We start from the raw sequence: 72,089 nt of genomic DNA, 5'->3' as shown, positions 1-72,089 counted from the left end.
GTAGGATTTAGGATGAAAAGTGGTACTATGCTAACTTGAATTATCTCTTCTCTCTTAGTATTTTAAACTGCCTATTCTCTCTTTTACTCCAGTCTCTGATAAAGAGATGACCTTTGTCTTTCCTTTCTTGGGTTAACCCCTATGATCCCATTCCTTTATTCCTCTTCTGGCAAACTGTCTTTCCACTACTCATTTCTTCCACAATTCACAAGCTATTGAAACCTTCCTTGTTATAATTAAAAACAGGCCAAGGTTTCTCTCATCCTTAAGAAAAAATAAACCCAAAAACTTCTTGATGACACTATCCACTCAAGCTATTGCTCTATCTATACTCTTTGATTCCCTTTTCCTCACACAAGTTCTCAATACCTTGAACTGTTATGCCTACCTTAGCAATTAGAACTACTTGATTCAAAGTTTCCATGTTTCCTTAATTGCAAAACATAGTTGTCTTTACCTATTTCTCATTTGACTTCACTAGACTTCAGCATCTGAAACAGTAAAACAACCTTATTCTAATTCTCTATCATTTCTACACTTCATATTTCTGCTAAGGGCACCCACCATCTTCCTATTAGCCAGGCTTGTGAAGTCAGAGTTATCTTTGATTTTTCCCTTTCCCTCATTCCCACTCTCCACTGAAATGCTATTTCTATCCATTATGCTGGCCATCTAGATCTGAGTTTACTTTTGCATACAATCCATTAAATGTGTAAATCTCTGACTTTATGATCATATTTAGTGTGCTAGTCTTAGGGATCCAGAGATGTGTGATAATTTCCAAACTTTAATAATTGTTAACTGGGGGAACATGAATAAGTCACAACCTGTCTGAACTTCTGTTTCTTCCTTTTTAAAATGAGGATAGTATTTGCCCTACAAACCTCAGAGATGCTATTGGCAGAGCATTTTATAAATTTCAGCGTGCCATAAATGTGGAGATAAATATCAGGGAAAGTAGTAGTGATAAAAACAAGAAGGTATATGAGTGAACAAAAGCATAGCACTACATGACTGCATATAAAAAATTCATAATGATGATCCCTGAAACTTAGGAAAATATTATGTTTATTATCCCTTAAGAGTCAAGAACTGGGGGCAACTAGGTGGTGTAGTACATAGAACACCGGTCCTGGAGTCAGGAAGACCTGAGTTCAAATTTGGTTTCAGACACTTGTCACTTACTAGCTGTGTGACCCTGGGCAAGTTTCTTAAGCCCCATTGCCTAGCAAAAAAAAAAGATAAAAAAAGATGACACAAGAGTCAAGAACCAATTGTTATAAATATATAAAATAATTTAATATATGAAAATATATAATGTAGCATAAATATGTAAATAGTATATAATATGATGCATCAATAGAATGTGACTATAATAAATATGTATCAATTATAATTAACATAAAAATATAAGAAATATAATTTATATTTGCAAATACATGATTATACAAATTATATACAAGAATAAATATATAATCATTGGTTCTTGGCTTCTTAAACAGAAGATAATAAACATAAATATATACTCAAATATCTATATTATAAATAGATATGCACATATGTATATGTATATAACTATATACTTACTTATTGCATGTATACTATTTTTATAAGGATAAAAGAATCATTACATAATAGCCATTTGGAGATATTACCTAATTATAAATAAAATTAATTCTTTACTTAATAATGTGTCATGATACTACCATATTTTTGCATTAGATTATGTTTATCATTAACATAAAATGGAGAATTATAAAATTGCATTTTGTATCAAATAGATTTTGAAAATAGTCATAATTCTTTGTTTCATAATGAAAACAACAGCATCCCAGGTCACCTTAAATTCCTTGGGAGCATCCAAAATATTTATTTTTCATGAAAAGCATTTGTATTTCTGATACAAAGAATAATTTGCAGTATGTTTTGTAATTAACAATATGTCAATATATCAGTATCAAAGAGGTAATCTTTATACTGATTTGAACCTTTATTGAAAACATACATAAGGGAGCAAACAACATTTTTTGATAGACAAACTCCAGTCTTTTCTTAAGGCAGTAGTTTTCAAGGATACTTCAAAACTTATTATGTGATTCTATAGCCTAAATCAATATAAAAGATGTATATTGTTCTCTAGTACATGCCATCACAACACAGCTTTGGAACTAATTTAGAGGTCATAGGCAGTAAATTATTGTATAGAAGAATACTGAAATGAGAAATATTATGAGACGATAAAATATTAATAAGTGAAATGGAACTAGAGTTATTTGGAAGACTGAAAAAGGAAAAAAAAATCTGATGAGATGTTTGTATATTAAATATTTATTTTCCTTGGTGTTTTCTTTTTTTAAATTTTGCTGCTTATGTTGCTGCAGGTAAGTTTCTATGTATGGTAAACAATGAACTGTCAGAAACATATTAGTTGTTCACAAATCTCAATATGTACATTCTAAGGGAAACAGAAAATGGAAGCAATGATTCAGATAAATTTGGACTAAAAGTTAATTTTCCCATCTCCTTGTATGCCTTAGTAAAATGAAACACATATAAATTTTGGAATTATTTAAGATAAATTCATAATTTGACTTGTCTGCCATCCTTTACAAAATGCATATTTCATCTTCTTCATGTAATCATTCTCTCCAGTGGTGTACACTGATACCCTTTCTCTACTTTCTTGCCTTGTGCAATTCATGTCAATAATTTGCCACAAATGATTCACTTAGTTTACTATGAGCACTCTTATGGCATTCTGGGCAGTGATTCTCAAGCTGCTCACCCAATCCATGTATATATTCTTTTGACAAATTTTGTTTTTAGGTCCACAATATCACTTGAATGTATTCACTTCTCTCTTTACATAGCCACCATTCTAATTTACTCTTATTACTTCTAGTCTTGACTATTATAATTGCTTTTCAAGGGGCATTCATGCCACAAGTCTCTCTCTCTGTCTCTCTCTGTCTCTCTCCGTCTCTGTCTCTCTATCTCTGTCTCTCTCTCTCCTGTGCTCTTTTCTACTTTATCACCAATTGATTTTCTGAAGGTTTGTGTCTAATAAAATGCAATAATACAAAATTGCTGACAGAAAGAAGCACAACACAACACACACACACACACACAGATACACAATCTTCATACTAATTGATATTAGTTGTTAAATGGAGGAAGATAGGTAGTGCAGTGAATAGTATGGTGGACTTGAAGTCAGAAAGACATAATTTTGCATTCTTCCTTAGAAAACTTACAGCTATATGATCTTGGAAAAAATTGCTTAGCTTCCCTCATTGTCAATTTCCTCATCTCAAAAAATTGTGATAATAATAATACAAAAATCTTATGATTGTTGGGAGGATCAAATGAGATTTTTTAGATAAATGTATACATATGTAAATATATACATACATGCATATACAGACACATATATATGCACATGCATGTATGTATAAAACACATTATATGCATATGTATAAACCTGCAAATAAGCATATGTATATGCACATCTACATACACAGACACATATATGTATTTGCAATATATACATATTGTGCAATTTATGAGTATATACACACATACATATATAGCATGTATACACATATAGACATACCTCATTTTTCAAGCTTTAAAGAGCTACTTAAATGATACATGTTATTACTATTATTATTAATCATTTTAATAACAAGAAAAACATTTTGCAGGCTTACAGGAGAAAAATCTACAATTATGAGGAAGAAGAAATTCAAATTTTTAAAAGATCAAAAGACCATTATAAATTTAAAAATGAAAGGAATGTAAATAACACTAACTGCTTAAGATAATATATTCCCTATGCTAAATTCTAGAAATAAATAGTTTTTTTCACGTGAGGAAAAAAATCACAGATGAGAATAGAATAGTATTGTAGCTGAAGCTACAACCCATAGCTTAATCATAATTGACCAAAGATAGAAAGGGAGAGATGACAGAATATTAGAATTGTCAACACTCCATACCACTGAAGCACAGAAAGGGAAATAAGTAATTAAAACTATTATTGCATGTTTAGATTTAAGTACTAGGAAAAAATAATAAAAAAGAGGGTCTTAGGGGGATTAAAAAAAAAAAGGACCAAATGTCATAAAAATGAGTACAACTTAAAGAGTCAGGATGAGAGTAGGGGAAATATTTATTATGGTGTGTGTGTGAGTGTTTTTGTGTGTGTGTGTGTGTGTGTGTGTGTGTGTGTGTGTGTGTAAGGAGTGAAAGAGGGTAAGTTATGGAAAGAAGCAAAGTAGGGAAAGAAAGATGCATCCTTAGAAAGTTCATTTGAGTTGGGCTTATTTCCTTTTTTGAAAAAAAAACATGTGGGGCTGTATAAAAATGGGAGGGAGGTAGACAGGAGTTACTGAGATTTCAAGAGTTGGGTCTTACTTAACAGCATATACTAAGTAGAATGGAGGAAGATTTGTATGGGATAAGAGGTATGTACCTATGGTGAGAGATGGAGGCTATGTGGTAAGTTTAATTGAAGGGAGTCTATGCATTTAGTGGTCATCTTATCTGAGGAAGTGTTGTACTTCTGTGGGCAGCATCTATAGCCATAAGAAATGTCATTCATATGAGCTCCAAGAGATAGCAGTTACACAGAATATTGAGCTGAGCAAAGGGAAGGAATGGAGGGAATTAACATGGGATGGGATGACATGGGCTTCTTTTACAACAACTTATTCTCCATTTGATGAGCTTCCTTTAAATTTTCAATTCTTCGCCACTACAAAAAGAGCTGCTATAAATATTTGTATACATATAGATGTCTTTCCACTGACCTTTTCAGGAATACAGACCTTCTCATGGTATTGCTGGGTCAAACGGTTTACAGTTTTATAGACTTTGGGCCTAGTTCCAAATTATTTTTCAGAATGGTTGAAACAGTTCATGCTTCTCCCACCAATAGTTCATTAATATATATATTTTTCCTTCATCCCCTCCAACATTTGTCATTTCTTATAGATGTGAAATGGTATCTCAGAGTTATTTTAAGTTATACTTATCTAATCAATAGTGTTTTAGAGCATTTTATATGACTATAGATAGTGATGATTTCTTCTTCTGATAACTCTCTGGTTATATCCTTTGACCAATTATCAATTGGAGAATGGCTCTGATTTTTATAAATTTGACTCAGTTCTATACCCAGTATCTGAGAAATGAAACCTTTATCAGAGAAACTTACTGTAATATCACTTTTAATATCACTTCATTGACTACGGGTATCTTTTAGTATAATGTAGTTTCCATGATTATTTCTTTAATTAGGTCTATTTTCGCTTTTGCTTTGTCTGACAGCAAGATAGTTAATTCTGCTTTTTTTTTTAACCTCAGCTGGAATGAATTAAATCTTGCTCCAGCCCTTGATTTCAACTCTTTGTGTACCTTTCTGTTTTGAATATATCTCTTGGAAATAAAGTCCTCTATTTCATTAAATTTCCATTTTTCCCCTAAAGTATATACTCAATTTTGCTGGGTTGGCTTTTTTTTTTAATTGAAATCCTAGCTACTTTCCCTTCCACAATGTCTCATTCCAAATCCTCCACATTTTAAATGCAGAAACAACTACATCTTGTCTGATACTGACTGTAACTCCACAATGTCTGAATTGTTTCTTTCTGACATTTTAAAGTAATTTCTCTTTAACCTGGAAGCTCTAGAGTTAGGCTATAATGTTCTTTGGAGTGGTATTTTGGTATCTCTTTCAAAAGATGAATGGTGAATTCTTAAAATGTCTAATTTATCCTAAATATCAAAGATATTAGGGCATTTTCTCCCCAATAATTTCTTGAAATATGTTATCTATGTTCTTTTATTATTATGATTTAATATAGTCCAGTAGTCTTTCTTTATTAACTTTTAGTTAATTAATTTATTTTCAGTTTTCAACATTCACTTCCACAAGATTTTGAGTTCCAAATTTTCTCCCCATCTCATCCCTCCCCCAAACCCAGGATCGCATTCGTTCTGGATCCCTCTTCCCCTAATCTGCCCTCCCTTCTATCTCCCCTGTCCCTCCTCTTATCCCCTTCCCCTTCTATTTTCCTTCAGGATAGGGTAGATTTCTACACCCCATTGCCCTGTATATCTTATTTCCCAGTTGCATGTGAAAACAAATATTTAACATTTGCTTTTAAAAGTTTGGGTCCCAATCTTTTCCCCTCCTCCATCCCCACCCACCCTCATTGAGAAGACAAGCCACTCAATGCAGGTTGTACATGGGTAGTCATGCAAAACACTTCCATAATAGTCATGTTGTGAAAAAACTATCTATATGTTACCTTCATCCTATCCCATCCTTGCTTATTCTATTCTATCTTTTGACTCTGTTCTTCCTCAGAAGTGTTTGCTTCTGATTACCCCCCCAAAAAACTGATATCTCCTATATCATCCCACACTCTTACTCCCTTTCCTCCCCAATTTTCCTGCAAGGTAAGATAGATTTCCATACACAATTGAGTGGGTACATTATGCCCTCCTTAGGCCGAATCCTATGAGAATAGCATTCACTCACTCCTTCTTACTTTTCCCCACTTCCTCTCCACTGTAAAAGCCTTTTCTTGTTTGTTTTATGTGAGATAATATACCTCATTCTACCTCTCCCTTTCTCCTTCTCCCAGTATAATCCTCTCTTACTCCTTAATTTTATTCTCCAGATATCACCCCTTCATCTTTAACTCACTCTGTGCCCTCTATCTATCTATCTATACATACAATTTTTTCCCTCCAACTACCCTAATACTGACAAAGGTTTGTGAGTTACAAATATCACCTTTCCATGCAGTAATATCAACAGTTCAACTGTAATAAGTACCATATAATTTCTCTTTCCTGTTTACCTTTTCATGCTACTCTTGAGTCTTGTATTTGAAAGTCAATTTTTCTATTCAGCTCTGGTCTTTTCATCAAGAATGCTTGAAAGTCCTCTATTTCACTGAATGTTTATTTTTTTCCTCTGAAGAATTATACTCAGTTTTGCTGGGTAGGTGATTCTTGGTTGTAATCCTATCTCTTTTGCTGTCCACAATATCATATTTCAAGCCCTCTGATCCCTTAATGGAGAAGCTGCTAAATCTTGTATTATTATGATTGTGTTTCCATAGTACTTGAATTGTTTCCTTCTGGCTGCTTGCAATATTTTCTCTTTGACCTGGGCCCTCTGAAATTTGCTAAAATATTCCTAGGAGTTTTCCTTTGGGGATCTCTTTCAGAAGGTAATTGGTGGATTCTTTCAATTTCTATTTTATTCTCTGGTTCAGGAATATCAGGGCAGTTTTCCTTGATAATTCCTTGAAAGATGATGTCTAGGCTCTTTTTTTGATCATGGCATTCAATAGTTGAATAATTTTTAAATTATCCCTTCTGGATCTATTTTTCAGGTCAGTTGCTTTTTGAATGAGATATTTCACATTGTTTTCTATTTTTTCATATTTTTCTTGGAGGCTTTGGATGTAGGAGCTTTGATTTTTTTGTCTTCTTCTGGTTCTATGTTTTGATCTTCTTTGTCACCCAAGAAAGATTCTATGGTCTGACTTTTTTTTGCAGTTTGCTCATGTTCCCAGCCAATTACTGGAGTTTTAAACTCTTTGTTAAGGTAGGGGTCTGCTTCCAGTGTGAAGAATGTACTGTCCCAAACTCTGGGGGTTTTGTGCAGCTATTTTCAGAGATACTTCTAGGGACTTGTAAATTTTCAGTTCTTCCAAGGTGGTATGATCAAGGGCGAGGTGTTTACTCCTTTCCTTTCCTCTGCTGTGATCTATGAGGGACAGGAAGCATTCTTTTCTGCCTTAGAACTGTGAAGAGGATTCCCTCTCCACTGCCACTACAAGTTCCACCACGCCAGCACTTCTTCTTGCCCCAGGACCACCACCCAGAACTATGACCCATATCCAAGCATGGGCAAAGCAAAAGATTCCTGCCTCAGTGCCAGCAAAGAGATCCTTGTAATACCCCTCTGATCAGCTGCTTGATCCCCCCACCATCTGAGGGCTGAGAGCTGCAGAAGCATGGAGCCATGCCAGGACTTGGGCGGGCTGAACAGTGCTCCTCTCTCACCAAGGTCTGACTCACCTTTCAAGTTGTCTTTGGCATTTGTGGGTTGAGAAGTGTGGAAACTGCCACACCTGCCCATGATTCATTCTCCTGAGGCTTGCTCCAGGTTCCTTGAGGCCTTGCGTATGCCTGTGTTCCCTCACTGAGCTGTGCTCCTCTCCTAGCCTGGTGTAAGAGACCTTTCCTTCTGAGCTTCCAGCTTGTCTTGGGCTGGAAATTTGATTCACTATATTTTTGTGGGTTCTGCTGCTCTATAATTTGTTCAGAGACATTTTTACAGGTATTTGGAGGGGTTTGGGGGAGAGCTCAAGCAAGTCTCTGCTTTTATTCCAACATCTTGGCTCCCCCCCTCCAGTAATCTTTTAATTATCTCTTGATTTATCTTCCAGGTCAGTTATTTTTCCAATGAGATATTTCACATTTCATCTTTTTTTCATTCTTTTGACTTTGTGTTATTGTTTCTTGAAGTCTTATGGAGTTGTTAGCTTTCACTTGTGCAATTCTACTTTTTAAGGAATTCATTCTTCCAGTGATTTTTTGTACCTCTTTTTCTATTTGGCTAGAAGGTAAAATAGCCAGAGAAAAAATCCACCAATTACATTCTGTAAAACTGAAAATGTCAAGCAATATAGTAGTCAAATTCCAAAATTACCAGGTCAAAGAGAAAATACTGCAAGCAACCAGAAAGAAACAATTTAAATATCATGGAACCACAGTCAGGATTACACAGGACGTTGCAGCCTGTACATTAAAAGACCATAGGGAATGGAACATGATATTCCATAAGGCAAAGGAGCTTGGAATGCAGCCAAGGATTAACTACCCAGAAAAAATGAGAGTGATTCTTCAGGGAAAGAGATGGATATTCAATGAAACAGGGGACTTCCAAAGGTTCCTGATAAAAACACCAGAGCTCAACAAAAAATTTGATCTTCAAGTACGAGATTCAAGAGAGACATAAAAAGGTAAATGGGACAGAAAGATACAATATGTTGTTAATTAGGGCAAAATGTTTACATCCCTACAAGGGAAGAGGACACTTGTAACTCTTGAGAACTGTATTGTTATTATGCCACCTTAAAGGAGCATACATAGAGGGGGTGGATATAAGTTGACTTTGATGTAATGATAAAAAAAAATTTAATCAAGTGGGTTAAATGGATCCAAGTAAATGAATTAGTCTGAGCTAAGAAAATGTACTGAGAAAGGAGGAGGCAGAAAAGGGTAAATTACATTACAAGAAAAGACAACCTATTATAGCAGAGGTAAAGAAGGGAGGGGGATGAGCATTGTTTGAACCTTACTCTCATCAGATTTGGCTCAAGAAGGGAATAACATAATCAGTTAGGTATAGAAATCTAACTTGCACTATAGGTGGTAGGAGAGGAAAAGGGAAAGAAAAAGGAGGGGGGATAGAAGGGAGGGAAGAAGCAGTAAGGGTAAAGGGGAAAAAAAAGGAAAGGGATAATAGAAGGGAGGTGGGACCAAAGGAGATGCTGGTCAAAAGCAAAACACTACTAAGGAGGGGAAAGGAGAAAGGAGAAAGAAGAGCATAAACAGGGGAGAAAAAAAGGATGGAGAAAAAGACACAGATATTAATCATGACTGTAAATGTGAATGGGATGAACTCTCCCATAATATGGAAGTGTATAGCAGATTGGGTTAAAAACCATAATCCTACAATATGTTGTTTACAGGAAACATATTTGAAAAAAAGTGACACATACAGGGTAAAGGTAAAAGGCTGAAGCAAAATATATTATGCTTCAGCTGACATAAAAAAACAGGGGTAGCAATCCTGATCTCAGACAAAGCAAATGAAAAAATAGATCTTCTCAAAAGAGATAAGGAAGGAAACTACATCCTGCTAAAAGTCACCATAGACAATGAAGTAATATCATTACTAAACATATATGCACCAAATGGTATAGCATCCAAATTCTTAGAAGAGAAGTTCAGGGAGTTACAGGAAGAAATAGACAGCAAAACTAAACTAGTGGGGGACCTCAACCTCCACCTCTCTAAACTAGATAAATCTAACCACAAAATAAACAAGAAAGAAGTTAAGGAGGTGAATAGAACATTAGAAAAGTTACATATGATAGACCTGTGGAGAAAACTGAATGGGGATAGAAAGGAATATACTTTTGTCTCAGTGGTACATGGCACATACACAAAAATTGGCCATGTACTAGGGCATAAAACCCTCACAATCCAATGCAGAAAGGCAGAAATATTAAATGTATCCTTTTCAAATCATGATGCAATAAAAATCAAATATAATAAAGGGCCATGGAAAGATAGACTAAAAAATAATTGGAAACTAAATAATCTAACCCTAAAAAATGATTGGGTCAAAGAATAAATCATAGAAACAATCAATAATTTCATTCAAGAGAATGACAATAATGAGACAACATACCAAAACTTATGGGATGCAGCAAAAGCAGTTCTTAGGGGAAGTTTTATATCTCTAAATGCTTATATAAATAAAATAGAAAAAGAGGAGATCAATGAATGGGGCATACAACTGAAAAAACTAGAAAAAGAACAAATTAAAAATCCCCACTTAAACACCAAATTAGAAATATTGAAAACCAAAGGAAAAATTAATAAAATTGAAATGAAGAAAACTACTGAACTAATAAATAAAACTAAGAGCTGGTTTTATGAAAAAAAACCAGCAAATAGATAAACCTTTGGTTAATCTAATTTAAAAAAAGAAAGAAGATAACCAAATTACTAGTATCAAGAATGAAAAGGATGAAACTAACATCAAGGAAGAGGAAATTAAAACAACAATTAGGAATTATTTTGCCCCAATATACACCAACAAATTTGACAATCTTAGTGAAATGGATATATATTTACAAAAATATAAATTGTCCAGATTAACAGAAGAGGAAATAAAACACTTAAATAACCCCATATCAGAAAAAGAAATTGAACAAGTCATTGATGAACTCCCTAGGAAAAAATCTACAGGGCCAGATGGATTTGCATCAGAATTCTATCAAAAATTTAAAGAACAATTAATTCCAATACTATATAAGCTATTTGGTAAAATAGGTAAAGAAGGAATCTTACCAAATTCTTTTTATGATACAAATATGGTGCTGATACCTAAACCAGGAAGAGTCAAAGCAGAGAAAGAAAATTGTAGACCAATTTCTCTAATGAATATAAATTCAAAAATTTTAAACAAAATATTAGCAAATAGATTATAGAAACTTATCACATGAATAATACACTATGACCAAGTAGGATTTATACCAGGAATGCAGGGCTGGTTCAATATAAGGAAAACTATCAGCATAATCCATCACATCAACACCAAAACTAACACAAACCACATGATCATCTCAATAGATGCAGAAAAAGCTTTTGACAAAATACAACACCCATTCCTATTAAAAACACTAGAGAGTATAGGCATAAATGGAGTCTTCCTTAAAATAATAAATAGCATCTATTTAAAACCTCCAGCAAGCATAATATGTAATGGGGACAAACTAGAAGCATTTCCAATAAGATCAGGGGTGAAACAAGGATGCCCATTATCACCACTGTTATTCAACATCGTACTGGAAATGTTAGCTTTAGCAATAAGAGAAGAAAAATACATTGAAGGCATTAGAATAGGCACAGAAGAAACAAAGCTATCACTCTTTGTAGATGACATGATGTTATACATAGAGAATCCCAGAGAATCAAGTAAAAAACTACTTGAAATAATTAACAACTTTAGCAAAGTGACAGGCTATAAAGTAAATCCACATAAATCATTAGCATTTCTATATATTACCAACTAAGCCCAACAGCAAGAGAAAGAGAAATTCCATTTAAACTTACTGTAGACATTATAAAATATTTAGGAGTCTACCTCCTGAAACAAACCCAGGGACTCTATTAAAACAGTTACAAAACACTTTTCATGCAAATAAAATCAGATCTAAATAATTTGAGAAACATCAGATGCTCATGGGTAGGCCAAGCTAATATAATAAAAATGACAATTCTATCTAAGCTAATTTACTCATTCAGTGCCATACCAATCAAACTTCCAAGAAATAGTTTTATAGAGTTAGAAAAAATAATAACAAGATTCATTTGAAAGAACAAAAGGTCCAGAATATTAAGAGAACTAATGTAAAGAAATGCAGGGGAAGGTGGCCTAGCCATTTCAGATCTTAAATTGTATTATAAAACAGCAATCATCAAAACTACTTGGTACTGGCTAAGAAAAAGAGTGGTGGATCAGTGGAATAGGTTAATTATGCAAGACACAGTAGTCAATGACTATAGTAATCTATTATTTGATAAACCCAAAGACCCCAGCTTCTGGGATAAGAACCTACTCTTTGAAAAAAAAAAAAACTGCTGGTAAAACTGGAAAAGAGTATGACAGAAACTAGGCATAGACCAAAATCTCATGCCATATACCAAAATAAAGTCAAAATGGGTACATGATTTAGATATAAAGGCTGATACTATAAGCAAACTGAGAGAGCAATGAATAGTTTACCTGTCAGATCTATGGAGAACAGAAGAATTCATGACCAAACAGGAGATACAGAACATTACAAAAAGCAAAATAGATAATTTTGATTACATTAAATTGAAAAGTTTTTGCACAAACAAAACCAATGCAACTAAGATTGGAAGAAAGGTAGGAAATTGGGAAAGAATTTTTACAACCATTCTCTCTATAAGGGCCTCATTTCTAAAATATATAGAGAATTAAGTCAAATTTATAAGACTACAACCCATTCCCCAATTGATAAGTAGTCAAAGGATATGAGCAGATATTTCTCAGATGAAGAAAATAAAACCATCTATAATCACATGAAAAAATGCTTTAAATCACTATTGATTAGAGAAATACAAATCAAAACAACTCTGAGGTACGATGTCAGACCTATCAGATTGGCCAACCTGACAAATTAGGAAAATAATAAATGTTGGAGAAGGTGTGGGAAAATTGGAACACTAATGCATTGGTGATGGAGTTGTGAAATGATCCAAGCATTTTGGAGAGCAATTTGGAACTATGCCCAAAGGACTATAAAAATGTGCATACCCTTTGACCCAGCAATAGCACTTCTAGGGCTATATCCCAAAGAGATCACATAAATGGGAAAAGGACCTACATGTACAAAAATATTCATAGCTGCTCTTTTTGTGGTGGCAAAGAATTGGAAATTGAGAAGATGTCCATCAATTGGGGAATGACTGAGCAAGTTGTGGTATACGAATGTGATGGAATACTATTGTGCTATAAGAAATGATGAATAGGCTGACTTCAGCAAAACCTGGAAAGACTTGTATGGTCTGATGCTGAGTGAAGTGAGCAGAACCAAGAGAACATTGTACACAATAAAAGCCACCTTGTGTGATGATTAATATTGATAAACTTAACCCTTCCTGGCAATACAAGGATCTAAGACATTGCCAGAGGCCTTGTGATGGAAAATGCTATCCACACCCAAAGAAAGAGCTATGGAAGCCGAATTGTTATTTCTTTTCTCTTCTGTTGAGTTTTGTTTCCTCTTTCTGATGGTTCCTCCTATTAGTTTTAATTTCTACTTACAACATCACTAATGTGAAAATATGTTTAATATGAATGTAAATGTATAGCCTATATCATATTGAGTGCCGTCTTGGGGAGGGTGGTGGGGAGGAGGGGGAGAAAAAATTTAAACTGAAAAGCATATGGAAGTGATTATTGATAAATCAAAATAAATTAATTTAAAAAAAAGAAAAGAAAATTAAGTTTTACATCTTCTTAGAATTCTTGTTGTACTTATGCCCAAATGACATACTTCTTTATAGCATTGCTTGTGACTGTTTTGACTTCATTGCCTTTTTATCAGTTTGTGTCTTGATCTTCCCTATCACTACAGTAGTTTTTTTCATGGTCAGGTTCTTTTTTGTTGTTGTTTGCTCAGTTTTCCACACTATTTCTTGAGTTTTTCAATATGTTAAAGTTTAGCTCTAGTCTTACTGTCAGGGATGAGTTGCACTCTTTCAAGCTTCAAAATATTTTTTGCCCTTCTCTTTTTATATCTACTTCTGGGGGTTTGGAAAATTGTAGTTCTTTCAAAGGTGTGATCTGTGTAAAGGTATGGTCACCATTTTTTTCTGGTGGGCCCTCTGTCTCTTACCTTGGAAGTCTCTCTGATCCCTTGGGACTGCAAACAATATTGCTCCTCAGGAACATTGCTCTACTGGGACTGAAAATGACACTGTTCTTCAGAGTCCCACTTCCTTGGGGCCAGAAGTGATCATTGTTCCTCAGTATCTTTAATCATGTGTGACCAAAAACAGTACTCTCCCTTAGGTCTTCCTGTTTGTCATGATGCAAAGTTCTCATCTTAATCCTTGAACTAAGGCCAAGGAGTGGGTATTGGCAAACAGTTCCTTCTCATGGCTCCTTTTTGCTTGAAATTGCTCCCCTCTTCCCTTTAACTATGATCCAGAAGTCAGTATGGGCAATGTATTTGCCAAAATGTGTCTGATCCTGCATCCAGTGCTACCTCAGGGGTCCTCCATAATCTCTTTCTCATCAGTTGCTAGGTCCCCTTACCATCTCTCTCGATTGCTCCCAAAGTTTCTGCTATTTCTTTTTCTACCTCCTGGTCCTATCCCTGTTATGCAATCTATGTAGAGTCTGGACCAGCCTTCACTCTCATGTTATAGTTCTCTCCTTCCTACCTCATAAGTTATCTTGAACTGCAAGAATATCTCACTCTGATTTTTAGCTTTTAGCACTCTGATTTTTAGTGTTTTTGCCACTCAAGAATTTTGAGTCATCATTTTAAAGTTGTCTAGAGGAAAATGTTGGAAAAAACTTAGCTGAGTACTTCATCTCTACTCTAATCTTGCCCTTTGCCTTATTTTCTTTAAGTAGGTCAGTTTACTCAATTTTATTGGTAAATTCTATTTCAATGATCAATGTATACTACATAAGAGCTGAAGATATCTAGACAAAATGAAAACCATTTTTGCCCTCAATTCAATTTCATTAAATTACATAGAAATATGTTTTGCTATTCAAGGGTCCCATAAAATCATTATTTGTAATAACTCTTCTATGAGAAAATTAAGTGCGAGAAATTTAAAATTTAAAATCAAAGTCATAAAGCTAATTAAGGTTAGCACTAAGATTAAAACTTGTGAAATATTATTGCTATTATGTCACTCTTATTTCCAATATAAGAAGGAAGGAGGGAAGGAAGGAAGGAAAGAAGGAAGGAAGGAAAGAAGTAAGGAAGAAAAAGCAAAAAAGAAGGAAAATAAGAGAAACAAAGAGAATGGGAAAAAGAAAAGAAGAGTAAAGAAATGAAAAGAAAATAAAAGAAAAGCTAAATGTTCGCTGATTACAATGTATTAAATGTCACAGGGGAAATATGATTATGGTGTCTTCCAAATACATTTCAGAATAGCCATATATTAATTCAATATAATTTTATTATTAATGTTTTATTGCTTTAGAAGCTATAATAAGGAAATCCAAAAAATACATATAGAAGTGAAGCAGAATTAGAGAGAGAACTAAGAAGACTTAGGTGAGAATCCTAAATCTGTGATTTGTTGCCTCTATGATATTTGAAAAGTCAATTAATCTTTTCAGACCATCCACCATTTAATTTACTTTAAAAAAATGAAGCAAAAAATTAAATGATCTCTAATATTTCTTCTGGCATTAACATTTGGTGATTATTTAAACTTGCATTCTTCTGACATGAAACATGCATTTTTTTCATTACTATTAGCAATCAATGTGATCCAAAATGTTAGTGAAAGGTCAGGATTTCCACAAACCCCATACTGCCTTACCATTTCTGTCAATTCTGCCTCCATATTGGACAAATGATTCTTCCATATAGACTAAATATTTTGCAGGTAGGGATGAGACAGTCTTCACCAGGATATGGTATACTTCACCAAGGCTTGGAACAGAAGGGAAAGGCAATAACATTTATTCCACAAAGCATAGCAATAGATAGATATCAATCTTTTGATTTATCTATATCTTGATCCTCACAACAACTCAAATAAGTATAGATAATAATAATCATTTTCTAGTTGAGGAAACTGAAGCAAATAGAAATCAAGGAACTTGCCCAGAGTAAAACAATAAGTGTCCAAGCCCATATTTGATTATACTGGTTCACATCCTTTGGGCTGGAACTCATGGTTGCTCATTTATGTTATACTTAGTCCAGTCTTCCTGTTTCTTTTAAAATCAAACAATTTTCAAGTGATGTTTCCCCTCCCCTTCCATGTAGGAATTACTACCTGGCATTTCTCCATTCTTATCGACTAATTCTTATTGAGTGACAATATTTTCAGCATATTATTTCTCTGCTGAAATATATGCATCATTTGCATATTTGTCTGGGTTAGTTAATACAATGTCATCTTAATCATTTATTATAATATAGAGCAATTGCGGGCTTATGACTCATCCATAAGGAAGCACGCTCTTCAAATACTCAGTGAATGTATAATCATTGGTCTAGTATCTTGAGTTTTTATGAAGTTTTATTTTTTTATTTGTATCTAGCACTTTAATCAGTGATTTCTTTGGGTTTTCAGCATTTTTTCTTTATATTAATTTATTTTCCTTTACCAAAAATCCAATGGGAAATGCCCATTTTCAGATTGTCTCAGATAAGCATTCTTCAACCCTGGCCTCTTAGACATTGCCTGATTTCATTTAGGATAATCAATTTCCTTTAGACTGGAGTGTTCATTTATGTCATACTTGGTCCTCTCTCTTTTCCTGTTGCTTTTTTAAGCCAAGTAATCTTTTATGTAACCTTCTCACTTCCTCCATAGAAGAATTACTACCTTACATTTCAACATTGTTGTTGACTCAATCTTAACTCATTAAACAGTGGAAGAGCCTTGTTTACCATACAATACTTCTCTTGTAAAGTTTATATCAAAGTCACAGGAATAGGCAAGTTGGTGAAGTGAAGATAGCAATTTTGTTGCACATTCACAACCCATCCATCTAAACAGGTAAAAAAGATATGTCAAACAATTCTAAAGAGGAAAATCTACCAAAAGTAACAGTGAGTTAATTTTTTCCAACCCAGAGAAGCTGAAGAGGACAGAAAGAGTGACCTGTGGATGCAGGAATGAGAGTTCCCTGGCCAGAAGCACAGCACAGTGGATGTGCTACATGCTGTTGGCCTTATATGTGTCAGTGGCAGCCAAAGTAATATTGGTAGCAGCATCACCCAGGAACACAAAGAAACTGAACACCTGCTCAGAAAGAGATGCCTACTGGACCCATGTCCTTCCTAGCACTGGGCATAGGATTGGGCTCCATTTGGCAGCTCAATTGCTCAGTATTCATTTCCAGCTCACAGTTCCATGGTGGATGCTGGTGGTTGCTGTCACAATAGAGGAGTTCTTCTTTATTATTACCTCCTGTAAATCAAATTTTCCTTTAAGAATTAGGATGCTATTATGCCTTTTGCTACATATATGTTCAGTATTAATGTTAGGACCATAGAGTAGACTAGGAAGAAAGTAAACACAGTTCTCTCAGTATCAAGTCATTTTGGAAGAATTAAAAACTTTCAGGCCCCTAGATGTAGCTGTGAATTCAATAAAAGCCTCAAGCTCAGGTCAGGCATATACATACACCCTCACAAAGGTGATTAAATCACAACTCTAACATAAAATAAAACTTCAAGAAATAGGCCAGAAAATGAGAACACAGCAATAAAAAGAATGTGGCCATAAAAAGCTATGATGATAACAGAAAAACTCCAAGACACAACTCAGAGGAAGACAATGATTTAAAAATATTTATGAGTAAAGCTTCAATAAAAAATGCAAATTGTATACAAGATCAACAAAAATTACAAGAATATTAAAAAAAGAAGCAAAAAAAGCAAAATAAAGGATTTTTAAAGGCAAGTAATAACAGTAGAGAAAAAAAGAGGTGAAAAAAGAAAGCAATCCAAGAAAATTATGAAAACAGAATCAATAGCTTGGTAAAGGAGTAAAGAAAGTAAGTCCTTAAAAATGGGAATTGACCAAATGAGAAAAGTGATTACAAATCTTCACTGAAGAAGATAATTCCTTAAAAATTAGAATTGAAAGTGAAAGCTAATGATTCCATAAAACATCAAGAAATAATTTTTAAAAATCAAAAAAGAAAAAAAGAAACATGAAATATCTCATAGAAAAAAAATTTATTTGCAAAATAGATTGAGAAGTGATCATTTAAGAATTATTAAATTATATGAAAGACTTGTTTTGTTTTGTTTGTTTGTTTGTTTGTTTTCAACCAGAGACAAGGTTTATTAGAACATCCCTCATATTGGGCAGACTTTTAAAGAGTCTGAACATTAGTGAGCTATTGACTAGATTATAAGAATCTTAGCACCTTAATGGAGACAAGATGGATACATGAAGACTGTGGGGCCAACTAGACTGTGGGGACTGTGAGGTAATAGAATGCCCACCTGGACCACAGGGCCAAAGGAGAATGGAACCTAGCTAGGATTAAGAGTGGTAAGTAGCCTAGGGCCATAGGGAGGGAAGGCAATGGAGGGCTAAAATAGATTAAGGGTAACAGATTGGGAGATTGTGCATAGCCACAATGAAAAGCCAGTTGATGGGATTACAGCCTCAGGCAAATGCCAGAGATTGGGCCATGTTGGAAAGTCCAGGGTTTTTCCTTTTTTGAGGTCCAGATCCCAACCCCATCATTCCCCACTCAAACAAATGTAACTTAAATTCTTCTGGGGTAAGGGGCGAAGGTCTTCGTTTCTGAAACCATTTCCTGCTGGCAAGGGGCATAGAGCTGTCCCTGCCTCAAGGGGGTCCCAAAAATGAGGTTGACTGGAACCAAGCACAGGCTGCATCCAGGGAACAATGGGGGGACATTGACTGGTACCCTCTGTTTGCTACCTACTGTAGGTGAATGGCCTGTAGTCTGGAAGACACAAATCTGACAGAAAAGACTATAGGGCCCAAATATGGCAGGATAAAACATCCTTACCTCTGTTTGGATTCAGGTAATTCAGTTTTCCAACCATGCAATATCAAATCCACCTCATAGTCAGACTCAGGAATAGCCAGGTCGGTAACATTCCTTTTCAAAGGAACATAATGGGGAAACCGAGACAGGAGGATCCCATCTTTGAGGGAGGCTAAAATTGTCCTCTCTGCTTTTCCCAGTGCTGACTTCCCACCAGTATCACATTCTCTGAATAGCTTGTGGCATTTCTCTCAGATGGTGGATTATTGATTATCAATGATTATGACCCATCAGACAACTCAAAATAAAATCCTATGAGCTTTTACCTCAAACAGCAAGTTTCACTAAAAAAAAAAAAAAGAAACTTTTCCAGGTTTTACATCTCAAATCTAAATTTGTGCTGGTGTAAAAAGCCAATCAATAGAGATTATTTCTATATACTTGCATATTCTCAGCAAGACAAAACCCAAGGAAGCTTTTTGGCAAGTTTACACATTAAAACAATAATCAACAGTAGCCAAATTATTTTAACAATAACCAAGTTATGAAAAGTTGCTTGATATAATTGATACAAAAAGTTCACCAATTTGAAACTTGAAACAAACCCATTACCAATCAGATGACTTCAGTTTTGTTAAATGCATTTCCAAATTACTTTACACAGAGAATCAACATTTCATCATTAATATGTAAAACTACAACCTTAAAAGAGCATTATTACCCAAGTTCAGAGGCTAGTTTCTTCACCTTGAGCAGGATCTGCTGAACCTGGGTGATACTTTCAGGCAAAGGTTGCCCCAGGACCCAAGGTCATTGCAGCGTGGCCCATGCTGTAGCTGCTGCCACTCCCCCATCCTTCCTTTTGCCAGGTTGGGAGGAGGAATTTGAAGGGGAAGGAAAGGTGAAGCTCTCTTCTTCTATAAGAGAGGTTAACAAAGATATCCTCTTGACTCAAGGGAAGGGAGTGGGAGAAGGGAGTTACCAGGGTTGTAAGGAGGTGTTTCAAAACTCTTTAATGATCAATCACAAAACCTCCAGAATCTGCTAAGATGTTTATGTTCTAACTTTTCCCTCTGACCTCCATGAAACAGGATTCAGAGGTATAAAGGGAAGGTGGGAAGCCAGCCTCAGAGAACCAAAAAGCACCTACAGTTTTCCCAATTCTATAGTGCTGAGAGAATTGACAGAACTGGGCATACACTTTCAGATAGGACATACATCCTTGTCCTCTATGCTGTGGAAGGTGTACTGAGGTCCATAGCATTGAACAGAACCAGTGGACCAAAAGCCTAAGAGTGTCAGGCCAAGTGCAAGACAGCCTTTAACTGTCTTCCCAAAAAGCACCTCCAAGCCTTCCTAGGGGCTTGGAGAGCAGCCCCGACTGCAGGGCAAGAAAGAAGGGGGGAGGGAGGCTTACATATCTTCCAGTTTTGACTGGAGAAGAATTTGAGGTTGGGCAATTGCCCTGTACAGACCACCAAAATGTTGAAGTTTAGGTGTTTAGGGGCATTGGGACCCCAAAATCACAACATGCAAGTCCTGCTTGAAAGAATCAGACCCAAACCTTCTTTCATCAAAGACAATGTTTATTAGAACATCTGTCATATTGGGCATACTCTTAAGGATTCTGAACATTAATGAGTTATTGGCCAGATTATAAGAATCTGAGCCGTGGCTAGATTTTAAGAATCTGAGCCGAAAGATTTGATTTTAAAAACAATATAGACATCATATTTCAAAAATTATAAAGGTGAGCTGCCAAAACATTAGTGGAAAAGGACAGAATCCAATGATTACCTCCTGAGAGAGATCAAAAAAATGAAAACTGACAGGATTATCATAGCCAAATTACAGAAACTTCAGGTATAGAATTAAATACTACAAATAGCCAGAAAAAAACAAATTCAAATATCATGGAATTATATTCAAGATCAAGATTTAGCACCTATCACTTCAAAAGAGTGAAAGAGTGAAGGGCTTGGAATATGATACTCTTGAAGGTAAAGGAGCTAGAATTACAGGAGAGAGAGAGAGAGAAAGAGAGAGAGAGAGAGAGAGAGAGAGAGAGAGAGAGAGAGAGAGGGAGAGAGAGAGAGAGAGAGAAAGAGAAATTAATTGAAGACAATAGGTTGGAGGGAAATACAAAATTAGTAATTCTAAATAACTATGAATGTGAATGGAAGGAACTCACTGATAAAATGAAAGAGGATAACACAATAGATTAGCCAGAAGAATAGAACAATATGTTGTTTACAAGAGCCACACTTGAAAGAGAAAGAAAAATACAGCTAAAATATGAGGCTTGAGCAGAGTTTATTATGCTTCAGCTGATGTACAAAAGGTAGGGGTAGCAATCATGATCTCAGACAAAGCAAAAACAAAAATAGGTCTCCTTAAAAGAAATAACCAAGTTACATAAATTTTTAAAAAGGTACCATAGACAATGAATTAGCATTGATACTGAACATATATGTAGCAAAGGGCATAATAGCACTCAGATATTTAAGAAAAAATTGCTTTACAGGTAATAGTGAAATTCTACTACTCAGGGAGCTCAAGTTCCCACTTCTCAGACACAGATAAATCTAACTATAAAATAAACAAGAAACAAGTTAAGAAAATGAATAGAATTTTAGAAAAGTTAAATAAGATAGACCTCTTGGGACTATTGAATGGTTCTAGAAAGGAGCATACCTTTTTCTCACCTGAACATGGCACTGTCACACAAAAAAATACCATGAGAAACAAATACAAAACAGAATTATTAAATACACACGTGATACAATAAAATTGTAATTAATAAAGGGCCTTTAAATTAAAAATTAATTGGAATGTAAATATTCTAATTTGAAGGATATAAAATAAATTCTCATAAATCATCAGCATTTCTATGTAGAAATGATATGAAGAAAACCCAGCAAGAAGATATAGAAAGAGAAATTCCATTTAGACTAACTTCAGAGATGATAAAATACTTAAGAATCCTCTTGACAAGACACTCATAGGAATTATTTGAAGACAAGAATAAAAAACCTTAGGAAACAGTAAGAATGCTCATTTGAATTGTCTGTAGAGTATGTTAAGAAAAGCAGTATTTAATAAAACTTGAAAGGTAGAGGAGGCCAGATTTTGAAAGGCTTTGCATGGCATATGTATATGTGTGTGTACATATATATATGTGTGTGTGTGTGTGTGTGTGTGTGTTTATGTGTATATACATATATATATGTATATATACACATATGTATATTTGTATATATAATGTGTTTACACACAGACATAGACATATAAACATATACACATACATATATGTATGTGTATACATATGCAGACATACACATATGTGTGTGTGTATATATATATATGTGGGTACATACATACATAGAGACACACAGACACCTAGAAAGATTACTTAAATATAAATACTAAATTTATCTGTTAACTCACTAATTTTGGAATATCTAAACCTATAGTGCAGATCATTACCCATTCTGTATGACTCATACCCAAATTCTTCTTTGAATTCATCCACAGGGGATTCATGCAAAGGACTGGAAGGCCTCTTTGCTTTTTTTATACTATGTGGGGTCAACTTTAGAATAATTACAGGTGATTGATACTATCAATGTATAAGGAGGATTTATGGTCATCATTAACTTTCTTAGGAGAAAAAAAATCTAGAAAATCACTAATAAAGAAGGAGACATTTTATTTGTTTAAGTTTCCATCTCTAGGGTTAAATGCCATCCTTAGGTAGGGGAACATGTTCTGCCTTTTCTACTTTGCTAAGGATAAAACATTGCAAGAGATCAATTAATCAAATACAAAAACTGAACCAGATATAGAATAAATCATTCTTTACCTTGTTACACTAAGAGAATTGAACAGAATAGTCACATGTCTACATAAATCTTTACTCACTGTGCCAAAGGGAATAACAAAATAAAGTGAAGTCATTCATCACTACAAAGTGATCTGTCCAATTTTATATCAATAAACTTGCTAACATGTCTTTTAATTATACAGAGACAATGGCTTAGTTGTTTCTGGCAAGTAACTGTCTCCTTGTAAACCAATATGTTGATTGTGTTCATATTGCTGTTTCTTTTCAAGAAATTGAAAAAAAAATGTACTGTTATAGCTTTAAAAGATAGAATTCCAGTAAATAGCAGCTCTTTTACCTGAATAATTTTTCCTATTCACCATTAAATGTGGAAACACTTTTCTATACTGTATGATAAGAATGGAATGATAGTGACTAAATTTATTAAGTTTAATAAATCTTGCTTTTCCACCAGTAAATTTTTATTAAACATCTATTTGTAATCATAATTTTATCTGAACTTAGTGACCTACACAAGAAAAAAAATAAGTATTTTTATGGCCCAGATCATGTTGGAAGGACATACTATCACTTTATCAATAAAACAATATTGGACAGAATCTGCATGTAAAATGTACTGAGTTCAGAAATGAATAAGAGCAGGAGCTGGTGATGGATAACATTTGGGAAATTTTTCAGGGTCTTTGTTAATTCCAAGAAGTTTCCATCTACAGAAGCCTACCCTTTCAACATTCATCTACTTTTGACACTACATTAACTAATCATGGGGCACTATGATCTTAGAAAGATTAAAGCACTAGATGATTTAAATGACAATATCAATATTCAAGTGTGTGGATAAAGGCAGTGTAATATTGACCACATGACCTATACACAGAAAGCATCAGTGACATATGTGACCAAGAATATTATCTGATTACAGAGTGAGAATGAATACAGATACTTCAAATGTTACACTAAAATCCATTAAAACATTGAGATGAGGGACTCTAGAAAGATATCTTTCATATTGAATGAAGGATCTTTGAATGGACAGAGACATGATTATTAAAGATTGGGAAACTGTGAGTGTTTTATAATTTAAAAAATACTTCTTTACTTCCATTCAAAAATATTAATTAAAAATGTACCAATTGAGGAGTATTGGACTGGCCTTTGAAAGTTTACAATATGGTTTCAATCAACCTTTTCAGCCTACTTTCACATTAATATCCTTTTTGTTCTAAACTTTATATATGTGTGAGTGTGTGTGTGGTGTCAAGGGTGCTAATAAGTAGGTGAGGAAGGGGATGTTTACTGTTTTCTAATATAACCTAAGCTGTTCTCTAATTTTGACTTTTTCTCTCCCATCTCCACACATTTCCATAGGCAGCACTGCCCTCTTACTAGAAATATACTTCTGCCTCATATTCAATTCTTGCTATTCTTTTTCCCATTGTGTGTGTGTATACATACATACATAGGTATATGCATATATATATAATATGTGTGTATGTGTATATATACACACATATATGTGTGTATATATGCATGTACATGTATATATACATGCAAGCATATACATATATACACATATGAGTTATGTGCATATATGTATATGTGTATGTGTATGTATGCATATGTATATATGTATGTATCTATACTATGGGGAAAAGATATATATATATAATATATATATACACAGAGAGATAGGTAGATGTAGATAGAGATATATAAGATACATAGATGTAAATAGATAGATAGAGATAGAGAGATACAGATACAGATAGACAGATATAGATGTATATATAGATACCTATAGATAAGTATAGAAACATATATGTGTATGTGTGTATGTTTCTTTCTTTTTCTTTCCACATATCTTTATTTCTCCCTATATCTATCTCAATATGCCTACCTATATTTAGAGCTATATCTAAAGCTAATTCTACCCCAAAAATCCTACAAAATTATATTTATTTAATCTATATCTAAATTGATATCCATGTCTATATCTATCTCTATATTCTCTCTCTCCATATTTCTATATCCATATCCATATATATGTATCTATCTCTCTATTAAAAGATCTATATCAATAGATAGAGAAATGCATACATATATACATATACATACATACATACATATGGATGTAGAGATACTTAGATACAGATATGGATATCTATACATAAACATTTATGTACATACACACATAAAAATACATAGACACATCCTATACATACACATGTAATGAAGTTACAAATATATGAATATAAATACATATTTACATAAATTTACACACACAAATACACAGAATTCCAAATTATTTTCTAAAATGGTCTGTGCAATTCACAGTTCCAATAGGAATGACTTTCTATGTCTGTATTTGGCACCACATCTTCAACATTGACTTTTCCCACAACTTTCAATTTAATAGGACTGAAGTGACACGTCAAAGATGTTTTACTTTGGTCTCTTTACTTAGAAATGGCATAGAGGTGGAGTAAAGATGGCAGAGTAAAAGCAGTGACTTGCTTGATCTCTTCCCCAAACCCCTCGATATACCTGTTAAAAATGGCTCTAAACAAATTCTAAAGTAGCAGAACCCACAAAAAGACAGAGTGAAACACATTTCCAGCCCAAGATAACCTGGATTGCTGATCAGAAAGGTACATTGTGCTGGGTGGGGAGAGGCACACAGTTCGGCATGGGCAAGCAGACAAAACAGGCCTCAGCAGATCTGACTGAATCACCAGTGGGTGTCATGGTTTCCAGACTTCTCAACCCATGAATGCCAGAGACAACTTATAAGGTCAGTAGGAAAAGTCTGTGACTGTGGTGAAAGAGAAGCTTGGTCCCAGCCCCAGTCCTTGTGCACAGCCCCAGCTCAGAGGCTGCTTCCTGAGCTTCCAGCCCACAGACAGAGGGGGAATCAAGTGGCTGATCAGAAGGGGATTACAGGGATCTCTTCACTGGTGCAGGATTCTCCCACTTTGCTTGTGCTTGGATCTGGGTCACAGTTCTGGGTGGTAATCCTGGGGCAAGAAGGAGTGCTGGTGTGGTAGAGCCTGTAGTGGTGGTGGAGAAGAAAACCTCCTCACAGTTCCAAGGCAGAAAAGAGTGCTTGTGGTCACTCATAGACCAGAGCACAGCCTAGGAAAGGAGTAAACACCTTGTCATACCACCTTAGAAGAACTGAAAATTTACAGGTCCCTTGAAGTATCTCTGAAAATAGCTGCACAAAACCCCCAAAGCTTGGGACAGTACATTCTCCACACTAGAAGCAGACCCCTACCTTAACAAGGAGTGTAAAACTCAAGTAATTGCTTGTGATCATGAGGAAACTGCAAAAAAAAAAATTCAGAGCATAGAATCTTTCTTTAGTGACAAAGAAGATCAAAACATAAAAACAGAAGAAAATGGTTAACAAAGTCAAAGATTATGCATCCAAAGCCTCCAAGAAGAATATGAATTAGTCCCAGGACATGGAAGAGCTCAAAAAGAATTTTGAGAAACAAGTAAGAGAAGTAGAGAAAAAACTGGGTAGAGATATGAGTGTGATACAAGAAAATCATGAAAAACAAGTCAACAGCTTGCTAAAGGAAACTCAAAAAATACTGAAGAAAATAACACCTTAAAAATAGCCTAACCCAAATGGCAAAAGAGGTCTACAAAGTCAGTGAGGAGAATGCCTTCAAAAGCAGAATTGGCTAAATGGAAAAGGAAGTCCAAAAGCTTACTGAAGAAAATACTTCTTTAAAATTTAGAATGGAGAAATTAGAAGCTAATGTCTTTATGAAAAATCAAGACACTGAAAAAAAAAATAGAAAACAATGTGAAATGTCTCATTGGAAAAACAACTGAGCTGGAAAATAAATCCAGGAGAGAGAATTTTAAAATTATTAGACTATCTGAAAGCCACGATCAAAAAAAGAGCCTAAACATCATCTTTCAAGAAATTATCAAGGAAAACTTCCCTGATATTTTAGAACCAGAGGACAAAATTGAAAGAATCCACAATCACCTCCTGAAAGAAATCCCCAAAGGAAAACTCCTAGGGATATTGTACCCAAATTTCAGAGTTCCCAGGTCAAGGAGAAAATATTGCAAGCAGCCAGAAAGAAACAATTCAAGTATTGTAGAAACACAATTAGGATAACACAAGATTTGGCAGCTTTTACATTAAGGGACAGGAGGGCTTGGAATAGAATATTTCTGAGGGCAAAGGAGATAGGATTACAACCAAGAATCACCTACCCAGTAAAACTGAGTATAATCCTTCAGGGTAGAAAATGGACATTCCGGGAAATAGAGAACATTCAAGCATTTTTTTTTAGGCAATTGGGGTTAAGTGACGTGCCCAGGGTCACACAACAAACATTCTTGATGAAAAGACCAGAACTGAATAGAAAATTTGACTTTCAAATACAAGACTCAAGTGAAATATGAAGAGGTAAACAGGAAAGAAAAATCATAAGAGACTTATTAAGATTGAAGTTTTTACATTCCTGCATGGTAAGATGATATTTGTAACTCACAAGAGCTTTGTCAGTGTTAGGGTAGTTGGAGGGAAAAAATTATATGTATGAATATAGATAGATAGATAGAGGCCACAACGTGAGTTGAAGATGAAGGGATGATATCTGGAGAATAAAATTAAGGGGTGAGAGAAGATTATACTGGAAGAAGGAGAAAGAGAGAGGTAGAATGGGGCAAAATATCTCACATAAAACAGACAATTATAGGCTTTTACAATGGAGGGGAAATGAGGGAAGGTGAGAGGGAATGAGTGAATCTTATTCTCATTGGATTTGGCTTAAAGAGGGAATAACATACACACTCAATTGGGTATAGAAATCTATCTTACCCTATACAAAAATATGGGAGAAAGGGGACAAGAGAACAGAAGAACAAATGAGGAGAGGGCAGATTGGGGGAGAAGGTAATCAGAAGCAAACATTTCTAAAGAGTGACAAGGTCAAAAGAGAGAATACAATAAATAGGGAAGCAGGATAGAATTAAGGGAAATATACTTAATTTTTCACAACATGACTACTATGGAAGTGTTTTGCATGACTACACATGTATAACCTGTATCAAGTTGCTTACCTTCTCAATGAGGGTAGGGAGGGAGGGAGGAAGAGAGAAAATTTGGAACCCAAAGTTTTAACAGCAAATGTTAAAAATTGTTTCCACATGCAACTGGGAAATAAGATATTCAGGCAATGGGGTATAGAAATCTATCCTGCTCCACAGAAAAATAGAAGGGGAAGGGGATAAGAGAAGGGGGGAAAAGATAGAAGGGAGGGCAGATTAGGGAAAGGGGTATTCAGAATGCATGCCATCTTGGGGTGGGGGGAGGGACTAGATGGGGAGAAAATTTGGAACTCAAAATCTGGTAGAAGTAAATGTTGAAAACTAAAAATAAATAAATTAATGAAATAAATAGATAAATAAAATTAAAAAAAGAAAGTAAAAAAGATGTTTTACTTTTCAACTATTTTACATGTCTTCTTTATGCTTAATAGGGTAGACAATATAGTAATACTGTTCTATATTGCCCCAATGTAACTACATTACAGTATTTTTCAAGTGATCAAAAAATTAGATTTTTCACAGTGTGACCAATTAACATGACATAAATGAGGAAGAAGATAGGGTATATTAAATAACAGTGAGATAGAAACTCATGTACCTGAGATTGGCAGTCAATAGGCAATATGCTGCAGCAGTTAACAATGTTGTTGTTTAGTTTTGTTTTTGTTTTTGTTTTTTTTTTTTGTTGGAGCTGATAAAAGACTTCCCTAGGATTAAAAAGATAGGCCATTTTGAACAGTGACCCCCCGATGAGGGGTAAAAGATGAAGTTAAATGGCAAATTTGTTGATTTAATGTCTTTCTGTATCTGAAATGTTATGGAAAAAACCATTGAGATTTATCAAGGAGACCAGACTTTACCTCTTGCTAGTGATTTCAATGATATACTGAGAAAAATCTAGAAATCATCTCTACGAACTATGATCAGAATGCTAAAGGACTTTGAATCTGTAGTAAATATTTTCAAATCCTTATACAACTGAGAGTATTGGTTTTAGAGAAGAATGAACAGCATTTAAGTGAATAGTTGCCCACTTGTAATTTAAAAAAAATTGAAATATGTATTCTGTTTGTCATGGCAAATGATACTTGGATGACTTTAAGTTAGTGACAAGTTGGAAAAGTTTCTGACTGAATCATAAGAACTTTAAGTTGAAAAGGAAAATAAAAGAGGGGGGATCTTCATAGAGAACTAGGTCTATGTAGTTTAAAGCATATTAGGTATGACATAAAGAGAGATTAACAGTGGAAGAGGACACTATTCATAGAAGGAAATAGCAGAGATGTCTAAAAATAAAAATAGGAAGTCGATAGAATCACAAAATACAATTACAAGAACACAAAAGCTAAACTTCTCAAACTATTGGAAATTCATATACTTAAAAACATTGACTCTGATTATCAGAGTTTCTACAGAAATTTAAGAGATGTAAAACAACCATCACTAGAAAGAGGCCTCAAAAGCCAACAAGCCACTTACATGCAACAAATAAGTAAATTCATTGCATGTGAAGTCAATAGTTATGGCAGTCAAGAGCAATACACATTAAGGACATAAATTGTTATGTGCAGTATTTAAGCATCATGGTGGCAGGGAAAATGAAAACACAAATTCAGGGGAGGATAACATTGGCAGTACACCCACATCTGAAAACTCAGAGGGGAATATGAACTGATTTAAAGCCCAAAAAGCCTTCCTGGAAGAGCTGAAGAAGGACTTTAAAAGTCAGATAAGGGAGGTAGAAGAAAAATTGAATAATTTATTTTAAAAAATGATAAAAAAATTACATTGAAGAAAACAACACCCTAAAAATTAAAATGAGCCAAATGGAAAAGAAGGTACAGAAGCTAACTGAAGAAAACAATTCATTAAAAATTAGAATTAGACAATTAGAAACTAATAACTCCATGAGACATCAAGAATCAGTCAAACAAAATTTTTAAAAATGAAAAAAAATAAGAAAATGTAAAATTCCTCACCAAAAAACAACTGACCTGGAAAATTAATCCAGGAGAGATAACCTCTCTACTGAAAGCCATGATGAAAAAAAAAAAAAAGAGCATGGACAGCATTTTTCAGAATATCATCAAGGAAAAGGCCCTAAAACTGGAGGGCAGAATAGTAATCAAAAGAATCCACTGATCACCTCCTGAAAGAGATCCCAAATTGAAAAGGCCAAAGAATATTGTAGCTAAATTCCGAAATTATCAGGTCAAGGAGAAAATTCTGCAAGCAACCAGAAAGAAACAATTCAAATATTGTGGAACCACAGTCAGGGTTGCATGGGACCTTGAAGCTTCTATATTAAAAGATCTGAGGAAATATGACATTCTGTAAGGCAAAGGAGCTTGGATTACAACCAAGGATCAACTATCCAGCAAAATTGAACATAAACTTTCGGGGGAGGGTTGGACATGCAATGAAACAGGGGACTTCCAGACTTTTCTGATGAAAAGATCACAACTCAATGGAAAATTTGATCATCAAATACAAGACTCAAGAGAGACATAAAAAGATAAACAGGAAAGGGAAAAAATGTGTTATTCAGTCAGGGTAAACTGTTTAAATCCCTAAATGGGAAGATGATACTTGTAACTCTTGAGAATTGTATCTTTATTACAACATTTAGAAGGGATATACACAGACAGAGGAGATGGGTTTAAGTTGACTTTGATGTGATGATAAAAACCCTAATGAAGTGGTGAAAAAGAATTGTAATAGAAGAAGAGGAAAAGAGGTAGCAGAAAAGGGTAAATTACATCACATGGAGAGGCACAAAGACATATTACAATAGAGAGAAACATGGCAGGGAGATGAGCATTGTTTGAACTTTACTTCATCAGATTTGGCTCAAAGAGTGTATAATATACACAGTTAGGTATAGCAACTTAACTTGCCACATAGGCAGTAGGACGATAAAGGGGAAAGAAAAGGGAAGTGGGAATAGAAGGGAGGGCAGATTGAGGGAGGTGGTGGTCAAAAGCAAAACTCTAGTTAGAAGGGAAAGGGAGAAAAGGAGAAAGAAAAGCACAAATGGGGGAAGGAGGAATAGGATGGAGAGAAAGACACAGATAACAATCATAACTGTGAATGGGATGAACTCTCCAATAAAACAGAAGTGGATAGCAGAATGGATTAAAAACCATAATCCTACAACATGTTGTTTACAGGAAACACATTTGAAACAGAGGTATACGCACAATGTAGAGGTAAAAGGTTGGAAGAGAATATATTATGGTTCAGCTGAAGTAAAAAAAAAACCAAAAAAGCAGGAATAGTAGACTTGATCTCAGACAAAGCAAAAACAAAAATAGATCTTATTAAAAGAGAGAAAAAAGGAAACACCATCCTGCTAAAAGCCACCATAGACAATGAAGTAATTCATTACTAAACATGTATGCATCAAGTGGTATGGCATCTAAATTTTTAGAGGAGAAGTTAAGTGAGTTACAGGAAGAAATAGACAGCAAAACTACACTGGTGGGGGACTTTAACTTCCCCTCTCTGAACTAGATAAATCTAACCACAAAATAAACAAGAAAGAAGTTAAGGAGGTGAATAGAATCTTTAAAAAGTTAGATATGGTAGACTTATGGAGAAAATTGAATGGGGATAGAAAGGAATATACCTTTTTTTTCTCAGTGGTACATGGCACCTACACAAAAATTGACCATGTATTAGGACAGAAAAATTTAACAATCCAATGTAGACAGGCAGAAATACTAAATGCATCCTTTTCAAATCATGATGCAATAAAAATTATATGTAATAAAGGGCCATGTAATGATAGAATAAAATTAATTGATAACTAAATAATCTAATCCTAAAGAATGAGTAAAAAAAAACAAATCAAAGAAACAATCAATAACTTAATCCAAGAGAATGATAATAATGAATCAAAATACTAAAAGTTATGGGATGCAGCAAAAACATTTCTCAGGGGAAGTTTTATATCTCTAAATGTTTACATGAATGAAATAGAGAAAGAGGAGACTGATGAATTGGGCATGCGACTAAAAAAAAAAACTAGGTAAAGAACAAATTAAAAATTCCCAATCAAATACCAAATAAGAAAGACTGAAAACCAAAGGAGGTGTTAATAAAATTGAAATAAAGAAAACTATTGAACTTAAAACTTGAGGTTTAAATAAAACTAGTAGCTCATTTTATGAAAAAAAACTATAAAATTGACAAATTTTTGGTTAATTTAATTGAAAAAAAGAAAGAAGCAAACCAAATTACCAGCATCAAAAATGAAAAGGGTTAATCCACCAACAATGAAGAGGAAATTGAAACAGAAGAATTTATGATCGAACAAGGGATAGAGGACATTATGAAATGAAAAATCGATAATTTAGATTAGATTAAATTGAAAAGTTTTTGCATAGACAAAGCTAATATAATCAAGATTAGGAGGGAAGTAGAAAATTGGGAAAGAATTTTTCAACCAGTGTCTCTAATAAGGGCCTCATTTCTAAAATATATAGAGAACAAGTCAAAATTATAAGAGTACAAGTTATTCCCCAATTGATAAATGGTCAAAGGATATGAACAGGCAGTTTTCAGATGAAGAAACTAAATATGTATCATCATATGAAAAAATGTTCTATATCACTATTGATTAGAGAAATGCAAATCAAAACAGCTCTGAGGTACCATGTCACATCTATCCAATTGGCCAACATGACAAAACAGGAAAATGATAAATGTTGGAGAAAATGTGGGAAAATTGGAACACTAATGCATTGTTGGTGGAGTTGTGAAATGATCCAAGCATTTTGGAGAGCAATTTGGAACAATGTCCAAAGGGCTATAAAAATGTGCATACCCTTTGACCCAGCAATAACACTTCTAGGACTATATCCCAAAGAGATCATACAAATGGTAAAAGGACCCACATGTACAAAAATATTTATAGTAGCTCTTTTTGTGGTGGCAAAGAATTAGAAATTGAGAGGATGCTCATCAATTGGGGAATGGTTGAACAAGTTGTGGTATATGAATGTAATGGAATACTAGTGTGCTATAAGAAATGATGAGTAAGCAGACTTCAGAAAAACCTGGAATGACTTGTATGGTCTGATGCTGAGTGAAGTGAGCAGAACTAGGAGAATATTGTACACAGTAACAGCCACATTGTGCAATGACTAACTTAGATAAACTTAACCCTTCTTAGCAATGCAAGAATCTAAGACATCTCCAAAGGTCTCATGATGGAAATTATTATCCACATCCAGAAAAAGAACTGTGTAATTTGAATGCAGATTGAAGCATACTATTTGCTCTTTTTTTCTTCTGTTTTATTTTGTTTCTTCTTTCTTGTGGTTTTTCCTATTGGTTCCAATTCTTCTTTACAACATCACTAATGTGAAAATATGTTTAATAGGAATGTATATGTACAGCCTATATCAGATTGCATGCCATCTTGGAGAGGGAGTTGTGGAGGGATGGGGAGAAAATTTAAAACTCAAAAGCTTGTGGAAGTGATTGTTGAGAACTAAAAATAAATTAATATTAAAAAAAAGAAAAGTAGTATAGATAAGAGCATGTGTATTCTGATATATTTTTCATAATTATGCACATGTGAATGTATTTAGTCTGTAATACCTTGTACAAGATTGCTATATGAGAAATTATAGTCTTAAGAAAATGAATTTGGAAAGTGTATATGCTTCATAGGGAGCACACAGAGGAGACATCAATGTGACAATTGATATCATTTTATAAGCATTGAGAAATCAATAGCTAAGATTTTTTGAAAGAAGTGAAAAGTTACTGTAGCAATATTTAAAATATTATAATTGATAAAATTTCAAAGTGTAGAAGGATAAAAATAGTAAGATTTATAAAAACATTATTTTCTGTAGCCCATCTTATCTTCAAAATCATATAATTGGATGAATGGTAGGAAGAATTCAGATCCTGCTATTTCTTTCTTGTTTAATATTAAAAACAACCGCAAAAGCTCATGAAGCAAAATGTTGCCTTAAGTGCTCTCTTCCAACCAGTCTATGTTTCTATGATTTTATAATTTTATCACCTCCAACAAGCAATGTCTATGCACACATTCACAGAATTACCTAATTTTTTACAGACAAAAGATAAACATTTTAGTCTCATTTTTCAATTGTTTTCAGTCAAATCTGACTCTTCATCACCCCATTTAGAGTTTTCTTGGCAAAAATATTGCAGTGGCTTTCCATTTTCTTCAGCTCAATTTACAGATGAGGAAACTGAGCCAAACAAGGTTGAGTGATTTGGACAGAGTCACGCAGTTAGTGAGTTTCTGAGACCAGATTTGTACTTAGAAAGATGAGTCTTCCTGATTAGAGGCCTAGTATTTTATCCACTGGTTCAACTAAGTGATCAATGAAAAGGATAAACAACTGTTTAAATATAGATTTACGTATGCATCTTTTTCTTTTGACTAGACCCATGATTTCATTAATGGAGTTTCTGCTAAGGTAGTTATTCTACTAATAAAATTTGTCTACTTCCCTGAAATTTATAGCTTTAGAGAACAGCCTCTCAATGTAGGTTAAGTGAATTTCTGAAGGTCCCATAGCCAGGATATGCCAAAGGCACATTTTGAACTCAAGTCTTCCTGGCTGAGCCCAATTCACTATTTTATTTTCCATGTTACCTTTCATATTCTTTTAATATCAGTATGAAATGAAGGATGACAAAGTGTTTATATCTCATAAAAGGTATTGATAACAAGATGGCTACCTTACAACATTTGAAGTGTTGCCATATATAGGATGGAGTAAATGAAATTTTTTTCAGTACTCCATAAGGCAATCCTAAGAGCAGTGAATGGAAGTTAATGAGGGGAAGATTTTTAGCTCAATATAAGAAATGATTTCCTAAAACCTGTCCCAAAATGTGATAGACTATCTTGTGAAGGAGTGAAGGCCTTATCACTGGAAGTGATCAGAAAGGCTTGAATGACTGGTTAGATTGAATTTGGTAAAGTTGATTTATCTATTAGCAGGGTATCTCTTCTAATTCATAGTTTATTTATGTTTTTTAACACCAGCTATATGGTGACAGAATATTCAGATAATAATCATAGGAGTCTAATCTCATAACCCGAGAAGGAATCTCCTTTTCAACCTTCCCAACAGATGATTATCAAAGAAATTCCTGACCATTTATAAGAAGTGAAACATATTGACTCAAATTTATATATATGTATATTCTGGAAAAGGACCCACACATGTATAAAATATTTATAGCAGCTCTTTTTGTGGTGACTAAGAATTGGAAATTGAAGGGATTTCCATCAACTGGGGAAGAACAAGTGGTATGTGAATGTAATGGAAGACTCTTGTGCTATAAGAAATGATGAGAAGGCAGATTTCAGAAGAAAAAGAAACAGGAAAGATTTACATGAACTGGTGCTGAGTGAAAGGAGCAAAACCAAAAGAACATTGTACACAGTAACAGCAACCTTGTGTGATGATTAACTACAATAGATTCAGCCTTTCTCAGCAATAAAATGATCAAAGATAATTCCAAAATATTCATGATGGAAATGCTACACACAGAGAAAGAACTATGGAGTGTAAATGCAGATTGAAACATACTATTTTCACTTTTTTTCTTTTTTTTTCTCAAGTTTTCCCTTTTTGTTCTGATTTTTCTTTCACGTCATGACTAAGGTGGAAATATGTTTAACATAATTGTACATATATAACCACATCAGATTGCTTGCTCTCTTGGGGAGGGGGGAAAGGAGGGAAGGAGGGAGAAAAATTTGGATCTCAAAATCTTACAAAAATGAATGTTTAAAACTATCTTTTTATGTAATTGGAAAAAAATGAAATACTATTAAGTACAAAAAAAGAAAATTTAAAAATAAGCTAAAATATGCCAAATTTTCTACTAAATTTACAAAAATAACCTCTGCATAAGTTATGTTTTAAGTGTAATCATGGATTGATTATGATAGTACTTGATTAAAACTATTGTTTTTTATTTTATAAAATGTTTTGATAAATTTTAGCTAACATTTTATATAGATGAAGATTTTGTGCTTTATTTCAATCTGTAAGACTCATTTGAATTATGAAAATATAGTTATAAATAATTCTTTCTTGCCAATTTATTACATTTTTACCTCATTCAAGAATTTGTAGAACAGATGACTCTTTTTGTCACAGTAAGCTAATTAATTAGTGTTTCTAGTCTTATTGTGGAATATAGTGTAAGGAGTAAGCCAAGGGAAACTTTAGACATTAAATTATAAATTTAGATCCTTATTTCTCAGTCTCAAAGTTCACTACATACTTTGTCTTTTTGTATGAAAATTATTCTACTGAATATGTTTTTAGTAATTCCATAAAATGAAGTAGATAATTTCAAAGCTTTCAATAGTCAGTTAACTAATTTGTTTTTTTCCCTTACTGAGTGGGGGTAGGAAGTAGGAAAACATCATAATTTAAACTGAAAATGGAAAGGAAGAGGCTAGATCATTAAATTCTTTTCAAATGAGAAAATGTAAACCAAAGTGGAAAACTGAAATAATGATTTGGAAAAGTTAATTTATAAGATATTACTTCTAAAATATCTTGATAATTGAAAAGAAAATGTTAAGTTTGCTATCTGAATAATTGATTCAATTTGTCTTTCTTTTTTATTTCTGAAATACTCTGGGTCTAAATGTGAGCTTGAATTTACAAGTCCTAAGGAATTACATAGATTTTTCTCTCTTCCAATTCAAAATGTCATTGCTCTGTTCTTTGAAAAAGCTTTTCTCTTTGAATTTTTAAAGGTACCTTTCTAGAAGAGAACTGTATTATGTAACAGGCATCTACAAAGTAAATTAAGGCAACCTTAACAAACAAAAGGTGGGACACAAAGGATGAAGAAATATAAAGAGAATCATAGACAGAGGTGGATGTCTATATCTGTTAATAATAAAAAAAATGAGTAAGAAATGGAAAGATTGAAAGTCACCAGTGGAGAAGAAACAAGAGAAGACAGAGAAAATGGATCTAAAATGATGCTGACTACCAACAAACTTAAAGAAGAACTTTCAACTCAGACAAATGGAATAAACATAAAAGGACTGTGAAAGGATTAAAGAAATCTTCAAGTAGACTTTCCTTCATTTCTTTATTCCATGGGAATTTCTGACCATAGGTTATTTTTTCTCTTATTCACTATTGCTAAGGTTTGTCAGACAGTCCTTTATCATGGAAACTTGTGTGAAGTTCACCAGAATTTTCCATTTTAAGGAACAGACAATACTCACTACCATAAAATAATTAAGAATGCAATCTAGGAGTAATACTAAACATACAGGTATGTGATATTATTGCAACCTAAAGTTTTATATTAGTTCACATTTCTCCAATCTAGAGGAAAAGTAGTAACATGGAAAGAGGTAGTAGGACCATAATGGAGGAAAGCTTTAGAGTCAGGAAACCCTGATTTCAAGTACTTTCTCTAACAAACACTTGACTAAGCAAGTCACTTAAATTCCCAGTGCTGTGACAAGCTATACTCAAAGACTCTAAATCACAAAGAAGGTGCCTACCTAAATGAATGGAGTGATTTACTGCAGAGATTCCTATGCTTAATCAAAGGCTGATTCCCATTTCCCAAAAATCAATCCTATATGACACATTTAATTATTGAAGTCTTGTGAACCCTAAAGATCACTACACAACTTCCCACATATCATTTTTTATTTAGAATATGTTTGCTTAATATAGATAGACATATATATATATATATATATATATATATATAGTGCATGTTTTTTCCATCTTTTTGAGGACTTGTCACATTTTGTTGTGATCCACACAGTCAAAGGCTTTAGAGTAGTCAGTGAAGCAGAAGTAGATGTTTGTTTTTTTGTTTTTGTTTTTTGTTTTTTTCTGGAACTCCCTTGCTTTTTCCATTCCATGTTATTTGCAATGGTGAATCTTTGCAAGTTGAATGTCTAAGTTGAAGGAGCTATTGGAGAGTTTGGAGGATATTGCATTCATAGATTCCATTGAACAGAAATAGGTATTTTGTCTGAGTTCTTTGTAAGTTCAAGGTCTGGTGTGTTTTGATGTCAGTGCTGGATAAGTTGTTTTCATTTTTGTTTGCAAATATTATGATTGCATACTAGCTAACTAATAATTATATTAAATAAAATATTTAAAAATACTCCTTTATCTGTGATGATACAGAATCTAAAATATTTTGGCAAACCTGCTTCATTGCACTGATCCTATAAACTTGTATATAACCTGTGTTTGTGTCATTCCTTTACCACGATGTGTGAGATTAGATACTATGTTGTATTTAACCTATGTAACTAGACTGGCACCTAACACAGTACTCCACACATAATAGATACATAGTTGATTACTTAATGAATAAATTATTTAATAAATCAATACAATCATAATGAAAAAAATATATTCTATTTGTAATGTTTTACTACAGAATTCAGACATCTCACTTCATTTTTCTCCTTGTCTTCAATCCATCCCATCTGTTTCACTAAGGTTTAAAGCCTTATATTTTGCTCCTGCTTCTAGGCCAACTGCCAAACAGCACCAGCTGCTGGCAATGTCTTTCCTATATCATCCCACAAAATGTTTCATTAGAGAAATGGATCTTAGTAACCTTTTCTCTCTCCTCCAGTAATGAAATGATAATTTATGATTTTCCCTTTTTTATAGTGCCCCAGTCTTCTTCTATATTCAAAGTAGCATTTTATTTAAGATTTGAAGAGCACTTTACATATATTATCTCATTTTATTCTCATAAAAATCCTGGGATGTAAGTGCTGTTATTATCCCCATTTTATAGAAGAGGAAGCTCAGCATTTAAGTGACTTGGTCAAGGTTACACAGCTAGTAAGTGTCTGAAGTTTGAATTTGAATTCAGATATTCCTAACTTTAAGTCCAATATTTTATTCACTGCTGTACATAGCTTCTTCTAAGTATCATGATGTCAACGAGCATGTGTTATCTAAAGTCTGCATTTCTTCTACATTAGCGAATTGATTTGCATACAATGGGAACTTAATAATGAGTGAATTGAAATGAACATGATGATCACATATTTATTTGTACATGAACATTTCCAAATACATAAATAAAATACACAATTTGCAAATGTTTTTCCCTGTCTTCTTCAGTATTTACTCTTTTAGATTAAGAATGGTTAGACATCAAATGTAGTGTTACTTTGCAAAGTAATATAGCATTAAGCATAAATAGCAGATCCATAATCATTTTTCATGCATAAGAGTAGTTATTAAAAAAAAAGTCAATCTCTGGGGACAATTCCAACAAGCAGCAGTTCCCCTCTTTTTCCCTCAATATCTGATTTCTTTGCTCAGTATTGCGAATAATTTCCCCAATTCTTCATTTTGATTTGACTGGATGAACATTACTCTTACCTTTCAAATAAATTATTTTCAGAGAAATATTTCATTTCTCAACTGACAAAAATATCCATTATATAAACTTATTTTTATATTGTTTCATGGTTATTTCATACACTGTGATTACAAGGAAACATTTTATATTAATTGGTATTTTTTCTGCTATAAAGAACCCTTACCCAGAATATCAAGGACAGACTTTGATATTGAAGGAAATTTTATAGTTATAAGTATGCAGCCAAGATCAGTAAGGCAGGGAGTAGAAAGATAAATACCATGACGTGAACATTACCAAAATGAATCTTATTTTAGAATTAGAAGGACATCTTCACAGTTATCAAGGGGAAGAGCTACTACAGATAATGTGGGTCCAAAATGAATAAGAAGTATCAATTAATTACAAAGTTAGTCATAAATACAAATATCAAGTAGGTAAGACTATGCATAAATTTTTCACCAAAAGTTTATTTTAAATACCAAAAGATTCAATAAAACAAATTTCAAATTTGAAGCAAAGTAGAATATTTTATGTTTGAAAAGTTATTAAAATTTGAATATGAATTGTAAGCATAAAAGCAAGTGTCATTAATAATTTTGAAAGATTGAAAGAAAGTTGTACCAGAAAGATCTGTTCAATCAATACCATATGGCAAAAATATTGATTACTTATTAGGTGTATGATGTTGGGTTTACATATACAAAAATGAGACATTTCCTTTCCTTGAGGAGTTTACTCTCTATGGGAGGAGATATAATATAAAATATATAAGTAAATTAAAAAATACTTCTAAGAAGAAAAGAGTAATAGTAACTGAGGAATGAAAGAAGGCTTCATATAGTAGGTAGTACTTGAACTGAATCTTGAAGGGAACTTGGGATCCTCAATGATGAAATGAGAGTAAGAACATTCCAGGCATAAGAATATAAATAGAATAATAATAGCATAAATACACAAGGGACATGAATGTGCATTTACTATGCTGGAATGATATCTTAAAAAATAAAATTAAGAGGTCAGAAAGATGGGTGCACTGCGAGAAGGGGGAAGGGAAAGGTAAAATGGGGTAAGGTATCTCATGTAAAAGACTTTTTTAAGTGAAAGTGGAGGCAGTAGGAGTGGCAGGCAATGCTTGCCCCTTAATCTCATTAGAATTGGCACAGAGAAGGAATAATATACACTCAGGTGGTTATAAAATATATATCTTACCCTACAGAGAAAGAGTTGAGAAGGGAAATAAGGCCAAAAAAAGGTCTGTTGGTGGGAGGGTGCATTGTGGGAGCCATGGGTCAGAAGCAAATCAAGTTTGAAAAGGGACATGGTGAAAGGAGGGAGAGAAGGATAAACAGGTGGGAAAAGACAGAAGGAAATAGTCATCATAATTTTGAAAAAAATAACAGCATGGTTCCCTGGAATTGGATAACCTCATTGCTCAAATATATAGAATACTAAGTCAAATTTATTAGAAAACAAATGATTCCCTAATTGATTAATGCTTAGATGATATGAACAGGGAGTTTTCAGATGAAGGTATCAAAGCCCTCTGTAGTTATATGGGAAACAAATGTTCTAAATCACAATTGATTAGAGAAATGCAAATTAAAATAACTCTTAGATACACCCCACACATATGACTTTGGCTAATATGATAGAAAAGGAAATTGACAAATATTAGAAAGGCTGTGGGAAACCTGAGACACTAAAGCACTGTTAGTACAATTGAGATAAAACCATTCTGGAAAGTAATTTGGAACTATGGCCTAAGGGCTATAAAACCGGGCATATTCTTTGATGCAGCAATACCACTACTGGATCTATAACCCAAAAGGATTTTATAAAAAGGAAGAGGACTTTTACCTGCAAAAATAATTGTAGCAGCTCTTTTTGTAGTGGCTAAGAATTAGAAATTGAGGGGATGCCCATCAGGTGGGGATGTTGTGGTATATGATTGTAATGGAATAGTACTGTGCCATAAGAAATGACAAACAGGGTGCTTTCAGAAAAAAAAAATTGAAAAACCTAAATGAACTTATGTGAAGTGAAGGAAGCAGAATCTGGAGAACAGTGTATACACAGTAATAGCAATATTATATGACAATCAGCTGCAAATGACTTAGCTATTCTCAGAAATACAATGATCCAAGAAAATTCCAATTCTCATGATGAAAAACTTTATGCGTTTCCAAGGAGGGGAAAATAGTGATGGAGTCTGAATGCAGATTGAAGCATAATATTTTTCACTTAATTTTTTTCATGTTTTTTGTCTTCCCAACATTACCAATAAGGAAATATTTCTTGTATGAGTTCTCAAGTATAATCTATATAAAATTGTTTGACTATTTAATGAAGGGGTAAAAGGGAAGAGAATTTGGGAATCAAATTTAAAGATATGAATTTTTTAAAAATGTAATTGGAAAAAATATTTTTATTAAAAATTAGTGACAACTTTTTGAGTTGGAACTGCTTTCTTTTCTTATTTGTATCCCCTGTCCTTAAAATACTTCCTGTCACATAGTAAGCACTTAAAAATGCTTATTAATTCATTAAAATTTTATTCCATGTTAAAATGCAGAAGGTGCTTAGGAACACATAAAGACCTTGGCATAGGTACACTGTCTCCCCACCACTCACTGTAAACTGCCCAATTTGGACATGGAGGCAACACACTGAGACTGTCCCTGCTAACATCTATTCTCTTCTTCCCTTACAGAGTATTAATAAAGTTTGTTTAGAAAAATTCTTTCTCTGAAACTTTTATCCTCTTCAACTAGACTTCTCCAAAATACATAACTGGTGGCAGCACTGGTCAAAGAATACATTTGGCTAGATACCTGTTAAGAGAAAAAAAAAGCAAGGACAGGAAGAGACTAAGTCCCATAAAGAGGGGAATCTTCCTTGAGGAGTGAGAGATGTTAAGCTAGTGTTTTTAGGAAGGACACAATAGAAAAATTTGCAGCATTATTAAGATGGAAAAATGATAACTGAAAAGGAGAAATAAACTTAGAAGAATTTTTGAAATCACATCAACAGAATAAAGTACTTGGAAAAACATAAAGGAATCCTTAAGTCTCCAAAATGATAATAGAACAAACTTAAGATACTTCAGACTGATTCAGGGAATCAGTCAAAATAAAAGGAAAAGTAAATCAAGGAAATAAGAACTAAGTTACAGGTTTTACATGAGAAATCATCAAGTAGAGATACTTGTGAATTTATTTTTTGAATAATATTTTCCCCAATTACATAAAAATATTTTTTAAAATTTAAAAAAAAATCCTGTATTCCAAATTCTCCCCCTCCCTTCCTCCTTTTGCTGTCTCTGAGAAAATAAACAATTTGATATAGGTTATATATATTCAATCATGCAAAACATATATCCATATTAGTCACATTGTAAAAGAAAACAAATGAAAAATGAAAAAAGAGGGAAATAGTATGCATTCAGACTTCATCAGTTATTTCATTGGAGATGGATAGCTGGATAGCATTTTTCATCATGAGTCTTTCAGAATTATCTTGGGTCATTGTATTTTGGAGAATAGTTAAATCATGCACAGTTGAACATTGTGCAATATTGCTGTTACTGTGTTCAATGTTCTACTGGTTCTGATCACTTCACTTTGCATTAGTTTGTCTTTCCACAGTTTTCTGAAATCATCCTACTTTTCATTTATTATAGCACAATAGTATTCCATTATAATCATATACCATAACTTGCTCAGCCATTCCCCTGTTTATGGACATCCTATCCATTTTCCATTTATTTGCAACACAAAAAGAGCTGCTATAAATATTATGAACAAATAGGCCATGTTTTACCTTTTTTTTATCTTTTTGGGATATAGATCTAGTAACGGTATTACTGGACCAAAGGGTATACACAATTTTATACCCTTTTGGGCATAATTCCATATTGTTCTCTAGGATGGTTGGGTTAGTTCACAACTCGACAAACAGTGCAGCAGTGTCCCAATTTTCCCACATCCTCTCTGAAATTTATCATTTTCCTTTTCTATCATATTGGCCAATTTGAGAGGTGTGAGGTAGTATCTCACAGGTTTTTTATTTTTAATTTGCATTATTCTAATCAATATTGACTTAGAACATTTTTTAAATATGTTTATAGATAGCTTTAATTTCTTTCTCTGAAAATTTCCTGTCCCTTATCCTTTGCCCATTTGTCAATTGGAGAATGCCTTGTATTATTATAAATTTGACTCACTCCTCTATATGTTTGAGAAATGAGGCTTTTATCAGAGAAACTTGTATAACTTATTTTACAACTTTCTGCTTTCCTTCTAATCTTGATTGCATTGGTTTTGTTTGTGCAAAAAAACTTTTAAATTTAATATAATCAAAATCATCCATTTTATATCTTGTGATGTTCCCTATTTCTTGTTTTGTTATGATTATTTTTTGATGCATAGATCTGACAGGTAAATTATTTCATACTCCCGTAATTTTTTTTATGAGATCACATGTTATGTCTAAATCAAGTATTCATTTTTTCCTTATCTTGGTTTATGATATAAGATGTTGACCTAAAACTATTTTCTGTAACATTGTTTTGAATTCATTTTTTAAGATTTTAAGTATTTTATATCACATATGAAAGAGTTTGATGTCACACACGTGTATGTGTATAAAATAGATAACCATTTCCCAAAAAATAAGTAAAAGACATGAGGGAAATAATAGTTCTCAAAAGAATTATAAAATTTCATAACCACATGAAAGAATGCTACAAATCACTAATGAGTTGTGGGCTTGAGGAAAATACTGGGTCTGAGGATTTTGTTTTTTTAATAGTGTAAGGGTGTGAGAATACTTGGAAGTCTTCAAATATGTTTTTTGCAAAGCTGTCAGATTAAGAGAACTATTTTGAAAGAGTCATCTATTATAGTGAGGGATAAGAATGAATAACAGAATCTGACTTACTTCCAATTGGCCTTCATTACTATCATCTAGGTTGGTAGCATTTGTTTGGAATTATTGTTCATCCTCCAAGTAATAGATTCCCCTTCACTAGAGGTCTTTGAGGAAAGTCTGGATTAATAAATTATAGAGTATGTTGTTAGGGGATTCATCTTTAGATATGTGGTGGACTACATAATATCTAAGTTCTCTTCCACATTGAGATTCTGTGATACTTTAGGTACCTCTGCTTCCTGCAGGGAAACATATTAAGAGAAAAAGAAAAGCCCTGTTTTAGTTTTCCCGGGGTGATATGGGACATCTAAATCAGCTCATACATATTCCTAAACGCTAAGAAGCAAGGGAAATTATTAATATCTTGTGTTTTGAGTGTTTTATATTTAACATTTCAACTGACATCTTGTTTGTAAGACTCATGATTGGGTTGGTAATAGATTTGGGTTCTTGAAAACTAATAGAGTGTAACAAAAATTCTGGGTGGTTCTACATTCCTGGAATGGCTTTAAGCACAAACATAGTGATAGGTTATATTTTTCTTATCTGAGAACCAACCAACTAAGTTGAATGAGGCTTGTCACCAACCTAGGCAATGTATTTTTTTTTTAAACACTAGGCAAAGCCATAAAAAAGACTAGCTACAAAGGCATAATCACTTTGCAATCTGTATTTTAAAATAATATTCATGCTGGCAAAATAAATAAACCTTAAAACATTGAAGTATAAGTAGTATATTCATTTTGGGTCAAATTTATAATATAATCATATGTTTTATATGTTATATGTATGCATCAAAGGACATTGGGGACGTTTCACTATTTATCTCTTACATTGTATATCCTGCAAAAGCAGAGACCATATCTAATTCATCTTTGCATTCACTAAAGTACTGTGAGTGAATTAGGGAGGAAAGAAGGCATAAATATTTCTTAATCACCAATGACTTCTCAGACATATTTCCAAAAATTTTATAAATATGGTATAATTTTATATTTACACAGTGATCCTCTGAAGTAGTTGCTCTTATTATCCACAGTTTATAGGTGAGGAAACTGAAGGAGATACAGGGTAAGTGATTTTCCCAGGATGCTTATAAGCATTACTTAAAAGAATAAATTATTAAATGAAGGAATGAATTTGAGAGGCCACAAGAATAATTGAATTCTATGATATAAATATAGAAGACTATATTGATGAATTTTTGCATTTATACAATAATTTTGGATATTTGATTTCTTGATATTGCATGATTAATATGGAAAACAAATATTTTCTTAACTTTAGAAATCATTGTAATACAGTTTCTAGGATTACATGATGTCGAGAATAGAGGATAGCCAAATGTTTTATTTTAACCATAATAGCAACTACCTTTACATCACAATCATTTTGTACCCTGTCTTTTAAAATTAATCACCCTTTATTAACAAAAATAAAATAAAATAAAAACCTCACAGATACCTGAAAATATTTATAATATCCTGCCATATTATTCTTTCTAACTCTACCATGATGTAGGAGTCTCTATTCCAAGACATTCACTGTTCTTTTTATTGAACCTCCTCTTACTGACTTCTTTATTTGCAGTGTTATAAACACTATCTATATTGTTCTCTTGGCTTTGCTGATTTCACTCTGTAATGTATTGTACAAATCTTCTCAAGTTTCTCAGAATCCTTCATCTTTGTCATTTCTTCCTACAAAATAATATTCCATGACACTCATGCAACATTTTCTTGCAGACATTACATAATAAATGAATACCCACTTTGAATCAAATTCTATGTTATCCCAAAAAAGTGCTGCTTTGAAGCTATTGCTATATACAGGCTGACCCAAAAAAATCATAGCATACTTTTGTTCTTTTAGTAAGTTCAGAACTATAAGTGCTAAAAGCTTACAAAATATGACATTTCCAATTATATTATTATTTTAAAATATTGACACTTTTATTAAAACTAAATATCATCATCCTCCTATGTTTTATATTACTCTTGGTATTTTTCAAATTAAAAAATGTCATCAGCTGATGTTCAGTGAGTTGAAGGATTATATTTTAACCAGAAAGAAGTCTAATTGACTTAGATCACATATCAGTAGTGGCCAAGCATAAGGAGCTCCTTTACTGATCCATTGGCTAGAAATAGTGCCATAAATAAAAATAAATAAAAAATTTAAATTAAACACTTATCACTGATAATTGATGAGATTGTATTATATAAAATAAGCAATTAATATTTCAAATGATGTGTCTTTCTTATCAAATTCTTCATTGTCTTATATATATATACACACATACATACATACATACATGTGAATACACACACACACACCCATATTTGTTTTCATTTCTTCATGCAATTTTCCTCTACCACTCATAGTTAAACTCTTCAGGAATTCTTGTTGGGTTTATGTCTAACTCACACTTTTCTTTGAGTCTTTGATTGCAGCTCTTTTGACTTCATTATCTTCTTTCTGAGGTTGTGTTTTTCTTTTCTATTGTACCTTTTTATGGTTAAGATTTTATTTTCAAAACTTTATGTTAAATTTGTGCTCTTTATTTGGCATGGAGTAGAGACTGTTTTAAGTTTCAGGCTTTTTCACTCTGCTGTTTTTAGAACTAGTTCTGTATCTAAATAAAGAGTTTGGTAGACCTATTATTAATTGACCCACTACGAAAAATAATTTGGAATTTTGTCCCCAAAGAAATTAAACTGTATGTGTATTTTGAACCAGACAATACCTCTATTGAGCCTATATTTGAGAGAGAGCAAAGAAAGATGAAAAGGAATTATACATGCAAAACCATTTTACATAAGCTCTGCTTCTAATATCAAAGAACTGAAAGCTAGTGAAATGCATATTCATTCAGCAGTAGCTGACAAAATTTTATAAAATTATGTGGTAAATGATATATTAGTTGAATGGAATGTTACTTTGCTATAACAAATGATTAAATGAATGTTTAAAAACCTTGGAAGACTTATATGGGCTGATTCAAAATGAAGTAAGTAGAACTAGAAAAAATATACACAAACCACACCATTTTTAGGCAAAATAATTCTAAAAGTCTTAAGAAATCTGATAATTTCAATGATGATATCCAAAGTACTAATGGTGAAGCATAGTACCAACTTCCTGAGAGATGGATGATTGTGGAAGGAGAGATATGCTTTCTAACACAACCAAATTGATAATTTCTTTTTCTTGACCAGGATTATTGCAAACTCTGTGTTTTGCTTTTCACCCCTCAGTTGTAGCTGGGGGAATGAGTGATACATACATACATGCATACATATATATATATATATATGTATACACACACATATATGCATATATACATCTATCCATATCCATATATATGTATATGTGTGTATGTGTGTGTGTGTATACATATATATATATATGAAATACACAGAAGAGAATTTCCAAGGCACCATGGAAAACAAGGACAGATTTAAAAGTAAAAGGTTGAATTTATTATATACTTAAAAAATAAAGTAAGGTGTACATACTAAAGATTAGCAGTTTCAATCATAACTTTCTCTTTCTGAACTATTGTGTATAAGAGAATGCTCATTTTAGTTGATGTTTTTTAAAGTTCAGATTAAAAAAATTAAAAAAAATTAATCCATACTTGGATCAAAGTTGTTCTTGATAAACTTATGACAAAAGGAACAGGGAGTCTTTCAAAATACATAAACTCTGATAGACCACATATTTGCAGTCAGATTACTGGAAAGCGCACAAAATGCAAAATACCTCTGTGTTTTTTGTTGGTCAAGAATAAAACAGATAAACTTTTGATTTAAGAAATAAACAGTCCCAGGTGCATGTGAAAATCATACAAAATTCATTGAAAGATATTATAACAAAGGCATCTTTGTTTAATGATTTTCTATTAGTATTGAGCAAGATATGAAATAGAATACATATGTGTGTGTGTGTAGTATATACATATATTTGACAGTTACAATCATTACTGATGTGCAAAGAAGAATCAAAATGGAGAGACATTTCTTCTCAATGCATGAGTTACTACTTGAAGCTGAATTTATATTCAGCCCAAGATCATTGAATATCATGCTAAATGATATCAGTAATTACACAAAAGAGTTCAAACTATCAGCATAAGAAAAATCAAGTAGATCATGAATGCATATTGTCTAAAGCATGATGTGATATGCAGCAGTTAGAGGTACAAACACATAGAACACATCAATCTCATGGTCACTCTCTGTCTCTCCTCTCCACATGCATACATATATACATAAGCACATGCACACATAGTTGTATATATACATGTATACAGATACATAAATGATATATATATATAAACATATTTATATACACATACACATACATATACATGTATGTTTAAATGGGCAGATAGCTAGAGAATAGTTGAGCAAGAGAAATTTCAGGCTACAATGAATTTGGAATATTGCACAGTGCTTTCAATGTCTCCCAAAGAGTCTCTCTTGGCAGCTAAGTGGCACAGTGGGTAGAGTACAGGTTATGGAATTGAGAAGATTCTTACACATTCACACACACACACACACACAAGCACATATTCTGCTCCTAAATTAATGGATAGATCATCCATTGAACTGTATATTTAGATGTTTATATTCTGAATGTAGGTGTGTGTTGGGGGGAAGGGAGTGGAAGGGATTAGTAGTCTTTTAAAAGCATCATAAGAAGGAGAACATTATTTTCTGGTAAAACAAGTGTAACTGGGGTACCAAGAATAAACTACTAGGTATAAATCAATGCTGGAACTAGGTAGGCAAAAATCAAGATGATGATGGAATTTTATGTGAACACAGAGAGTACCACAGAATACTATTGGTTTTAGAACTAATAAAATGCATTTTTATAGACCAAGAATAGAAATCTATCTCATATATACTAACTGTGATTGTGTGAGCTTTAGAATTAAGGTGTCCAGATAACTCACATGTAGTAGGTACTTAATAAGTGTTTATTAATGGATGGAAGGAAGGATTGAATAAAGTTGAAAAGAATAGAAAAATAAAGCTTGAATCATTAAAATGAATAGTAGAAATATAAAATTAGGACAATTTTTTAAGAACACCTTTTTAATCTCAGATCTTCACCTTTCAGAGTCCATCTATCTTTACTTTCATATACCTGCAAAAGGAATGACAACTGAATAGAAAAAAACAAAACAAAACAAGATTTGTCTGAGTCAACTGAATTCAAGGAGGAAAATGACACAGGGAAATATCTATGATATTTTATGAGTATATTTATCTGAGGAAAAACAATAAACATAGAAACTTAAGGACAGCCTTTCAGTACACAATATTTTAAATTGGGTTTATCAAATACACTTTTATCACTGCAGCAGATGATTGGATAAAGTTGGATGTAGAATACAGAAACCAAAACAGTAAAAAAAAAAAAGATTGAAGTCATTGAGTGATTTATTATGCTTGATATTACAAAACCAGATAAATTACTTGTCTCTATCTGGAAATATGCATGAATATACTTCTGTTAGAACAGCTGTTCTTGCCTGAAATACATCACATGTTAGCATCTTAAGTAGACCTTCTTTTCTCATAAAGTAAGCAAAACGCAGCCACCATGACCTTGATTGAAGGGTTTCAGAACCTAATTAAAGAGAAGCCTCAAGGTATTTCACAAACATGCCAAGTATGCCCTTCTGGCACTAGAGTGGTCCTGGGAGAATTGTTCACTGACTGTCTCGCTAAGTTAAGAAAATGCATTGCCAATTCTCTGTGGAAGAACTGCTAATTAAAATGCAGATTCCACTATAAATGGAGACTGGGTATTTTCTACTTAAAGTAATGTGTGGCAAGCCAGTTACACTTGACAGTACTAAGTTATTAAACAAGGAGAGGAAAAAAAAACACTCCACAAATCTGAGCAAAGCACTGAATGGAACAGTTCCATTAATTGAGACTTAATCTGCTTAGTTTATTTATTTATCTATTTATCTACCCATCTATCTATTTATCTATTTATTTATTTATTTATTTAGTATAAATCTGGACTCTTATCACGTTGCCAGAATCAAATGGAACATGAGAATAAAAAAGGAAATACCTTCTGAAAGCTTGGAAAAACCAGTCTAATTCAGAGCATATTCATCTTTCTCCATGACACCTGGCCCCAGATTTTTGTTTTTGAAAGACTCATATTTCACAAGGGTGATTTATTTATTTTTTTACAATCCATGGTATACATGGATCTATATCAAAGGGATATTGACTAGTACTGTAAGACTATAGGAGGTCTCTTTTGGTAGGTTATGCAGGACAAAAGTGGACAACAGATCATAATGAGGACATATTAAAAGAAACAGTAAAATATCCTGACTAGTGAGATTTAGGCATGAAGAATATTGTTCAAATCTTTTAAACTATTTCTAAATTTTAATCATTTCTTAGTCAATGAATTTACAACCAGGAAGTCTGGAATCAAATCTGACTTTGAACACACCAACTCAATTTGTGCACAGTTTAAACCCTGTCTTGGAAAAGATTAAAAACAACAGAAAGAATTGAAATTTACTTACCCACCTATACCTGGAATTCATAGAAAGGCATGAACTCCTAACTGGACACTGATTTTAAAGAGAAAATAAATAATGCAGAACACTTAGAATTATGGAACTTGTGACCTTTATGAGAATACAATATAACTTTTTTGCATATTCAGCTTAGGAAACACACATAGGGACATGGTTTTGGTAACACTGTAAGGGCAAGATCATTGTTGACTACATGATCCTAATTCTTCTGGGATTTTCTGTAGCAACAGAAGTAACTCAGCTACACAAAACTCAGCACAACTATTTAATTGCTTAAAGTGGATCTGGTGTTAGAAATTAGGGGAGCTCCCCCATACACACATAGAAACAAAACAACAAAGCAATGACAATGACAAAAATAATCACAATTGTTTTTTTCTCAGAGATGATTAAGGGAAGTACTGCCACACACTATACGTATCCCAAGATTATAAATGTGCTGCCTCAGTGGCCTTCCCATTGGCACTTTATGTATAGATTCTGATTTTAAAAAAATAATACAATTTTAAAAATTATGACATGAGTACAGATATCATGTACTGTGATTCTCATTCATACCTGCATGCATGCCTGATGAGAAAACTCCAATCGCTTCTTTACATCGTGCATTTGTTTTCCCCTTGTCCATAATAGTATTTGGCCTGATGAGGATTCCTTGAACAATGAATTCAGAGTTTTCAGGAACCTTAGAACTCATCCAGCTTAAACAATTTTATAGAAAAGGAAATTGTGGTGCAAAGAGGGAAAGTGTCTTGTTTAAGATCCTACCAGTATTAAATGGTAAAATGAGATTGGTGTCCAAGTGCTCTGTGTCTGAATCTTAGATTCCTCTACAACTTGCCACAGTATTACTGTTGGTCTACCAATGAGAAAAAAAATTTCACACCTCTTTGTAGGGATAAACTGTTGAAATTATAATTTTTATATTTTAATTATATTCCCCCCTCCCAAAAAAAGGTAGAGTAAAATACATTTTGTATAATGGCTTCCATTTTACTCAGTACACATCTTTTACCTATATTTTCTAACGTTGAGAACTTCTAATATGGGAACTTCTACCAATTCAGGTCACAATCACTGTGACTAATTAGATTGAACGCAAACTCAAACTATGATATATTGCTTCTCTAAACTAAATAATCCATGGTAAAGTGTATTGGATAGGAAGAATAAGTCATTGCTAGAGTACCACAAATAGGAGTGGTCATCCCAGAAAGCTGTACTTTGAGAATAACTACACTAGCATAGTTTCTGGTGACTATGAGTTTCTTCAGGGGACAACCATTGGGGGAATTTCTTATATACATTCATAATCATCCCATATGCTTTTACCACAAATCTATAAGTTCTGGCTTCCTATTCATTCTTAGATGTTTCCAAGATCTGTGACCTTGAAGTAGAATATTTTTTTCCATTTTTAATTACTTAGTTATTTGCAACATTCTTTTATTTTTAAAATTTGAGTTCCAAATTCTCCTCTCCTTTCCACCCCACACAGCCACGGAGAAAGCAAGTATCATTCTATCAATTATACATGTGAAAATGTACAAAAATATTTCTCTTTTAGAAATATTTTTTTTAAAAAGCAAGAAAAATTAAAATGAGAACATTATTTCAATTTGCACTTAGGGTTCATCAGTTCTCTCTCTAGAGGTGGATAGCATTTTGTCATCATGAGTCAAGTCTTTCACAGTTGATCATCATTATAACATTGCTGTTACTGTGCACATTGATCTTTCTGCTCTCACTTTACTTTGCATCACTTCATAGAGTCTTGTCATGTTTTGTTTTGTTTTGTTCTGTTTTCTGAACTCCCCCATAATTTCCCATACCAAAACAATGCTCCATCATAATTATGTGCCACAACTTGTTCAAGCATTCCCTAATTAGTGAGCATACCCTTGATTTCTAATTCTTTGCCACCACAAAGAACTGATAGAACTACTTTGGTACATGGAAGTTGTTTTACTTTTTTCTTTGTTTTCTTTGGTATACAGACTTAGCAGTGGTATTGCTGGGTCAAAGGGTATGTACAATTTTATAGCCCTTTGGTCCTAGTTCCAAATTCTTCTCCAGAATGATTGGACCAGTTCATATTCTACCATTATGTACTCTATGTACACTATTAGTGTACATATTTTTTCTCTGCAGCATTTCTCATTTCTGATAGGTTTGAGAAGGTACCTCAGTTATTTTAATTTATCTTTCTTTGATCAATAGCAATTCAAAACATTTTTCATATGTCCATAGATAGCTTTGATTTCTTCTGAAAACTGTCTGTTTATATCCTTTGACTATTTATCAATTTTACTTTTATTAATTTGACTCAGTTCTATGTTTAGTATCTATTTGAGAGATGAGGTTTCTAACAGAGAAACTTGCTGTAAATTGATTTTTTTTAATATTACTTGATTGTCTGTGGTACTTTTTTTTTTTACCAAAATGTAGTTTCTGTGATTGTCCCTTTTAATTAAGTCATTTTTTTCTTTTTCTTTGTTTGAGAACATGATTGCTACCCATACTTTTATTATTAGTATATTAGACTCTCCTCCAGCCCTTTAACTCTGTGTCTTTCTGTGTCATGTGCGTCTCTTGTAAACAATATATTGTTGGATTCCTTTTTCTAATCCATTCTGCTATCCACTTCCATTTTATTAGTGAGTTTATCCTATTCACTTTGAGTTATGGTTACTAATTGTGTATTTTCCACCATTTCATTTTTTTGGTATGTTTCTTCTCACTCTCTTTTTATAATGTCTCTCCACGAAATCTATTAATTTTCTAACCACAGCCTCCCTTAATGTGCCCTCCCTTCTTTTATGCATCCCCCTGTCTCTTATCCCCTTCCCCTCCTATTTCCTTATTAGGTAAATTGCATTTGTAAATACAACTGAGTATATACATATATATATATATATATAGTATATGTATATATATGTATGTATATATATATACACACACACACATTCTTCTCTGTTTGAACCAATACTGATGAGATTGAGTTTCAAGCATTGCCCACCACCACATCCCATTTGCCATTCCACTGTAAAAGCTCTTCCTTGTGTGTCTCTTTTATGTAAGGAATTTCCCCCAATTATACCTCTCCCTTTCCTCTTTTTCCAGTGCATCCCTCTTACTCCATTCTTTTTGGAGATTATTCGAATATCATCAATTTGCATGTATGCTGTCTGTCTATATAAATTTCATTGACCTGCCCTAATAATGATAAAGTTCTTAAGAGTTACATGTATCATGTTCACATAAAGAAATGTAAACAACTTAACTTTATTGAGACCCTTATGATTACTCTTTCATTTTTTACCATTCTATTCTTTTCTTGAGTCTTGTTTTTAAAAGTCAAATTTGCTATTTAGTTCTGGTCTATTCATCAGACATACTTGAAAGTACTCCATTTCATTAAATGTTCAATTTTTCCCCTAAAAGCTGATACTGAATTTTGCTATGTAGATTATTCTTGGTTGTAATCTCAACTCTTTGCCTTCTGAAATTTCATATTGCAAGCCCTCCACTTCTTTAATATGATAGCGTCTAAATTTTGTGTGATCCTGACTGGAGTTCTGAAGTATCTGAAAGGTTTCTTTCTGGCTTGTAGAAGAATTTTCTCTTTGACCTGGGAGACCTGGGATTTGTCTCTAATATTCCTAAGAGTTTTCATATTGGGATAGCTTTTAGGAGGTGACTGGTGGAGTCCTTAAATGGACTCCATGGAACTAAAATATGAGGGCAGTTGACCTTGATAATTTCTTGAAAATTTATTTTTAAGGTCTTTTTTATTGTGCCATTCAGGTAGTCCAATAATTCTTACCTTATGTCTCCTTGATCTACTCTCCAGTTCATTTGTTATTCCAGTGAAATACTTTACATTTTCTTCTATTTTTTTCATTCTTTTAACTTTTTTATTGCTTCTTGAAATCTCATGAAGTATTAGCTTCCATTTGTTCAGCTCTAATTTTTAAGGAGTTCTTAAATTCAGGGATGTTTTCTACCTTTTTTTTTTTTTACCATTAGATGGATTCTGTTTTGTGAGATGTTATTTTCTTCATTATTTTTTGTGCCTATTTTACCAAGCAGTTAATCTTCTTTTCCTAATTTTCTTGCACCACTCTCATTTATCACCCCCCCAATTTATCTTCCGCCACTCTCCTCTCTTTCTTTAAATCTTCTAGGAATTTTTGTGGGTCTTGGGTCCAATTAGCATTTTTTGAGATTTTGTTGTAGCTGTTTTAACATTCATGTACTCTCAATTTATGTCTTGGTCTTCCCTCTAATTGTAGTAGCTTCTTATGGCAAAATATTTTTGTGTTATTCTATAGCTCATTTTTTAGTCTACATTTGGACTTTGAAATTTTCTTAAAATTGGACTCTGTTAAAATTGGACTCTTCCCACCTGGAGGTGGGAAGGCTCTGCCTTAAGGGTCAGTCTTTGGTTTGTTTATTTGTTCTTTGTTTTCTTTTTCTTCTTTTTTTTTCTTTTTTGTGCTACTGTTTTCTTCTTTTTAAAATGTATTTAAATTTTTAGTTTTAGTTTTCAACATTTACTTCCACAAGATTTTGAGTTCAAAATTTTCCTCCATCTCACCCCTCCCCCATTCCAAGATGGAACGCTTTCTGAATACCCCTTCTGCTAATCTGCCCTCCCTTCTATCAGCCCCTTCTTCTTTGGTTCCCTTCCCCTTCTATTTTCCTGTGGGGCAGGATAGATTTCTATACCTTATTGCCTGTGTTTCTTATTTCCCAGTTGCAGGTCAAAACAATTTTTAACATTTGTTTTTAAAACTTTGGGTTTCAAATTCTCTCACTCCATCCCTCCCCACCCACTCTCATTGAGAAGGTAAGCAACTCTGTACAAGTTATACATGTGTGCTCATGCAGAACACTTCCATGTTATTCATGTTATGAAAAAAAAATATTTCCTTTCATCCCCTCACCCCTTGTTTATTCTATTCTTTCTTTTGACACTGTCCCTCCTCAGAAGTTCTTGCTTCTGATTACCATCTCTCTCAATCTGCCGTCTCTTTTATCATTGCCTACATATTCCTTTCCCCCCTATTTTCCTATAGGGTAAGATAGAATTCCATACCCAATTGAGTGTGGATGGCATTCCCTCCTTAAGCCAAATCTGATGAGAATAAGATTCACTCATTCTCTCTCACCTTCCCACACTTCTACTCCACTGTAAAAGTTTTTTCTTGTTTGTTTTATGTGAGATAATTTACCCCATTCTACTTCTCTCTTCTTCTCCCAGTATAATCCTCTCTCATCCCTTAATTTTATTCTCCAGATATCAACCCTTCATCTTCAACTCACCTTGAGCCTTCTCTTTATCTATCTATCTATATATTCATACATATAATTTTTCCCTCCAACTACCTTAATACTGACATAGGTCTCATGAGTTACAAACATCATCTTTCCATGCAGGAATGTAAACAGTTCAACTTTAATAAGTCCCTTATTATTTCTCTTTCCTGTTTACCTCTTCATGTTTCACTTGAGTCTTGTATTTGAAAGTCAAATTTTCTATTCAGCTCTGGTCTTTTCATCAAGAATGCTTGAAAGTCCTCTGTTTCGCTGAATGTCCATATTTTCACCGAAAGGGTTATACTCAGCTTTTCTGGGTAGGTGATTCATGGTTTTAATCTAGCTCTTTTGCCCTCCAGAATATCATATTCCTTGCCCTCCAGTCCCTTAATGTAAAAGCTGCTAAATCTTGTGTTATCCTGATTGTGTTTCCACAATATTTGAATTATTTCTTTCTTGCTGCTTGCAATATTTTCTCCTTGACCTGGGAACTCTGGAATTTGGCTACAATATCCCTAGGAGTTTTCCTTTGGGGATCTCTTTCAGAAGGTGATTGGTGGATTTTTTCAATTTCTATTTTTCCCTCTGATTCTAAAATGTCAGGGCAGTTTTCCTTGATGATTTCTTGAAAGATGATGTCTAGGCTCTTTTTTGGATCATGGCTTTCAGATAGTCCAATAACTTATAAATTATCTCTCCTGGATCTATTTTCTAGGCCAGCTGTTTTTCCAATGAACTATTTCACACTGTCTTCTATTTTTTTCATTCTTGTGAATTTGTTTTACAATGTCTTGATTTCTCATAAAGTCACCAGCTTCCAATTGCTCCATTCTAATTTTTAAGGAAGTATATTCTTCAGTAAGTTTTTGGACTTCCTTTTGCATTTGACCAGTTTAGTTTTTGAAGGCATTCTTCTCCTCATTTGCTTTTTGGACCTCTTTTGCCATTTGAGTTAGGCTATTTTTTAAGGTGTTATTTTCTTCAGTATTTTTTTATGTCTCCTTTAACAAGCTATTAACTTGTTTTTCATGATTTTCTTGCATCACCCTCATTTCTCTTCCCAGTTTTTCCTCTACTTATCTTACTTGTTTCTTAAGCTCCTTTTTGAGGTCTTCCATGGCCTGGGACTGATTCATATTTTTTCTTGGAGGCTTTGGATGTAGGAGCTTTGACTTTGTTGTCTTCTTCTGGTTGTATGTTTTGATCTTCTTTTTAACCAAAGTAAAATTCTATGGTCTGACTCTTTTTGTGCTGTTTGCTCATGATCCCAGCCAGTTATTTGAGTTATAAACTCTTTGTTAAGGTAGGAGTCTTGTTACAGTGTGGAGACTGTACTATCCACAGCTTTGGGGGTTTTATGCAGCTTTTTTCAGAGATCCTTCAAGGGACCTGTAAATTTTCAGTTCTTCCAAGGTGCTATGATCAAGGGTGAGGTGTTAGTCCTTTCCTGGCTTGTGCTCCGGTCTATGAGTGACCACAAGCATTTTTTTCTGCCTTGGAACTGTGAGGAAGATTTCCTCTCCACCACCACTACAAGCTCCACCACACCAGTGCTCCTTCTTGCTCTCTGACTGCCACCCAGAACTGTGACCCAGATCCAAGCATTGGAAAAACAAGAGAATCCTGCACCAGCAGAGAGATCCCTGCAATCCATCTATAAACAGACACTCAATTCCCCTTCAGTCTGTGGGCCAGAAGCTCCAGAAGCAGCTGCTCAATCCCTGCTCCCTCTCTGGGCCAAGAGAGGATGCAGCCAACACCTTGGTGTTGTGCTGTGACTGGGGCTGGATGGAGCTCCTCTCTCACCATGGTTGACAGACCTTCTAAATTGTCTTTGGTGTTTGTGGGTTGAGAAGTCTGGAAACTACCACAGATGTCCATGATTCAGTCCTTGAGGTCTGCTCTTTGAGACCAGGCTGAAGCCTGGTCTTTGCTCACAAGCACACGCTGAACTGTGCTCCTCTCCCAGCTCAATGCAAGAGACCTTCCTGCCAACCTTCCAGGTTGTCTTGTGCTGGAAATTTGTTTCACTCTGTGTTTTTGTGGGTTCTGCTGCTCTAGAATTTGTTTACAACCATTTTTACAGGTATTTAGAGGAGTGTGGGGGAGAGCTCAAACAATTCACTGCTTTTACTGTACCATCCTGGCTCCACCCCCTGTGCTATTGTATTCACTGATAGTCCTGTGGGGGCATCTGTTTTTGGGGTTTTTTTTTTATGTTTCCAAGGAGTTGTGATCCTAGGAGAGAAATGATCACTGCTTTCATAGTCTGCCCTATGTTCTTTATTCAAGAAGGGCCCCTTGTCTCCTACAGCCAAAAGTGTTAGCCCTCTCTTTGCATTGGAAGTAAGATCACGTCACAGCCTCTTCTTTTTTACAACTGATCACAAGGTTTACTCTCTGCCCTGGAGCTGCAACCCAGAACAGCCTGTGGGAAGTAGAGTTGCCAATCATTGTGATCTGTACCCAGTGCCAGCAAAAGTTCCCTTGTAATATTTTTTGACCAGTTTTCCAATCACCATAGCATCTCTGGGCTGAGAGCTCCTTAGGCTTCTGCTGTTGCTGCAGCTGGTATTGCTGCTACTGAGTGTGTAGGCTCCTGATAGTCTTCATTTCCAGAGTCACAAACTTTTCCTGATAACCTTCTACATGTTCTTAGGCCAGAAAACTGTCTCACTCTAACTTTTGTAAGTTCTGCATCTCTAAATTATGGTTTGAGTCATTATTCTAAAGTTGTTTAGAGGGGAATGTTGAGAGAGTTCAGCAAGGTCACCTCTAATCTTCCCTCTTCTTTTTCCATTATTTTGAGTGATGCATGCTCCTAGGAAACAGGGACAATTTGAATTTTGTCTTTATATCATAAAACTGAAGTAACTGAATTTCAATTGATTCCATCTAGCTCTGCTAAACTTGGAAAATGTGAAATGTTTGTTATAGCTTCTTTATGAAAACCTAAATTTTGCTTGTGAAATGGGTGTCAACTTTTGAGTTATCACAAGCATTCCAGTATTTTTTGTTCTTTGACTTTTTCATATGTGAGGCATAAGGCTAGGTTCTAGGGAAACAAAAACATAAATTAAAATCAGTTAAGATATTTAACCTCTAAGAATCTTAGTTTCTACATTTATATAACAGCAATAATAGTATTTTCATTACTTGGCTCATTATGTTGGTGTGAAGAAAGTCCTTTCCAAACCTTAAATTCCCATATATATTTGACTGGTAATAAAAACAACAATGATAGTAATAACTAGTGTCAATATCATTACTAGTACCAAGGCAAAGCAAGTAGATGTGTCCTTTCTACCCATCAAAACACACCTCTCAGGACATATATTTCCATTATTGGCATACTCTCTCCTTCAAAACTGCCCTTGAAACTTATTTCAGCTTATTTTATCCTGCATGAAAATGTTGAAGGAACAGAGATGTATAGTGGGATTTGCCTTAGGCCCCACAATTGCCTAGAGATAATGGACAAAACTCACAATTCATTGAACTGAGAGTAGTTTTTTCAAAAGTAAATGTTCTGTCACTCATGTACTGTAATAACAGTCTCTGAGGAAATTGACAAACTGAATACAGGGTGTTTCAAAAGTCTTAGTTCAATTTTGAGCTAATAAAGCTTAAAATTGCACTAATACTTTTTGAATACACTTATTTTCATGTCACACTTTATTAATACTGTATAGATATGGAATAAGCTATATTTTTGCAATAACTGGTTTATCCAAACACATAGTCACAGAATTACTGAATTGGAAGAGATGTCAAAGGTCCAACCATTCCATGGAGCACTATATCTGATATGAAATATCATGGACAAGTTATCATCTGACTTCCACTCAAAGATGTCTGAAAATAGAAAATCTCTTTCTTGAAGTTTTCACCATTTGATTTTGGGTATTTCTAATTTTTAGGAAGTTCTTCATTAAGTAGAAATAAATTTGCTTCCCTACAACTTCTTTGCATTGGCCCTAGCTATGCTATTTAAGGACAAGAAGATTAAGTTTAACCCCCTTTTTATTGGGAAGTGGAACATTTGAAGACTGAAACTATGTTTCCCCTAAGCCTTCTCTTCTAAATGATTCTCTCTTCTGTTTCCAGTCCCTTTTTTTTTTCACTTAATGGTATTTTATTTTTTTCCAACTGCATGTAAAGATAGTTTTTAATATTCACTTTTATAAGATTTTGAGTTCCAAATATTTTCTTCCTCTCTGTCCCACCCCAGATGGCATGCAATCTGATTTAGGCTATACATTTACAATCATATTAAGCATGTTTTCGCATTAACCATGTTGTGAAAGAAGAATTAAAACAAAATGGAAAATCCAGGAGAAAGAAAAAACAACAAAGCAACAACAACAACAACAACAAAATAGCAAATAGTATGTGTTGATCTGCATTCAAACTCCTTAGTTCTTTCTCTGGATGTGGATAACATTGTCCATAATGGAATTGTCTTAGATCATTGTATTGCTGAGAAGAGCTAAGTCTACAAAAGTTGGTCATCCCACAATGTTGCTGTTACTATGTACAATGTTCCCCTGGTTCTGCTCACTTCACTCAGCATCAGTTCATGTAAGTCTTTCCAGGTTTGTTTAATTTCTTTTTTTTTTATTTTTCTGAAATCTACCTGCTGATTTTTTTTTCTTTTCTCTATTCTGTATTTGATTTCTTGTGATTCAAGTTTAAATTAAAAAAGAGAGAGAAAGAGAGAGGTAGGATGTAGTAAATTATCTCACATAAAAGATGCAAGAGAAAGGTTTTACATTGGAGGGGAAGAGGAAAGAGTTAAGGGGGAATGAGTGAACCTTACTCTCATCAGAACTGTCTCAAAGAGGGAATAATATACACACTAAATTGGGTATATATCTTACACTACAGGAAAGTATGGGGGAAAGGCTAAAAGAGAAGAGGTTTGAGAAGGGAGGGCAGACTGGGAGAGAGCATAGTTAGAAGAAAAACATTTTTTTTGGACTCAACCACCAGAATTCAAATACAGAATAGAGAAAAAAAAGAAAAAAAATCATAAACAAATAAAAAGTAGGGGGAAAAAGTATGTCATTTGCACATCAGAACATGAAAGGATTCAAAACATATAGCAATGAATTTTCACATCAAGAAAACCTGTATGATAAATGCTACTCATTGTGTTGAAAGCTGTCCATCTTTTCTTTGCTTCCTTGTAAATTTTCTTTTGTTCTCTGCTGTGCACTTTTTACTTTGTTCTTTTTTTTCCACCTTCCCCTCCCCCAAAGGCTACAATTAAGTGTAGATATATTTAGATATAGATATAGATACATACTTACACATATACATACATACACATGCATACATAAATATGTACATAGATATATCCATATATAGACATATACTTTCCCTAAGAATTCTACTCTTAATCTTTGTTTTGATATTTGTACATCTCTCTTATTTCCTATCCCTCCTGACTCCTCTATTTTACTTCTACCCACTACCTTGCCTTCCTATTTAGCCTATCCACCCCTTCAAAGATGTCTCCCCTAACTTCTTGCTCCCATAAATATAAACACCATTCTATAAGCCCCTTTAACCTATTCCCTCACTCTCCCCTCTAGAGATCTCTCCTTTATCCTCTCCCCTTCCTATCCCCTTATCATTTTATTTTTTTTTTGCTCTCTATTTCCTCCTACAAATCATTCAACTTTTTTTAAAGAATTTGGATGCCATACTTTTTGGTGCATATATGTTTAGTACTGAGAATTTATCATTGTCTATGGTGTTTTTTAGCAAGATATAGCTTCCCTTCTTGTACCTTTTAATTAAGCTTATTGTTATTTTTATTTGTCTGAGATCACTATTGCCAATGCTGCTTTTTAATATAATTTCAGTTGAAGCATAATAGATTCTGCTCCAGCTTCTTATTTTAACATTATGTGTGTCTCTCTGTTTCAGGTGTATTTCCAGGAAACAACATATTGTTGTTTTCTGGTTTCTAATCCAGTCTGTCATCTACTTCCATTTTATAGCTAAATTCATCCCATTCACATTCATAGTTATGGTTACTATGTAATTGCCTCCATCTTATTTTCTTCCTTTTGTCCTTCTCTCTCTCTGTCTCTCTCTCTGTCTCTCTCTCTCTGTCTCTCTCTATCTCTGTGTCTCTGTCTCTGTCTCTCTCTATGTCTCTCTGTCTCTCTCTTTGTCTCTCTCTGTCTCTCTATCTCTCTCTCCTTCCTGTCTCTCGTCTAAGATCTGTTTTGCTTCTGAACACTGTCTCCTTTTTTTCTGCCCTCCTTTTTGTCATCTCCCTTTTTAAACCATTTCCTCTCTTACTTTCCTTTTGAATAAGATAGATTTCTATTTCTGAATGAATTTGAACATATAGGTTCCTTCTTTGAAAGAATTTAGATGTAAAGTTCAAGCATTGCCCATCCCCATCTATAATTATACCCTCCAATGTAAAAATCTTTCTTGCTTGAATTTTTATTTGAGATAATTTTCCCCATTCTTCCTCACTATTCCCCCTTCTCCCAGGACATAACTCTTTCTTACGTATCCATTTTTTATAACATCCTAACATAAACAACTCTCCCTCTTTCTACATAGAATCTTAACTCTGCTAATAATGATAAACTTCTTAAAAGTTACATTTATCATCTTCCTATATAGAAAGGTAAACAGTTTAAATTTTATTGTGGTTCTTATGATTTCTTTTTTTTCCCCATATTTACCTTTTAAGCTTCTATTGAGTCTTGTATTTGAAAGCCAGTGCTTAATAGTCTTTTATTTCATTAAACAACTTTTTTCCCCACCCAATGAATTATTCTCAGTTTTGCTGGGTGGATTATTCTAGGTTGTCATCCTAACTCTTTTGCCTTTTGGAATATCATATTCTAAGTTCTCTGCTCCTTTAACATTGTGGTTGATAAATCTTGCACAATCTTGATGATGGTTTCGTGGCACTAGAATATTTTCTTTCTTGATGCTTGAGTTACTGTTTTCTTTGATTTGGAGTTCTGATATTTGATTCTAATATTCTGGAGTTTTCATTTTTGGATCTTTTTCATATGTTGATTGGTGGATTTCCTCAATTTCTACTTTACCCTCTATTTCTAGGATATTGAAGCACTTTTCCTTGATGGTTTTTTGAAATGTGATGTCTGGTCTTTTTCTTTAATCATGACTTTCAGGTAGTTCAATTATTCTTAACTTATTGCTCATTTTATTACTTCCAGGTTAATTGCTTTTTCAATGAAATATTTCACAGTTTTCTTCCATTTTTTCCATTCTTTCACCTTTGTTTTATTATTTCTTGATTTCTCATTGGATCATAAATTTCTATTTCTCCACTAATATTTAAGGAGTTATTTTCTTTAGTGAATCTTTATACCTCTTTTTACATTTGGTCAATTCTGTTTTTTAAGGTGTTAGTTTCTTCAATATTTTATGCTTTTTTAAATGAATACTTTCATTTTATTTTCATATTTTTCCTGTTTTTATTTTTTACCCATTTTTGTCCACTATTACTCTTAATTGATTTTGAAAATCATTGTTAGCCCTTCTAGGAATTTTTATTGGGAAAGCATCCAATTCCTATTATTCTTTGAGCCTTTGTTTGTGATTGGGTTGACATCATTGTCTTCCTTAGAGTTTGTGTCTTGATCTTCCCTGTCACCATCATAGATTTTCATGGTCAGGGCCTTTTTGCTGTTGTTTGCTCATTTTTTTGGCTCTATTTCTTGATTTTGAACTTTTGTTAGCTCAGTCTCTGTTCCCAACATGCATGGTAAGTAGAAGGTTACTGTCTCAAGCTTTAATCATTTTGCACACTGCTGTTTTCAGAGCTAGTTTTGGTGTTTTGGTACATATCTTCGGAGATATGGGGGCCAGAGACAGCAAACTGAGAAAAAGAAAAGGAACATATGGTACCCAAGCAGGGACAAATATGACAGACATAAGAGGCTGAACATGTGGGTGGATGGGTGGAATAGGACAAAAATCTCTTTTGGTGCCACAGGTCTCTTGTCAAGCCTGTGATACTGTAGCTATGGTGATAGTGGCAGTCTCTCACTGACTCAATTATTCTTTTTATTTTTTTCCTAATCAGGTGGGTAGAAGGCTGCACAATACTGAGCTAAGGGGCAGGAAAAGAGAGAGAGGGGAGAGAAACAGACAGAGAGAGAGAGAGAGAGAGAGAGAGAGAGAGAGAGCTGTACTGCTGTATGGTAACATAAGTGTTTTGGGGGAGGGTTGGAATTTTTTTTCTCTGCCACTCCTAACTATTTCTTTAACTCTTCCAGGAATTCTTGTTTAGTTTGGGTCCAATGGACATTTTTTTTCTTTGAGGTTTTCCTTGTTTCTGTTTTCACATTTGTATTTTCTTCTGAGTTTGTTTTTTTGTCTTCCCTGCCACTGTAGTATCTTTTTTATGTTCAGGTTCTTTTTCTTTTTTGTCATTTGCTCATTTTTCAAGCCTATTCTCTGATTTTGAACATTATGATAAAGTTGAGCTCTGATCTCCTGGGGTTTATATGAGGCTCTCTCCCAAGATTCAGTCTTTTTTTTTTCTTTTGTGCTGCTGTTTGCAGAGCTAGTTCTGGGAATCTGCAAGTTTTCCATGCTTTTAAGATGGTGTGATCTGGGGAAAAGTGTGGTCACTGCTCTCCTGGTCTCTTCTCTGGTGTTTATCCAGGACACATTTCTGTTCCCCTGAAGCTGTAATTCTAGTGTTCCCCACCTTGGTTCTGTAACCAGTACTGTAACTGCATCTTTCTAACCAATCACAATGACTCCTTTCCAAACTGGAACTGTGATTCAGTACTGCATATGGGCAATATAGTTGCTAATCAGTACATGCTACATCCAGTGCCAGCAAAACGTCCACCATAATATTTTTCTGACCAGTTGTGTGATCCTCATATCATCTCTGAGCTGAGAACTTCAGAAGCTCTGTCCATGTGTGTACTCTGGGCTGCTCCCCACCCCTGTTGTTACAAATTTCTCTTACTGACCTACTATGTTGTTTTATGGTAGGAAAAAAAATAACTCATGCTGACCTCTTCTTGGCTCTGCTGCTCCAACATTCAATTTGAGGCATTCTTTTAAGTTGGTTGGTAGGGAATGTTGGGAGTGTTCTGCTTGGTGGCTGCCTCCAATCCACTATCTTGACCCTGTCCTACATCCACATATTAATAAAAACTATTTCCATAAGTTTTCTTTTTCTTATTTTCATAAGATATTCCATAATATCTTACTTATTTTATGTAAACTTTGGTTCTTGACAGAACTGACAACGAAGTTTTTGATTCTTCTTCAATATCAATTATAAAACTTATCCCTAAATTTTATATAAAGAAAAATGTTTCCTGTTTAAGTACTTTCTTAGCATAAATAAAGATATTAGGTAGAGAGTCCTAGACAGAAAAAAAAAGTGGGACTAAGCACATAAACATAATGGAATCAACACTGGCTTTGGAGTCCAACAAGCTGAATTCAAATCTTAGCTCTGACACTACTGTGAGATCTTGGGTCTACTATTTCACCTTTTTATGTTTCATTTTTAACCTCTATTAAATTAAGGGGTTGTATTGACTCACCACCAATGATATTTCTAGCTCTGCCTCTTTCATACTATGAAGCTCAAACTTAGTAGTGTGTGCATATGTTAATAATAGAAATCTGTCTGCATAGCTAGGGTTGTGCAGAAATGACTTTTCAGTGCCATAATGATTGCTGAATATTCATGGAAGAATACACTTAATTATAAAATAACCAAATGGTCATAATTTGACAGCCAGGAATGAGGTGAGTCATCTCTTCATTTGGAGTTTGATTATTTATCTAAATGCTGTGCTGTGGAAGAGGACAAAAGAAGGTCCAGGGTAGAGACCTAGATAGCTAAACACAAGTGAGACAGCAAAAGTCAATTGAACATGAAACAAAAAGATGATGAATTCAATATCTTCTTTCTATATTTCAGAAAATGATCCTTTTAGAAGAAAACTTCCATAGTGCTACTAAACCAGAATCCAGCTGTTATTTAATAGGAAAATATCTATTTGCATATAGAAAAGGTATAATTGGATCCTTTGCAGAAGTGTATTGTTAATTACTCTAAAGTTTTAACGTGTACTTCAATTTCTATTGTTACTAAATGAGCATTATTCCATCAGAGACACTTAGTCCTTTCAGCTAATATTCTTTGACTGCTGTAGCTTTTATTCTCATTTTTGGATCTTTTAATGGAACATTGCATTTTGCCATAATTTGTGTTGCATTAGAAATATGTAACTCATTGACCCCAGATGATTGCTTATGCACAGAGCCATCAAATGCTTGGCTTTAAAAAAAAAGCAATTTTCTTTAAATAAAATATAAAGCACATTAATGTTTAAATTACACTTCAAACATTTGATTTAATTTATATTACATAATGTGTTTGGCTTGTCCTATAGGCAGTTGTACTGAGATCTTGAAACAATGTTGCTTAAATGGAAAAGAAAACGTTTGATATCATTGCCTTTATTTTGTACTTTACAGCACTTTACAGTTGTATTTTATGTTTTATGGAACTTTTTATCAATCATGAGCTCATTATTAGGTAACAGTAGTAAGTTATACATAAATAATCTTGAGTATTATTATGATATAATATGCCTACATGTAATTGGCATTATTGGAATCATAACAAGGCTCTTAGACTATTTCAATTAAAAAAAAAACCTAAGACAACTTTTTTTCTTTTAATTTTTACAATTGACCTCATCTTTCAAGCTAGTTAAAATAATTTTGCAGGTTTGTGCAAGTTGATTCAGGTTTTGTAAGCTTAACAAGTTTTAGTTCTTGCCTAAAATTACCCACATGGTGACCTGTTTCTGGGAAATTAAAGGACTGGCACATTCTGCATCTAGCTATCACATAGTTAGAAGCAGCTTCTTTCCATTGCTTAAACTACTGGAATTGTTTAAATTTTGATATATACTTAGAATGGAACAGTCTCACTATTTTTTTTGACCTTCCAGGGACTAAGGATTAATTTATTCATAGCAGATAATACCATGTGATAAAGGGACAACTCCTGAGAACTACTGGCTTCTCTATGCCAGCTTCTTTGGTTTTGCTCTCTTTTGTTTGTACTTTTTGTTTGTACTTTTCAGTTCTAGTTGCAGAGATTTGTTTAATGGATGGAGTAAGGCCAAAAGGAATGGATGATGGAAGGAAGGATAGAGGAAAGGCAGGTGGAACCAAATGGAGAAAGAGCAGAGTAACCTAGTTGCCCAGATAATAAACTAATTCTTTCTTTAAAAAAATAGACTTGGCTTTTTAAATGCCACACACAGAGTTAAAATGGAATTCATGAATAAAGTTCTCCCTTATAAAGAGTAAAAATTAGAGTTCCAAACAAGAATGGCAAAGTACAGAGGGATTTACTTGTGGCCAATATGGTATGGAGGTGAAGTGTATTTGACAGTGACTTGCAGAGAGTTCATTAGATGCACTCTTTTTTTTTTGCCAATGACAAGATTTCATTCATTTAATTTGTGAAGAATGAAATATTCTTTGAAATAATGAAAGAAGTTAATAACAAAAAAGAAAAGAACTAGAGGGGAATAGCAATCTGTGTCAGAAGTTTGGTGAATAGAAGGATGCCACTGAAGAACAGAAGAAATAAACAACAAATGAACTGAAAGCCTTTTGATCTATTTTGGAATTGTCCAATAGAGAAAGACCACCATCATCACTGAAGCCAATTAAAGGCAGAGCTTTATATTTTTTAATTAATTAATTTTGATTTATCAACAATCACTTCCATTTGATTTTGAGTTTAAAATTTTTCTCCCCCTTCCTCCTTATCACCCTCCCCAGGACAGCGCACAATCTGATGTAGGCTATACATTTACATTCCTATTAAACATATTTTCACATTAGTGATGTTGTAAGTAAGAATTAGAACCAATAGGAGGAACTACCGGAAAAAGGAAACAAAACTCAACAGAAGAAAAAAAAACAGGTAGTTTTTTACTTGATTCTCTAGGATTCTCTAAGTATATCATCATGTTATCTGCAAAGAGTGATAGCTTTGTTTCTTCTTTGCCTATTCTAATACCTTCAATTTCTTTTTCTTCTCTTATTGCTATAGCTAACATTTCCAGTATGATATTGAACAACAGTGGTGATAATGAATATCCTTGTTTCATCCCCAATCTTATTGGAAATGCTTCTCGCTTGTCCCCATTACATATGATATTTGCTGAAGGTTTTAGGTAAGTGCTATTTATTATTTTAAGGAAAACTCCATTTATTCCTATAGCATTTTTAATAGGAATAGATGCTGTATTTTGTCAAAATCTTTTTCTGTATCTGTTGAGATGACCATGTGGTTTCTGTTAGTTTTGGTGTTGATATGATCAATTATGCTGATGGTTTTCCTAATATTGAACCAGCCCTGCATTCCTGGTATAAATCCTACCTGGTCATAGTGTATTATTCTTATGATAAGTTGCTGTCATCTACTTGTTAATATTTTATTTAAAATATTTTCATCTATATTCATTAGAGAAATTGGTCTATCATTTTCTTTTTCTGTTTTGACTCTTCCTGGTTTAGGTATCAGCACCATATTTGTATCATAAAAAGAGTTTGCTAAGACTCATCCTTCACCTATTTTCCTAAATAGTCTATACAGTATTGGAATTAATTGTTCTTGAAATGTTTGATAGAATTTGATTGTAAATCCATCTGGCCCTGGAGATTTTTTCCTAGGGAGCTCATCAATGGCTTGTTCAATTTCTTTTTCTGAGACGGGATTATTTAAGTATTTTACTTCCTCTTCTGTTAATCTGGGTAATATATATATTTGTAAATATGTATCCATTTCACTAAGATCATCAAATTTATTGGAATACAGTTGGGCAAAATAATTCCTAATTATTGTTTTAATCTCCTCTTCCTTAGTGGTGGATTTACCCTTTACATTCTTGATATTGGTAATTTGGTTTTATTTTTTTCTTTTTTTTAAATTAAATTAACCAAAGGTTTATCTATTTTATTGTTTTTTTTCATAAAGTCAGCTCTTAGTTTTATTTATTAGTTCAATGCTTTTCCTAATTTCAATTTTATTAATTTTTCCTTCGATTTTCAATATTTCTAATTTGGCGTTTAATTGAGGATTTTTAATTTGTGATTTTTCTAGTTTTTTTTTTAGTTGTATGCCCAATTCCTTGACCTCCTCTTTTTCTATTTTATTTATGTAAGCAGTTAGAGATATAAAACTTCCACTAAGAAATGCTTTCACTGCATCCCATAAGTAACGGTATGTTGTCTCGTTATTGTCATTCTCTTGAATGAAGTTATTGCTTGTTTCTATGATTTGTTGTTTGACCCAATCATTTTTTAAGATTAGATTATTTAGTTTCCAATTATTTTTAGTCTATCTTTCCATGGCCCTTTATTACATTTAATTTTTATTTCATCATGATCTGAAAAGAATGCATTTAATATTTCTACCCATCTGCACTGGATTGTGAGGTTTTTGTGCCCTAGTACCGGGTAAATATTTGTGTATGTGGCATGGACTGCCAAGAATAAAGTATATTACTTTCTATCCCCATTCAATTTTCTCCAGAGGTCTATCATACCTAACTTTTCTAATATTGTATTCACCTCCTTAACTTCTTTCTTGTTTATTTTGTGGTTAGATTTATCTAGTTCAGAGAGGGGGGAGTTCAGTGAGGTTCCCCACTAGTATAGTTTTGCTGTCTATTTCTTTTTGTAACTCCCTAAACTTCTCCTCTAAGAATTTGGATGCTATACCATTTAGTGCATATGTGCTTAATAATGATATTACTTCATTGTCTATGGTGCCTTTTAGTAGGATGTAGTCCCTTCCTTATCTCTTTTGATAAAATCTATTTTTGCTTTTGCTTTGTCTGAGATAAGGATTGCTACCCCTGCTTTTTTTTTTACTTCAGCTGAAGCATTATATATTCTGCTCCAGCCTTTTATGTTTACCCTGTGTGTATCCCTGTCTTTCAAATGTGTTTCCTGTAAACAACATATTGTAGGATTACAGTTTTTAATCCATTCTGCTACCTGCTTCCATTTTATGGGAGAGTTCATCCCATTCACATTCACAGTTATGATTGCTGTTTGTGTCTTTCTTTCCATCCTTCCCCCCTCCTATTTATACTTTTCTTTCTCCTTTTCCCTCCTCATTAGTGTTTTGCTTTTGACCACTGACTCCCTCAGTCTCACCTCCCTTCTATTAGCCCCTTCCCTTCTCTTCCTCTTTACCCTTACTTTTTCCCTCCCTTCTATTCTCCCTCCCTTTTCTTTCCCTTTTTCCCTCTCACTACCTATAGGTCATATTAAATTTCTATATCTGATTATGTTACTCCTTTCTTGAGTCAAATCTGATGAGAGTAAGGTTCAAAAAATGCTCATCTTCCTCCCTTCTTTCCCTCTGCTGTAGTAGGTTTTTGTGCCTTTTCCTGTATTTTAATGTATCCTTGTCTACCTCTTCCTTTCCTTTTCTCCCAGTACATTATCTTAGATCAGATTAATCCACTTATTTGGATCCATTTAACCCACCTGATTAGGGTTTTTGTTTCTTTATCATTACATCAAAGTCAACTTATATCCACTCCCTTTATGTATACCCCTTTAACATGGTGTACTAACAATACAGTTCTCAAGAGTTACAAGGGTCATTTTCCTTTGTAGGGATGTAAACAGTTTGCCCTTTCTAGCAACATATTGTATCTTTCTGTCCCATTTACCTTTTTATGTCTCTCTTGAGTCTTTTATTTGAAGATCAAATTTTCTGTTGAGCTTTGGTCTTTTTATCAGGAAGGTTTGGAAGTCTCCTATTTTATTGACTCTCCATCTCCTCCTCTGAAAGATCATGCTCATTTTTGCTGGGTAGTAATCCTTGATCCTTGGCTGTAATCCAAGCTCCTTTGCCTTACAGAATATCATTTTCCATGACCTATGGTCTTTTAATGTAGAAGCTGCAAGGTCCTGTGTAATCCTGACTGTGGTTCCATGATATTTAAATTGTTTCTTTCCAGTTGCTTGCAGTATTTCTCTTTGACCTGGTAATTTTGGAATTTGGCTACCACATTCCTTGGTGTTTTCAATTTAGTATCTCTTTCAGGAGGTGATCTGTGGATTCTTTCTACGGCTATTTTACCCTCTGGTTGTAGGACACCAGGGCAGTTTTCCTTTATGATATGCTGAAAGATACTCTCCAGGTTCTTTTTTTCATCATGATTTTCAGGTAGACCAATAATTTTTAAATTGTTTCTCCTGGATCTATTTTCCAGGTCAGTTGTTTTACCAATGTGGTATTTTACATTTTCATCTATTTTTTTTATTCTGTTTGACTGATTTTTGCTCTCTCATAGAGTCATTAGTTTCCATTTGCCCCATTCTAATTTTTAACAAATTGTTTTCTTCTATTAAATTTTTTACCTCCTTCCATATTTGACCAATTGCATTTTTTAGGGACTTGTTTTCTTCAGTGTACTTTTTTTTCCAGTTGGCCAATTATATTTTTTAAGGATTCTTCTACCTGTCTTGTTTGACTTTTAAAATCCTTCTTGAGCTCTTCTAAGAAAGCTTTTTGGGCTTTAGACCAGTTCATATTCCCTTTTGAGGTTTCAGATGTGGGTTTGTTGACAATGTTATCCTCTTCAAAATTTCTGCCTCTGGCCCCTGGATGTTGCCTGCTTTTCATTTCCTTTCACTTTCTTCAGCTCCTTTCAGATGGATGTTGCAGGATGTTTATCTGCCTGGGGTCCCTTGGAGGACTTCACAGATTTTTTCTGAGGCACTGGGAGACTTCTGTAGAATGCTGAGGCACC

This window comes from Vombatus ursinus, unplaced genomic scaffold (genome assembly GCF_900497805.2).
Source record: "Vombatus ursinus unplaced genomic scaffold, bare-nosed wombat genome assembly UNPS02014872.1, whole genome shotgun sequence".
In the NCBI taxonomy this organism is placed as follows: Eukaryota; Metazoa; Chordata; class Mammalia; order Diprotodontia; family Vombatidae; genus Vombatus; species Vombatus ursinus.
Note: the sequence above shows the minus strand (reverse complement) of the source record.